Source organism: Hordeum vulgare, chromosome 1H (genome assembly GCF_904849725.1).
Source record: "Hordeum vulgare subsp. vulgare chromosome 1H, MorexV3_pseudomolecules_assembly, whole genome shotgun sequence".
Lineage (NCBI taxonomy): Eukaryota > Viridiplantae > Streptophyta > Magnoliopsida > Poales > Poaceae > Hordeum > Hordeum vulgare.
In genome coordinates, this window is record NC_058518.1 from 169,214,570 (window position 1) to 169,286,658 (window position 72,089).

Below are 72,089 nucleotides of genomic sequence, written 5' to 3' on the forward strand. Positions count from 1 at the left end.
GGTGGGCAAAATCAAGTCGTCCCACTTGCATTTGCTTTTGTGGAGAGCGAGAACATCGATAGTTGGACATGGTTCTTCAGGCGGTTGAAAATAGTTGTTGTGCAAGACAAGCAGAATGTGTGCATCCTTCATGATAGGCATGCAGGTATACTCAGCGCGATCAAGAAATTGTCAAACCCTGCTCCCGGTGAACAAACTCCTTGGCAGGACATTCAGAGTCGTTGGTGCATCCGCCATTTAGGGGCAAATTTCTTCTCGCAGTTTAGAAATAAGAACCTCATGAATCTATTCAAGAAACTCTGCAAGCAGAACCAACAATGGAAATATGAGCTGATACGTAACAGACTAAATGTTTGCACACAGAGACATGTTAGGGACAGGAGAGCTGCAAGAGATGTTGCTGTCAGGGCACATGTTGAAGCAGTAGCTGCACAATTAGCAACTGGAGCTGCTACCGTGGAGGAAGAGCCGGTTGGGCTTTGTAACTTGCCAGGATTTGACCCTCCTGGTACAAGGAGAAGGCTAGCGAGGACGATTAAAACCTTCGATCAGTGGATAGAGCATGAGCCATTGGAGAGGTGGTCTCTCTTGCATGACACACATGGAGCCAGGTACGGTGTCATGACTACCAACCTGGCTGAAACATATAATTTTGTCCTAAGAGGAAACAGAGCTTTGCCACTTACAGCGATCGTTGAGGGCATTTTCTATGGCACAGTGAAGTATTTCAGGGAAAGAAACTAAATTGATGCGGAGCATATGACAAACAATCCGAACACACGTTACTGTGAAAGGGTTATGAAGTACATGGATGAAAAGATGAAGAAAGCCCGGTCACACAGTGTTGTCTCCATTGGAAATCTACAGCGAAGGTTCGAGGTTCGCTTAGCTAACAACAAATTCGGATGTGCAAATGAGATGAGAACACACAACGTGAAAATTGGAAATGAATTGTGGCCAACGTGCGAATGCACATGCAACAAACCAAAGTTGCTTCACCTACCTTGCTCGCATGTACTTGCTGCTTGCAGGCTCATAGGTCTTGACGCAATCTCTTTTGTGTCTCTGTATTTTCTGAAAGAGGTTGTCCTCAATACCTGGACAGGTGAGTTGATGGGTTTCCGATCAATGGGTAACTTCAACACTGTTGAGCCTGCTCAAAGGCGATACATTCCACATCCCGCGCATATGCGTACAAGTAGAGGGAGGCGGCAGTGTCAGCGCATCCGGAATGACATGGATGAATCTGAGGCCAGCGGGCGCACTGTGCAATGCATTCTATGTAATGAATTTGGGCATAGGGATCCTGATTGTCCCACCTTCGTCACTGCAAGGGGCACTAGGCGTGGACGAGGCAGCCGAGGAAGAAGAGGAGGAAGAGGGAGGGCAAGAGGAGGAGGAAGAGTTTAAAATTTGTACTATCACTATGTTTTAAGTGTGGACTAGCACTATGTTTTTAGTTTGTACTAGCACTATGTTTTAGGTTTGTACTAGCACCATGTTTTAAGTTTGTACTAGCACTATGTTTTAAGTTTGTACTCTCACTACGTTTTAATTTTGTACTATGTGTTGCACTACGTTTTGTATTGTATAGAAATGGAGGGAATGTATCTTCTTAATCCGGACGTTGATAGTAAGCATCGTGCTTCGCTATTAACTGAGCAGAAGCTCGTACCACTAGTCACTCGTACTTCTAAGGTGGACTGGAGTATACATCCGCTGTGGGTTGAAAGGTAAAAATGTTTTTATTTTAAACTTCAATCATTGTATTAAATATTCATTGTAAGTAACATAAATTTTATGATTGGCGGATATGCAGACTCAAATGGGCCGGGCTTTTACCGTTCGCACGTCTAGTTGAGGCCACTGAGACGTCGCGGCACCTCAGCATTGACTCTTCTTTGCTCACTTGCTTAGTGGACCAAGGGAGGCCTGAGACCCACACTTTCCACTTCAGATGGGGTGAGATGGCTCCTACTCTGGAAGATGTCTCAATGTTGCTCGGACTTCTGTTGGCGGGAAATGCGATAGGACCGTTGGAGGACCCGCCAGATTGGCAACAAACTTTGGCAGCACGTTTCTTCAATATATATGATGGGGCTCCAATACTGGCGTTAGAGACACATGGACCTAAGTATGACTGGTTACAACATTTCAGGGTTAGTTCCTACCTCGCATATCTATCAAAGGTAAATGTTTCAAGTTGCAATATTTCCAGGTTATTCACAAGTCCCTTTGTCCTTACATGATTGCAGATCGAGAGATTTCCCGGTTATTCACAAGTCCCTTTGAGTGCTATACAGATTACTCGTAGCCTGGAGGCGTACCTATTGTGGCTTCTCGGGAAGGTGATGTTCACAAAGAACCATGTCACTACTTTGAGTGCACGTTACATCCCCATTGCACTGGAAATCGGGACTGCTGAGTCAGCTGAACAGATCACACCGAGGAGTTGGGGATCTGCGGTATTAGCTGCTACCTACTGAGGTATGTGCAACGGTTGTCAGCTTTCCACGGCCAAGTCAGCCATTCTTGGTTTCCCGCTGTTTTTACAACTGTGGTCCTGGGAGAGGTTCTCTATTGGACGACCAAACATAGATGTGGACCACAGTTATCATGTGGGCAACATGCTTGATGGTGATGACATCGACTTGCCAACTTTCGGCCTGTGTTGGACGCGTCGCAAGGTATGTCCCCTGGTATAATGTTATCCACCTTCTTAGTTTACACTATTGTTGAAACTAACTTATGTCTTTTGCAGTGATGGTATGCTAGTGAACAGACTAGGCGAGCCTACACTGCACTAAATGAGCAGTTTGATACGTACACCGGAGTTATTTGGCAACCGTACACGGAAGCAGCCAGAATTTCTAGATATCCCGGTGGTATTTCTGTGCTATGCACGAGAGATCGGGGTTACTGGATGACAAAATCAAAGATTATCTTTGATGTCTTTGTTGAGGAGATGGCGCAGCAGCGCATTATGAGACAGTTCGGTCTTCGACAGTTGAATCCTCCGCCCAACACAGAGAACCTGCTGTCAGTAGTAGTCCATAGGTATGTTATACTAACTATATATTACATTTTGTCTCTCTATGGCCTATGGTTAAACATCATCATAAATTACAGGATGACAAGGAAGGGAACCAATAGGACACGGGCTCAGTGGCTACAAAGGCTTGAAGAGTACGTTTTAGAATGGGAAACTGCCACTGAAGTAGGTGGCATCAACAAGAAGCATTTGATATCGCTGAATACAATGCATATTTGGAGGGGTACATTAGAGGAACACGATTACACATTGTTCAGCACTCCAATACAGATGAGATTCCGGACCCGCATACGTCTGATACGTACCCGACGTATGATACTTCTAGCTCCAGGCAGTATGCGGTAATATTTATTCTCTTTACGTCATTTAAGTTGTTGTTACTTGCTTCATCATCGGTACTTATTATTCTTAATGAAAATTTCAGGGTCAGTTGGCATACAGTCTTCATACTGACGTGATGAACTTTGATCGACAATTGTCATCTGCACCTCTTATGGTATCTCGGTCTCAGATTCAACCATGGCTCAAGAGGCTCGAGCAGAGGATAAGAGATATCTATAAAGCTATCACGTGCACGCGCACTTCGGATGTTGTGCATCACCAGCCGCAGCCTACGCCGGTGTCGCGTCACTCCGTGCATCGACATCAGCCACGTCCATGTCTACAAGGAGTGGAACCGACGCCACATCCACCCTCTCCTGACCAGCCTGGCAGTTCAACGTGGCATCAGCCATAGCACCACGCTTCGTCATCGAGCTTCATGTTTCAGCCAACTCCGCAACATCACAATCCTACTATTGGTTTCATGTTTCATCCACATCCAATAGGTATGGTCCCTCCTGCATATCATGATGTGTCGGCGTCCGGATCCGGGTTAGGGAGTGAACCAGATGAGCCACCATCGCAGCAAAACATGTGGTTGGACATGTTTTCGACTCCTCCACCGTGGCCCACACAGGATACACAGTATGACCAGGGTGGATCCGAGATTCCTCCTCGTAACATTAGGCCCCCCCATAGGGGGGATGGAGTACACCCCCCCCCCCACACACACACCTCCAGAGCGCCAACCGAGACGTCGTGAGTGAAGCAAGCTCTTTGCCCTGCTATGTATCCCTTCAGACTTATGTCTATTTTATGTAAGAAACTTATGTGTATTTTATGTATGAGACTTATGTGTATTTTATCTATGAGATTTATGTGTATTTTATCTATGAGACATAATCCTATCTATTTCTATGCTCAGTTGGTTCATCGTGGATAACACATATACTACCAATAACTTGAGATTACAAACAAAGTAAGATTCCGGAGATACATAAAATAAGATACATGAAATAAGATACATTAAGATGGAGAGTTCATACAAGAACTACATAAAGTCGTTGTCATCCTTCGATGATGCAGAGCTATGGCCGTTCGACGAAGCGGTACTCTTGGCACTCGTTGATGCTGCCCTCTTGTCCTTGCTACTCGGCATGAAGATATCGTCTTTGTCCTCGCTATCGTCAATCCATAAAAAGGGATGTTTTACTCCACCTCCACCGCGTATGTGCTGGACTTTCTTCTTCCATCTTTCATTCAACTGCAGAAGTTCCTTCCGAATCTCCTCATATGTCCTTGCAGGCCACCCCTTCCTAGCTAATGCATGATCAACCTCATTCAGTAGCATGTCACTACTGATGAGTTCGTCCCATGAAACTATTCTATTGTCTATCTTGAAATTGCTAGCCAAGCGTAGAAGACACTCCGACATACCACTGTGAAAACTACGATCAAAAGGATAATGAGACATTCTGAGCACACTCCTTACCAATCTTGCTGTGGAGAGGCTTTTATAGGTGCCTAAGAGCGGGAAATAAATGGCGGGAAAGCGAGGCGAGAACAAAATGGCGGGAAAGCAAGGCGGGAACAAAAATGCTTAGTTGGTTCTTCGTGGATAACACATATACTACCAATAACTTGAGATTACAGACAAACTAAGATAGACCTTGCCGGAATTAAAATACAACTTGCTGAAATTAAGATACAACATGCTGGCACAACTTGCTGAAATTAAGATACAACTTGCTGAAATTAAAATAAATCTACTCAGTCCAGCGTGGATATTTTCCTTTTCCATCACCGGCTTCTTCTGCTGCTTTGGCCGCATGAGCCCTTTCTCTCTTTCTCTCCCTCTTAGCTTCACGGACATGTTCCCGCTGTCTGTAACCTCCTCCAACCGAAGTTTCTCTTCTTCGTTCTTCATTATCATCTCATCAATAAAAGCCCTCTACTCCACACAGTAATCTTCCCACTCTTTCTTCTGCTCTGCTTTCTCCTCTGCTTCACCCTTCGCGCGGCGCTCTTCCAAGTCCAAGCTAGCCCATGCACGGCGACCTCTTTCACGAATCTCGGTCACCGCCCAGTCCGGCATTTCCGTGTCAATCCAACGATAGTACATGCAGAGAGGAGGAGGAGACTACAAAAAATATATATAAATATCAAGTAAACAATAATATCAACAACATATTTACTCTGGATAACTTGAGCATACCGGAGGCCTGAGGTACGCAGAAATAGATTCGGACGGATCAGATTCATAATTGGCGCACATGAAAAACTTCATGCCCAACCAATCTGAAAAATCCGTCACCTCCTTCACCTTGCAGAGATCACCGCACCAACATCGAACTGCTTCCACACCCCGAGGCAAACTCGCACTCTGCATTTTCTTAGGCCTGATGCTCTGATCTGAGCAAGGCAAACTCATATTCACTGGATGATGGAGGAAGGAAGGCAGTGCTAGTGTTCTCAAGTGAGGCTGGATGATGGAGGAAGGCAGTCCAATGCCTCCTCTTATAGACTTAGATGACCAGGAAGATGGAGGGAAAACGAGGAGGGAAATGAGGCGGGAAAGATTTGGCGGGAAATAAGAGGGTAAATAGTTGGCGGGAAAGGTGGCGGGAAACGAAAGGGGCAAAATTTGGCGGGAAAGGTGGTGCGAAAAATTAGGTGGGAATGGAGACGTGGAAATATTTGCGGCAACGGAGGAGGGAACAAAATGGCGTGGCCGATTGGGGGAATATGGGCGGGAAATGGAGTAGGCAAAATAGCTAACGTTCAAAATACACATAAGTTTCTTACATAAAATATCATCGCGAGTGAGACGGATAGTTTGGATGCCCTCCTCCTTACACAACATAAAGTATCATCGCGAGTGAGAAGTTCAAAATACACATAAGTTTCTTACATAAACATGGAAATGGAATCTTTTTTGTGTGCGGGGAGAAATAAGGAGAAGAAATAGAGAAAGGAGATAAGGTAGAATGGGAGAAGGAGGGAGATAAGAAATAGAGAAATATACAAAGAGAGGGGGGAAGGGGCTGGGGCTGGCTCGTGGCCACTAGTCGCCACGGCTAGGCCGAATGCCCTATCGGCTTGCCCAAGGCCGAGTGGCAGTGGCCGGCCACTAATCGGCTTCCACGTGGCCGAGAGCTCCCTATCGGCTTTGGCGAGGCCGACAGGAGGCAACGCCGACAGCCTCCAGTCGGCTACAGGGTGGCCGAGGCAGGTATACTTTTGAAATTTTTGAATTCGGTGCATTATTTTTCAAAAATAATTTTAAAAATGCTATATTTAAAAAAATAGCCTTTGGGAGAGGGGGAGATCGTGGCCTGGTGGTGGTCATCGCCAATCGGGAGCGAGGGACATGTGGGAGGATCGTGTCTATTTCTTTTTTTACCATGTGGAAGTAATGCGAGACGTGAGGAAAAGGGAGATCGGACGAAGCGACCCGAGATATTTTTGCTGCATCGATCTCGTAGGTGAGAGGAACGAGGTGGGGAGGTAGAGGGCTTTTCTGGGAATCGATTTTTTCTATATTTAATCGATTGGTTTATGGAGAGATAGAAATAATCGGTGAAACTGCTAGCGGTGGCAGTGCTAGCGAGGGGGATCTGTCGGTCGAACCATCACGACAAACGGCAGATCCCCCTTTAATAGTAGAGATTTTAACATGGCATTTAGGTGAAACAATACAAGCAACAAGTTTAATATTTACACATGCATGAAAGTTGGATATTGTGAAGCTACACAAAATTCCAAACATTTTCATATTAAGTATGCTTAATTCCGATGCACGGATTAAATCACACAAAATACCAAAGGGTGTCATAATAAAATAGCATGCACACAAACTTGTTCAAATGACAAAACTAATTACACAACTGGATTCTATGGATTTTTCTATCCCAAAATCATATATAACATGTGGGTATTCTAATATGGAAAAATGACACAACAATTATGCAAGATTATGGCAATTATGATAATTTCATTCAATTAACATTTAAATATTTTCAACATGGATGAAAGTTGAAAATTATTAATCTACACAAAATTCTACACATTATGCATATATAAATTATTTCCATCCAATGCACGGTTAAATAATCATTAGCATTTTAAAATGATGGGTTTTTCTCGAATTCATGGGTAATTAGTTAAATTCAGGGGTACTTCGAAAAAACATAACGGGCTGAAACTGAGATAGGGCCGAAACTCACATGGGCGCTGGATACTAAATAACACCCAGAGCGTCACATAGGCAGACACAGGGGATAAGGAGCTGGGTTCACCATGGGCCAAGAGGCCATCGATGCAGTGAGCCGGCTGGTCGTTGCGGCTGGGCCGGGGCGCTGGATCTTGCCCATCACAGGGTTGTGGGCGAGGCCGCCCCATGTGCAACGCGGCACGGTCAACGCTCCAGCAGGCGAGAGCTTGTCGTCCTGGCGACCCGAGGTGGGGCGGGATGCAGGGAGGCGAGGTGCTGGCGGGGAACGGTTCCGGCGACGCAAGACTGTCAGACCCGACGATCGCTAGAACAATTTCAGAGAATGAACAGAGCTAATATCGTTGGGATTTCAGAGGAAAATAGCAAGGGTCTGATTACAGCCAGAGGCACCTAAGACGGCCAGGAACACTGGCGGCACAAGAGGGGGAAACCCTAGAGAAAAGCATAGCTCCACGAGCTGGAAATCCATGCCTTTATAGCCTTACAAGCAGTAAAAACGAGAAAGGAGAGGTAGAAAAGGTGGCCGGCCCTCGGCGCCGTTGCCGGACGTCTACAGCGACGCGGGAGGCTCTCGCAGCCGTCGGATCAACCATCGATGGCTCCAGGAGTAGCGGGCAAGCTCGAACCGGTATGGGCGACTGGATGGCGTCGGATCTCAGATCGACGGCTGCTGTTGCTTGGCGCCATACTTTTAATTTTAACACCGTTGCCTTCGTCTTCGCTGGGTCCTGACAACTCCCCCCCCCCCCCCACAACATCAGACCTGTCCTCAGGGATGAACTACGGAAAAACCTTTTGAATGAAGGCGGCGTCTTCCCAAGTGGCCTCGCTCTCTTCCAAGTTGGTCCATTTGATGAGCCGACGAACCACTGCCACTTGTATGTCCCCTTGTGTCCTTGGGACAAGCTTGCGCTGCAGCAGTCTTTCAGGTTCTAGGAGGATGGAACCATTCTCATGGAGAAGGGGTAGGTTGGGGTTAGGAACTGCCTTTGGCCCCAAGTGGAGTTTGAGTTGACTCACATGGAAGGTGGGGTGGAGCTTGAAGTGATCAGGCGGGAGTAGTTTGTATGCCACTGGTCCCACTTTCTGTATGATCCTAAAGGGACCATAGTATTTGGAATGGAGTTTCAGGCATCTGTGGACACTCAGAGTGGTGTGCCTGTAGGGTTGTAGCTTTAGGTAGACCATGTCACCCACTGCAAGTGATCTCTCTGATCTCTTCTTATCTGCAAAATGCTTCATTCTTTCTTGAGCCTTGATCAGGTTGGCTTTAATTTGAGCAGCTACTTGTTCTGCAGTTAAGATGGAGCTGAACTCTTGTGTATGCTCTGGTGGATATACTGCAGCTTGAGCCAGCATAGATGGGAGTCTATTGTAAAGTGCTTGGAATGGAGTGATCTTCAGGGAAGTGTGGTAGCTAGTGTTGTACCACCATTCTGCTAATGACAGCCAGTGCATCCATTTCTTGGGCTGCAGGAAGGCCATGCACCTGAGGTAGTTTTCCAAACACTGGTTCACTCTTTCTGTTTGGCCATCAGACTAGGGGTGATAGGAAGTGCTCATTTCTAGTTTAATGCCAAGTTTCCTGAATAATTCTTGCCACAAATGGCTGGTGAAGATTCTGTCTCTGTTTGTAACAATGACAGAGGGGAGCCCATGGAGTTTGAATATGTTATCTGTGAATGCAGTGGCCACAGTGCTGACAGTTATTGGGTGCTTCATTGCAATAAAATGCCCGTACTTGGTGAATCTATCCACCACTACCAATATCATATCCTTGTTCTGTGATGTGGGTAGGCCCTCAATGAAATCCATACTGATATGACACCATGCAAAATCAGGGAGAGGAAGTGGTTGGAGCAGTCCAGGATACTTACAATGTTCTGGCTTGTTGATTTGGCATGTGGGGCATTGTTTGATGAAATCCACAATAAACTGCTTCATGCCAGGCCAATGGAACAACAGCTTAACTCTCTGGTAGGTTGCCCTGTGCCCAGAGTGTCCACCTAGTTCAGAGTTGTGCAGGGCAGCTACTAGTTTGTTTCTGAGGGTAAGATCATTCCCAATTACTATTCTGTTCTTGTATCTTATGATTCCCTGCTGAAGAGTAAAGTTTGGGAGTGAAGCCTCAGAGGTGGCCAGTTTGGTTAGTAAGTCTTTGCATTTCTGGTCTTGAACATAGTTGTTAGTTACATCAGAGATCCACACAGGTTGTGCTTTACAAGCAATCAAGGAGTGCAGCTTATATTGGACTCTAGATAATGCATCAGCTACCCTGTTGTTTTTGCCTTGTTTATATTCCACCTTGAAATTGTAGCCCAGCAGCTTAACAAGTAGTTTGTGCTGTATTCCTTCAGTCAGCTTTTGTTCTTGGATGTATTTGAGGCTCTGTTGGTCTGTTCTGATGATCAAAGCAGAAGCAGCAAAGTAATGCTTCCAGTGTTTGAGTGCTTCAATGATGGCCATTGCTTCTTTATCATAAGTAGACATAGCAGCATCTTTTGGTCCAATGGTTTTACTGAAATAAGAGCGGGGCTTTCCCTCTTGCATGAGTACAGCACCAATACCATAAGCACATGCATCAGTTTCCAAAACAAAGGGAAGTGTGAAATCTGGTAGAGCAAGCACAGGAGCCTGGGTCATCTTGTGCTTAAGTAAGTTGAAAGCTTCCATTTGCTGAGGGCCCCATTTATAATTATCCTTTTTCAGGGACTGATACAAGGGTTTACAGATGTAACCATAGTTCTGGATGAATCTTCTGTAGTACCGAGTGAGTCCTAGGAAGCTTCTTAACTGTGTAACATTTTCAGGAGTAGGCCACTTCACAATGGCTTCAATCTTGGAAGGGTCTGTAGCAACACCATCACCTCTAATAACATGCCCCAAGTACTCCACTTGTGGTTGAGCAAAGGAACATTTGCTGAGCTTAGCAAATAATTGGTTATCTTGTAAGACTTTGAGAACTAATTGCAGGTGTAACAAGTGCTCTTTCATATTTCTGCTGAAGATAAGTATATCATCAAAGAATACTAGCACAAACTTCCTTAAGTAAGGGGCTAGGATGGTGTTCATCAACAGCTGGAAGGCTGCTGGTGCATTAGTTAATCCAAAGGGCATGACCAGGTATTCATAGTGTCCACAATGTGTACTAAATGCAGTTTTTGGGATATCTTCCTCCTTCATTCTGGTCTGGTGATAGCCACTTCTGAGATCAAGTTTGGAGAAAACTATAGCTCCTTTTAACTCATCCAGCAGATCCTCAATGAGAGGGATTGGGTATTTGTTTTTGACAGTTTGCTCATTAACTTTTCTAAAATCATTGACCAGCCTCCAAGTCATATCCTTTTTCTTAACCAGAAGAGCAGGTGATGAATAAGGACTGGTGATGTCTCTAATTACTTGATTCTTGATCATGTCGTTCACTATGCCTTCCATAACATCCTTTTGGTGGTGAGGAAGCCTATAAGGTCTTTGATTGATGATTTTAGCCTGAGGAGTGAAAGTGATCACATGATCAATGGACCTTTTTGGACGGAGGGTTGTGAGTTCACTGAAAACAGGGGAAAATTTATCAAGTATCTATTGTACTGGTTCAGGCACCACAGGGTCCAACTGTTACCTCATTGATATTCTATTCAGGAATAAAACAGCTCCACATACTGGCTCCTCAAAAAGGCTCTCCTTGCTTGCTAGTTCAGGAACAGGGGTAGTAGGAAAGCTTTCATCTTTTAGAATAAGCTTTTCTCCATCTTTCATTGTAAGTTTTACTTGCATCTCATCAAAGTCAAGTTCTACAGGGCTGAAAGATGCCATCCAATCAGCTCCTAAGATAATATCATATCCTTGGAGTTTGAGAACTCTGAAGTCTGTGGAGAATGGTGTTTCTTGCAGGGAAAATGGTGCTTGCAGAGCAATAAATTCAGACCATAATGTTTCACCATTAGCAACCAGGACTTGTTTTCTCTTGGTGGGGGTTAAGGAGCACTTAGCTAAAGCTGCTATTTTGGGTGTAATGAAAGTGGCAGTGCTACCACTGTCAATTAGGGCAGTAGCGGGTATTGAGCCCATCATCACAGTCACTGTGAAACTCAGCTTTTTAGCAGTTCTTAGGCCCATCAAGGCATGCATAGATATTTGGAGAGGGGTACCATCAACTTCTGGAAAAGGAGGTGGTTCTCCATCTTCAGTGATTTCAGTGTAATACACCAGTTCAGCATCATCAGGGTAAGTTTCTTGGAGGGCATTTATCTGAGCCTGATTTGCTAACTTGCACACTTTCTTATGTCCTGGGAACCAAGGTTCTTTGCACCTATAGCAGATACCTTTAACTCTAGCTTGTTGAATTATGGAAGCAGTGTTAGTTGGGCCAGGTTTGCCAGGATCAAACAGTAACTGTTTCCTTGCTTGGGAGGGGTAAACAGGAGCAGGGGCAACTTTTCTTTGAGGTTGAGCCTGTTCCATTCTTCTGGCTAGCCAGATGGCTTTTTGTAAGTCAGGTGGTTCATGGCATTGAACATGATGCTGTATGTTATCATTTAACCCAGAAATGAAACTGTGTTTGTAGTAGTCATTTGGAAGTACTGGGTTGTCCCTTCTCATTAAGTTCATAGCTTGTTCAAACTGGAGAACATAGTCATTAATAGTACCAGACTGAGACAGGTTGTGAAAAGCTCTCACATTGTCACAAACAGATGTTTCAGAGAATCTGTCACCCACAAATCTGCAAAACCTGTACCAGGGAATAGTATTTGCCACCATACCAGTGCCTCTCCACCATTCAATAGCTGGTCCCTTCAGGTAAGTTACAGCAATCTCTGTCTTCTGCTCAATTGGTGTTCTGGCAGCCTCAAAGTACATCTCAATTGTTTGTATCCAAGAATCAGTATAAACACCATCAAATTCAGGGATATTGTATTTAGCAGGCTTAACTAGGGTGAGTGGCCTTCTGTTATCCTATGGTGTTCCCAGCCTTCTGTCCACATTGGCATCCCTCTGCTCTGGATCTAACTAAAGAATTTGCTGGGGTAGATTAGCTGTAGGTTGTGATCTAGCATCAGGTGGTTGTTGCTTTCCAGAAAAATGGGGGTGTCTGTAAGGGTGTTTCAGACTACCATCCAAATTTAGCTCCTTTCCTGTGTGCTTATCCACTAAGGTTGCTGAACCCACTGTATCAGGGGATTTAAACTGATCCTGCCCTCTCTGCACTGGTTGTTGTGGTGTGTTAATCATAGCACTAGCTTGGGGAATATCCATAGGGTTCGGAGGGTTTTCTTTGGGCTTTGGGAAACCAGATAAAAATCCTGATAAGGTGCCCTGTAGATCAGCTAATGATTTTTGGACTGAACCAAAGTTTGTTTGCACATACTCTCTGAATTCATCAAACTCCATACGGTCCTGATCTCTATTCCTTTGGAGCAACTGGACATCTAGCTGTAGGGAGGTGAATTCTAACTGGTCTGTGGAGGAAGAATTAGCAGGAGCTGCCATGAGGAACTACATGAGGTGTTCTTGCTATAGGGACCAAGAACCTTGCCGTAGAGATTTACAGACGCAAAGGAGGGAATTTTACCACAGCTTGAGCTGCAACCAGACCTTTGAGCTGTGAATCCTGCCGCCGCCTGCACCGCGGCCTACACCCGCCGCCAAGTACACCGGATCTGGGTGGGAGGTGGTATTTTAACAAGCAAGCATGGAGCTTGGGCAACCACTTACCGGCACCAGACCTGTACCGAACATCGCCGCCACCAGCGCCACCAGCATCACCGCCGCCACGATCCGAAGAGAAACAGGGGGATTTTACGGCACCTCCAACCCCTATTTGGCCTCCAGATCGAAGACGCCGCCAAGGAACGAGGCTCTGAATACCACTTGTCAGACCCGGCGATCGCTAGAACAATTTCAGAGAACGAACAGAGCTAATATCGTTGGGATTTCAGAGGAAAATAGCAAGGGTCTGATTACAGCCAGAGGCACCTAAGCTGGCCAGGAACACTGGCGGCGCAAGAGGGGGAAACCCTAGAGAAAAGCATAGCTCCACGAGCTGGAAATCCATGGCTTTATAGCCTTACAAGCAGTAAAAACGAGAAATGAGAGGTAGAAAAGGTGGCCGGCGCTCAGCGCCGTTGTCGGACATCTACAGCGACGCGGGAGGCTCTCGCAGCCGTCGGATCAACCATTGATGGCTCCAGGAGTAGCGGGCAAGCTCGAACCGGTATGGGCGACTGGAGGGCGTCGGATCTCAGATCGACGGCTGTTGTTGCTTGGCGCCATACTTTGAATTTGAACACCGTTGCCTTCGTCTTCGCTGGGTCTTGACAAACACACGCGGGGAACGGCCAGATCGAGGTCGGAGAGCTCGATCTCGGCGGGATCTCGGGCGAGGCGAGCGACGAGCTTGGCATCCTTGAGGCCGGCGCGATGATGGCTGGCTGAAAACGACAGCAATCACTCGAAGCGGGGCGAGCAGAGAAGGGCGGCACTGCTGTGCTTGGCGGCGGCGGACGCGGCTGAATGGGACCGCGCGCGGCGGCGGCAAGATGCTCCGGTTGCAGGGCTAGGGCGGCGCACAGGACACGGCGTCGGAGCGTGTGGAGAGCTCGGGCGGGAGCTCTTTGGCGGCTGTGGGACGCGGGGCACTGTGGTCGGACGTACATGTCCGGGTTGACCGCGGACATTGTGCGGTGAGGGTTTTTGGGTGATTTGGGACCCTTAGATCGAGATCTAAAGGTCCGAATTTGGCAGATGACTAGGGTTGCGGGATCCGGAGGGGCCAGCAGGTGGGGTTTTTGAGGGAGGTGACTCTAATTTTGGCAAGGGAAAACCTATAGAGTCCAAGAACAGAGGGAGGGGTTAGGTGGGTCTAGTGGGTTGTGTAGATGGGCTTGGTGGGATGATAGGGAGGTTTGGGCCCATGACAGTTTTTAAAACACTGAAAACGTCTGACCTTTTGACCGGCTACACCGCTGCTATACATTTAACGGTTCGGGTAACAAACGGACTCCGAGTGCGATGAAATTTCGCAGACGGCCTACCTACACTATATTAATACCACACACCAACTTTTAACCCAATTTGAGAAAGTTTTATACACAATTTTAAAAACAATATTTTAATGATGCCGCCGGCGCGTGCGTGTGTGGTTGGTCACGAAACGGACAAGATGGCAACCGGGAGAACCAACAACTAATAAGAGATGCAAGTTTTAAAAATGACTCCAACAGAGTGTTGATGCAATGTGTATGATCCGAATGATGCGATGATGAATGCAACAAGAAATTAAAACACACGACAAAAATAGAAATAACTGGAAGGCATCTGGAGCGTCGGTTTCGGGATATTACAACTCTCCTCCACTAACAAGAGATCTCGACCCTAGATCTGAGAATGAGAAGAGGAAGTGGAAAGGAATAGGAAGAGGTAAAACTTAGTTGCTTATTTTACAAACGAGAAAAATCAACGAATATTGAAAGTTGCAAAGAGATGAAGAATGACATGAGGAACAAACGAGAATTCAAAAGAAATTTGGGCAACACTTCGTAGGAAATAGAGGTAAAACTTGATAAGATGGAAAGAATTAGAAAAGATGACATAACACTCCGGTTAAATGAATAAGCCAGGAAAGAACATGATCTTGACAAATGAGATGATGGAACGAAGAGAGCAACATCACATGCCTCCGGAATAAAAGAATAGAAAATAGATCATTTGACTTAGAAGAAAATGACAACTTTCATCATAATTGAACTAAATAGCATCCTTACAAGAAGAATTGAATGCAGTTGTTGGAACATCAACAACGAAGGAAAAGAAGCTTGTTGTGGGCTTATGGAATCCATCTCAAAATTATGAGGCGATAACCAGCCACTAGCGAAACATGCTTGGAAGCAACAAGCTATGCAAAACTTATTTCAACAAGAGGATATATTAAGAACTTGGATCAACAATAATCATCATAATGACAACAATCCTTACGAAAATATTTAGTTAAAATCCAATACAAGATAGCATCAATGAAGAAATCATGGGTTGAAAATATCTTATGATCAAAGAATTGGTGGGTTTAAATATCTCATTCTTGAAACAAATTCTCTTCGGGACTCCTCATGAGTCAAGAATGCTATAACACCACCTCAAAGGACAATGTAGGAAGAATTGCACTTTGAAATGCAAGAGAAAGAACACTTGAGGTTCTCCACCAAGAATCTTGAAGAACACCTTGAGAATGAATTAAATACTTGAAGAACCACCCTGAAGAACCTTAGTATACAAAAGAATGTTAAAAACGAAATGAAGGTTGAAAAGAATAATATTATGTCCTTGCAAAGATTTAGATGAAGCTTTGCGGAGATATACTTGAGAAAAAAGTTGGAACTCCAGAAAAAAGAAGATGAACAACTTAGAATCGAGAATTGCTATCATGAGCCACTTCGGAAGAAGAACTCAAATCACTTTGATGAAATAAGAATAAGAATTATGTTATGCCTATCTGATGGGGTCATAGGTCTGCCGTAGGTGTCCTACCCAAGGACTACCCCACACAAAGGACAAGACCCTATGTTTGCCCCGACTGAATTAAGGAGTCCCCATCATCCAGTCGGTAACAGGCCCAGAATCATCCAGTCGGAGACTAGCATTCGGAGGGCACCAGGCCAACCGACTGGATACACTCGGTACATCGTAACCTCTCTGGAGGGAAACTGTCGTACGTTTCCGGGTGCATTTATTAGCATTTAGAGCATACGTTACCTGTAACGTACGCATTCAATCGCCACTACTCCACCCCTGAATCAGAACCGTTGTGGAGGGCAGCGCACTCTATATAAGCCGCCCTCCCCCACTGGTAAAGGGGTTAGCAAATCATTGTATTCCATATTACACTCGGTAACAAGCTGTGAGAGCACTGAGACGTAGGGCTGTTACCTCCACCGCAGAGGGGCCTGAACTCATACAACCTCGCTGTAGCTAGGACTCTGCCCATCTCATTCGTACCCTACACATCTACTGTCAGGCTTATACCCACGACAGTTGGTGCCCACCTTGGGGCAGGCGTCTAAGCGACTTCTGGCGAGTTTGCGACTACTTCCTTTCATCATGTCGTCTGGTGGAGATTCGAGCATGGGTCACCAGATCCTCTTCGGCGCTCTCTCCTTCACCGTTGACGATTCGGCGTGGCTTCGGGAGGTGCCTCTCGATGTCGAGGCGCTTCCCCGTCGCGGGGCCACGCACTTCCGTGCCGGCGCTCGCGACGTTCTTCTTCTCCAACAATCGGCTCCATTGTCGGTTTGCACCTCCGTCATGCGCCGCAACAAGCGATCCCGCAGTCCGCGTCTCCAACGTTGGGTGCAGCATGCCTGAGCGCGTCAGATCGCGTCCTCTCAAGTGGCAGTTCTGGAGTCTGTTGTGGTTGCCCCGCATTCCCAGTGCTCGGGCTCGGTTCCGACTGAGCTCCCTTCCGAGTACGCGGGTCGTGGGCCTGCAGCAGAAGTACACATGGCCAACTCCCATGAAGATCCCCGTCAAGCCGGCCGGAGCGAGCGCGAAATCGGCGAAGCATCCGGTGCACGCCGTCCACCTCGTCGTTCTGCCAGTCGGCACACTCGGCGGAGCAACGTGGAGTTGTTCCGCACACCTCTCCTCAACTTGGCTGCGGCTGCCCAGATTGCCGATTCCCTCCAGCCGACTGATTCAGAGGCAGGAACGGGAATCGAGCAGATCCGAGCTCTGTTGCGCACAGCGCAGCAGCAGAATTCGGCAGTCTCCCAGTCACACAATCGGATTTACAATAGTTCCGTCCATGCAAACACGCATCGATCGGTTCACAGCCCTGGTTCTCATCAGCATCACACGAGGAAGGCAATCGGAGAAGAGGTAGCCAAGCTGTTGGCTGCTAACTTCATTCGCGAGGTTCACCACTCCGAGTGGCTCGCCAATGTCGTCATGGTGCCCAAGAAGGACAAGTCACTCCGAATGTGCATTGACTTCAAGCATCTCAATAAGGTCTGCCCGAAAGACCATTTTCCGCTCCCCCGCATAGATCAAATTGTCGATTCGACTGCGGGATGCGAGCGGTTGTCATTTCTTGATGCCTATTCGGGCTATCATCAGATCCGTCTGTATGGTCCCGACGAGTTAAAAACAGCCTTCATCACCCCGTTTGGGTGCTTCTGCTATATCACTATGCCTTCCGATCTGAAGAATGCAGGAGCTACCTTTATGCGCATGATCCAAAAATGTCTCCTCGACCAGATCGGTTGCAATGTGGAGGCATACATGGATGATATCGTAGTCAAGTCACGCAAAGGTTCCGACCTGCTGACTGACTTGGCAGAAACATTCGCCAACCTTCGTAGGTACGATATCAAGCTCAACCCAGCCAAATGTTCATTCGGTGTTCCCAGCGGAAAGTTACTCGGTTTCTTCATTTCCGAACGAGGGATCGATGTTAACCCCGAAAAGAACGGGACCATCGTTCGAATGGAGAGGCCGGTTAGAATACACGATGTTCAACGGCTCACAGATTGCCTAGCGGCTTTGAGTAGGTTCATCAGTCGACTCGGTGAAAAAGCACTTCCTCTGTACCGACTCATGAAGAAGTCAGATACCTTCGAGTGGATAGACGAAGCCCAAGTCGCATTCGACGACCTCAAAGTCCTACTTTCCACCCAGCCGGTTCTTACTGCTCCGCTCAGTAAAGAGCCCCTTCTTCTATATATCGCGGCTACAAATCAAGTCGTCAGTACTGTTCTTACAGTCGAGCGAGAAGAAGAAGGCAAAGCATACAAAGTTCAGCGGCCAGTGTACTACGTCTCCGAAGTCCTGACCCCTTCCAAGCAGAGGTATCCCCATTATCAGAAACTTATCTATGGGATCTATATGACTGCGAAGAAGGTGGCCCATTATTTCCAAGACCACTCGGTATCTGTCGTTTCTGATGCTCCGTTGTCGGAAATTCTCCACAATCAAGACGCGTCAGGCCGAGTGGCGAAGTGGGCAATGGAGATGCTGTACTATGACATCAAGTTCGAGGCCAAGAAAGCTATTAAGTCTCAAGCCCTGGCTGACTTTATAGTAGAATGGGTAGAACAACAGCAACCGACTCACATCTACTCGGCTCATTAGACAATGTTCTTCGATGGGTCTAAGATGTTGAATGGATCCGGCGCTGGTGTTGTGATCATATCACCAAAGGGTGACAAGCTCAAGTACGTGCTTCAGATACACTTTGATTCCTCCAACAACGAGGCAGAGTATGAAGCTCTCCTCTACGGATTGCACATGGCCATCTCACTCGGCGTCCGTCGCCTGATGGTCTACGGCGATTCGGATTTGGTGGTCAACCAAGTGATGAAAGAATGGGACGTAAGGAACCCCATCATGACAACATACTGCAATGCAGTGAGGAAGCTGGAGAAGAAGTTTGAAGGTCTAGAACTCCATCATGTTCCGAGACTGAAGAACCAAGCAGCTGACGAGTTGGCGAAACTCGGGTGCACTCGGAGACCAGTCCCGAGTGATGTCTGCCTCGAGCACCTTCATCTTCCCTCAGTCAAAGAAGATCCCTTCACAGAAGAACCGGTACAACCCAAGAGCGCAACAGATCTGACTGAAGTCGATGTACCTGTTGTGGTTGATCTGGTCATGGAGGTTATGGCTGTCGTTCCCGATTGGACCGTGCCGGTCATCGCATATATCTTGAGGCAAGAACTCCCAGAAGACGAGGTCCAAGCCAGGAAAATAGTTCGCAGGTCGAAGGCATTCACTGTCATTGATGGTCAATTATACAAGGAGAGTGTTTCAGGCGTTCTTCAGCGTTGCATTTCCCCAGAGGAAGGACAGTTGATCTTAGAGGATATTCACTCGGGAACCTGCGGTCATCACGCTTCTTCAAGAGCAATTGTCGCCAAGGCATTCAGAGCCGGTTTCTTTTGGCTACAGGCCAACGAGATGGCTAAAGATATGGTCGGCTGATGTGAAGGCTGTCAGTTCTACTCCAACAAGTCCCACAAGCCAACATCTGCATTAAAAACGATCCCACTTGTGTGGCCGTTTGTAGTTTGGGGATTAGATACAGTTGGACCATTCAAGACAGGCCAAGGAGGCTACACACATCTGTTGGTGGCAGTCGACAAGTTTATGAAATGGATAGAAGCCAAGCCCATCAAGAAACTCGATGCCTCAACAGCTGTCAAGTTTGTCAGAGACATCATTTCCAGGTTCGGGGTACCTCACAGCATAATCACGGACAACGGGACAAACTTCGACTCGGACAGATCCAAAGGCTTCTGTGCGAGTCAGGGTATCCGAGTGGATTTTGCTTTCATAGCACATCCTCAATCCAATGGGCAAGCTGAGCAGGCGAATGGGCTTATTCTTCAAGGTTTGAAGCCCCGACTCCTGCGAGAGGTAGGACACGCTGCTGGTGCATGGGTCACCGAGTTACCTTCAATGCTTTGGGGCCTCCGCACCACTCCGAACATATCAACGGGGCGATCGCCGTTCTTCCTCGTTTATGGAGCAGAAGCGGTCCTTCCGAGTGACCTGCTTCACAATGCCCCACAAGTCGAACTCTTCTCCGAAGCTGAAGAAGAACAAGCAAGGCAAGATGGAGTCGATCTTCTAAAGGAGGAACACGAGATGGCACTTACTCGCTCAACGATTTACCAGCAAGATCTGCGACGCTTTCATGCGCGTCACGTCAGGAGTCGCACATTTCAAGCAGGCGACTTAGTGCTCCGAGTGGATCAACAAAGACCCCACAAGTTGGCTCCAGCCTGAGAAGGACCTTTCATCATCTCCAAGGTGTTGAACAACAGAGCATACAGACTCTACAACATTCAGAGGGAGACAGACGAGCCGCGCGCATGGAACGGGGATCTCCTCAAGCGTTTTTATACGTGATCGTCGACTGAAGCAGTGTAACCAACAAGTTTTGACGAAATAATATGTACAGCAGATTCAGTTTTTTGCAGATTCAGAGTTCTCCCACGGTCGCAGACTCCGGTCACAAAAAAAAACTTAGTTGCGATCCTGAATCGCCTAAGTACTCGCTTTCTCCGAGTGTGCACTACACGTCGCACTCGGAGACTTAGCTATGATCAAGAATCACCTAAGTACTAACCTCCTCCGAGTGTGCACTATACGTCGCACTCGGGGACTTAGCTGTGATCAAGAATCACCTAAGTAATAACTTCCTCTGAGTGTGCACTATACGTCGCACTCGGGGACTTAGCTACGATCCTGAATCGCCTAAGTACTAACCCCCTCCGAGCGTGCACTATACGTCGCACTCGGGGACTTAGGTTTGATCAAGAATCACCTAAGTAATAACTTCCTCCAAGTGTGCACTATACGTCGCACTCGGGGACTTAGCTGTGATCGAGAATCACCTAAGTACTAACCTCCTCCGAGTGTGCACTATACGTCGCACTCGGGGACTTAGCTGTGATCAAGAATCACCTAAGTAATAAATTCCTCCGAGTGTGCACTATACGTCGCACTCGGAGACTTAGCTGCGATCATGAATCGCCTAAGTACTAACCCCCTCCGAGCGTGCACTATACGTCGCACTCGGGGACTTAGCTGTGATCAAGAATCACCTAAGTAATAAATCCCTCCGAGTGTGCACTATACGTCGCACTCGGAGACTTAGCTGTGATCAAGAATCACCTAAGTAGTACGTTCCTCCGAGTGTGCGCTACACGTCGCACTCGGAGACTTAGATGTGATCGAGAATCACCTAAGTAATATCTTCCTCCGACTGTGCACTATACGTCGCACTCGTGGACTTAGCTGCGATCCTGAATCGCTTAAGTAATAACATCTCCCGAGTGTGCACTACACGTCGCACTCGGGGACTTAGCTGTGATCACGAATCACCTAAGTAATCACTTCCTCCGAGTGTGCACTACACATCGCACTCGAGAACTTAGCTGCAACCCTGGGTTGCCTAAGTTCTAACATCCTCCGAGTGTGCACTACGCGTCAAACTTGGGGACTTAGCTGTGATCAAGAATCACCTAAGTATTAATCTTCTTCGAGTACGCACTAAGCGTTGCACTCCAAACAACATTCAAACAAAAGACTAAATGTTTTCATTCCGATTCCAAAAGTCTAGAAACGATAGCTGACTCGGTGCGGATCAAGCTTACCCGCACCGATTTAAAAGTATGGCAGCCAACAGAAGTGGCAAGAGTACCTTACAGGTAAACACTCGGCATACCGAGGATAAAGTTTTTCACGCGTCAGCTGGGCCGGCGCCAGGACTGGAAGGCTCCACGAAAGTATCCAAGTCGATTCCATCCGCGATGCGGGTAGCAGTCTCAAGGAACGTCTCCATGAAGTCTTCGAAGCGAAGCTTCTTCGTGTTGGCGACCTTCAACGCCTTCAGTTTATCCTCCCGCACCTCCTTACAATGGACTCGGACCAGGGACAGCGCAACATCAGCACCGCAACGCGCTGCCGATTTCTTCCACGACTGCACTCGGCTCGGAATCTCCTCCAGTCGCGCCATTAAGGATTCCATCTCCTGCCGCGACTCATCTTCCGGCCAAAGTTCCTTGTCAATTCGGTCAACGACTTCTCTCAGTCGACCGATGAAAGGACTCACTTTGCCTACGCGGATATGCGCCCGGAGCAGATCCCGGTTGGCGTCCTCGCCGAGTGGCACGTTGTCCTTAATAGACCGCTCCACAGCCGCTGCTTCAGCTTCAGCGTCAACGCAAAAGTCTGCAACAAAAGGGCAAATATACAATAAAAACCGAGTGTAATACACACAGTACAAGCACTCGGCAAAACATAAGGCTTACCAGCCAGACAAGTCATCATCTGCGCAACCCAGTCGGTGACATACTTCTCTTGTGCTATGCATCGTTTATTCAGGATGGCCATATGATTGTGCAGAGCAGTCCTCTGTTTCTTCATTCTTTCCACCTCCCCCGTCAACACCTTGTTTGCCTCCAGAGCCTCCTCCAAGGACTTCTCTCGTGCCTCCAGAGCATCCTTCATGCCGGCCATGGGGAGCATAGCAGCATCAAGTTCACCAGCGAACTGGTTCTTCTCCGCCCTCAGGGCCTCATAGGCCGTTCCCATTTCGCAAGTTTTCTGCAACCAAGAAACAAAGGACAGTCAGCAAGTTTATCAGTTCACAGTCTAAGTTCTTCAGACCCCTGCCGACGCAAGCAGTCGACAGCGGTCTCCGGGACTACACCCAGTGGGTTCACTAAGAGTGACCCCACTGGCATGCACCTCAAGCAGGCCTGCCCTATTGAGATGCATGCTTTCACATACGCCTCAGAGGCCAATACTACCCGACCTGAGTGCAACTTACTCTCGGGGACTCTTACCGCAAGTGCACTCCGACTGCAACAAGTACTCGCACTCGGAAATCCTATCTACGGACACAACCAAACTAAAGGCAAAATGTATAAAGACAACTATCGGTGCAAGCACTCGACAGAAGTCTCGGGGACTACACCCACTGGGTTCACTCGGAGTGAACCCATTGCAAATAACAAACAACACCCAGTGGGTTACAGAAGAAAAGTAAGTACTTACTAGACTACTTACTCGGATATCATCGCGCAGCTCCAAGCTCCGCTGGTACAAGGCCGCAACAGAGTCATAAGCCCTCTTGGCTTCTCCAGCCATCAGCTCCGCCTGAACCATGGCCCCCTTGGCCGCTCCCACCTGCTCCTCCGGAAGACGCCGGATGCTGAATTCAGCATTCGACGAACCGGGAATCGTCGGAGGTTCCTGGGGCATCCCAAGGTCCGCCCCAGTCGGTTCCTCCCCCACCAGCACCGGTTCAGTCGGTGGCGGCGCTTCGGTCGGCGGGGCGTCGGCAGCAGGTGTGGCAGCAGGAGGAGCAGCCTCAAGGACAGGCTCCAGGACAGGTTCCACGGCGGGGTCAGCTCTCCCCTAGTCGTCCTCGTCCAGGCAAATCGCCCCTGACTAGCCGAATGACATGACGTCTCACAAAAAGAAAAGAATGGCACAGTCTGTGAAGACAAAACACCCGACTCTCCTACAACACACCTGGCTGGGACGAAACGACGTTGTCCGTGTCCATGGGGTCGTCCCCTTGGCGAGCCAGAGAGGTTGCAGAGGTAGCGACCCTGTCGAGTGAAATCCATTCAACTCGTAAACAGAGGTTCACTCGGATAACAGAAAGAGCCGAAAGCTAGATTCACTTACGTGGAGGTGACAGGGATAGCGACCCTCATTCGCGGCAGAGCCTTCCGAGGCTTGGGCCCACTCGGCTTGGGCGCCCTGGAAGACTGACCTGCGGGCTCAGCGGCGGCGTCCCTGGCCCTCTTGGTGCCTCGAACACTCGGGACCACCGGAGCAGCAGGCGGAGCACTCGACGACGCAGGAGGAGCAAAAGGGACGGCGGGCTCGTGTCGGCGCTTTATCCGATGCTCTGGTCGTGGAGGTGGCGAGTCCTGCTCTTCATCCTCTTCCTCTTCCTCGCTGTCCTCCTCCTCCGACTCCCCGCTGTCGGAGACGTATTCGGCGCTCTCCACGCTCCCCTCCTGGCTGCCTTCCTCCTCTTCCTCCTCCGGATTCCCATTCGAGACGGGGGAGAACCAGTTGGTCCACGCATGCATGAAGTTCAGTCGGAAACATTAGGCATCACACGGAGGTATAAATAAATGACTGGAATCAAGACACTTCAATGCACTCGGCTAATGCCACTCACCTCATTCGGTGGAGGGTGGTTCGTGCTGTAAGGCGTCACTCGGCGGGCTCCTTTGGGGTTCTCACAGGGACCCGTGATTTGGAGCACCCACGAGGTCACCCTCTCCTCGGGTACGCCCACCACGTTGGTCCGAGTGGAATCCTCGGGCCCTGTGTAGTGCCACATAGCATGGTCGCGGGCCTGCAACGGCTGGACCCGCCGACCAAGGAAGACTTCCAGCAGGTCTATACCGGTGACCCCCCTCCTGACAACATCCACGCGTGCCTCAACCAAAGGCTGGATGTCGTTCTTCTCGGCCTTCGAGAGCGCGAGTTGCTTAGGCGGAGCGGGACGGTCTAGACTAAACGGAGGCAGCCCAGTCGATGCATTCGGACAGGCGATGTCCTGGCAGTAGAACCACGTCGACTGCCAGTTCCTAACCGACTCACTCAACTGGAGAGCAGGATAGCTGCTCCGACTCTTCTTCTGGAACCCTAAACCCCCGCAGAGCTGGAGGAGGTGCATCTTATCGTCCGACTGACTAAGACGTTTGATGGTTTGGGAGAGGGCGAAGAAGATGTGTTTGAACAAACCCCAATGGGGGGGCAACCGATAAAGCACTCGCACAAAACGATAAAGGCAGAAAGATGGGTAATGGCATTCGGAGGAAAGTGATGGAGTTGAGCTCCGAAGTGATTCATGATGCCTTTAAAGAAGGGGTGTGCGGGGGCAAAGAAAAACCTCTATGAACATGGCTGAGGAGCAGGACGCGCTCCCCCTCCCGAGGCGCCGGCTCGACCTCGTCGTCCGCCGGCAGCCTCCAGGACTTATGCACGAGCATTCCGTGCTCCACCAGCTCCAGTAGATCTCCCTCCGTCACCGTGGAGGGGAGGAAGTCTCCCTGGATCCACCCCGCCGGCAACGGCCGCTGCCGCCGTTGAGCAGCCGCCGCCTTGTTCTTCTTCTTCCTCACCTCCATCTTGCTGGTCTGACCTTTGGTCATGGAGGCGACGGCGAGCCCTCGAGAAGGAGGAGAAGGAAGGAGTGTATGAGCGCAGGGGGTGGCGAGGAAGACGGAGCAGGCGAGAGCGAAAGATTCGGCGAGCGTAACTGAGGAGTCTCGTCGCCCAGAGTTAAATAGAGCGCCGACTGGGTCACTGGCGAATGGGCCCGAAATCTTATCCGCACGACCGGCCACGGCGATATCAGTGGAGGAGTTGAAGGCGCGAGAATCGAGGCGTCAGGTGCTACTCAAGCGCGCTCGCGTCATCCCCGCTGAGCGCGCGAAATCCGAAATTTGAGATCCCGGAAAATCCGCTGCTGTCAGTTGACCGGTCACGTCGAAAGATGCCGCAGAAGCACTCGGTTCCCGACAGTCTGTTTCACAAACACTTCCACTCGGATCGCTGGTCAGGAAAGATAAAATGGATAGAGGCAAGCAACACCCAAGCCGAACCTAGTCCAGTCGGATCTGAACCTCAAGCACCGCTTCGGCGTTTCAACCCCAATCCATTCGGGGACTAATGATGGGGTCATAGTCCTAGGGTAGGGTCATAGGCCTGTCGTAGGTGTCCTACCCAAGAACTACCCCACACAAAGGACAGGACCCTATGTCTGCCCCGACTGAATTAAGGAGTCCCCATCATCCAGTCGGTAACAGGCCCAGAATCATCCAGTCGGAGACTAGCATTCGGAGGGCACCAGGCCAACCGACTGGATACACTCGGTACATCGTAACCTCTGTGGAGGGAAACTGCCGTACGTTTCCGGGTGCATTTATTAGCATTTGGAGCATACGTTACCTGTAACGTACGGATTCAATCGCCACTACTCCGTCCCTGAATCAAAACCGTTGTGGAGGGCAGCGCACTCTATATAAGCCGCCCTCCCCCACTGGTAAAGGGGTTAGCAAATCATTGTATTCCATATTACACTCGGTAACAAGCTCCGAGAGCACTGAGACGTAGGGCTGTTACCTCCACCGCAGAGGAGCCTGAACTCATACAACCTCGCCGTAGCTAGGACTCTGCCCATCTCATTCGTACCCTACACATCTACTGTCAGGCTTATACCCACGACACTATCCTTCATCAAGTTAAATTGATGAAAAGCAACGGATCTGGCATACCACTTATTCCTCTTGAAAAGATTGACGAGAAAGATAGGGCACAAACTTGAAGAAATTTTGAACGAAACACCCGTAAGAATTTGAAATGAATGGGGGTATTTCAAATGAATGGAGATACAAGAGAACGAAGATATCATGATCCGCCTAGCAGGGAACTTGGACGGAGCACCGGAATAATTGAGATGCGAATGAAGAGATAACAATTGAGAAGAATTTGAGAACAAAAGTTGAAAGCTGGGAATGAAGAAATCTTCTAAAATGATGGCCTTCAGAGGATCGAGAAATAAAAACCACTCTGGAATGCATTGGATAGATGTGCAAGGAATTTCTATTGAATGGAAACAAATCAAGATGATAGCACAAAGTTGAAACCATTAATCTTCAAGAGAATGGACCAAAATTTCAGAGAAATAACTCTTCGGTCTTCTACACTGTGAATGATGATGAGGAACATCACCATGAATTACCACTAATAGGAGAAAGGCTACGAGTAGCGCGGGTTTGTCCCTTACTAGTAGCGCTGGTGCCGACGCTACTGCAATGGCGCTACAACTAATATGTTAGCAGTAGTGTTGTTTTATCCAGCGCTACTGGTATGCACATTAGCAGTAGCGCTGGAGAAGATAAAGCGCTACTGATAATCCAACGCTACTACTAATATTCCAGTGCTACTGCTAATGTTACTGCTTTGAATATTTAATTCCCGTCGTATTAGCAGCGCCATTATACAGGTTTTCATATAGTATCATCATAATACATCATTGTCATATAACAACTCATCATCATCATTTTCGTCCATGATACATCATTTTTGTCCATGACACATCACTAATTGTTCTTAATACCTAGGACCTACCCCATTATACAGTTTAGCTTAAAAAATAATGTATGCAAAAGATGCACTCAGGACAAATAGTAATATCTTACCATCTTTCGTAAATAGATGTGACCGTAGTTCAATACACACACTAGTATCGCATGTTTTGAGTAGCAATATCTCGAAGTCGAGCAAAATAACCTGTCTTGACAGTATCATGGATCCTCAAGCCATGAAACATAATGACCTATCTCTTCGCAGTTTAGTTCAGCCCCAGGACAGTAGTAGGTGCTGTCTACCAAGCGTTGGACATGTTTGCTTGAATGGAAATAAGCTGTTAATAGAAATTAGTAGTCAACTATTTTTAAATAAACAATATAAATTACTTAATAAATATGGTTGAGGAATCTTACGTATATGATGGACAGTCCCTCACCAATTTTTCGACCGTCGATGATGGTCGATACTCCTACTTCCCCTAGTGCATAACAAATATCGAGCACAAGGAGAAGAAGGAGAAGCGACCCCCATGACAACAGTCGGCATTCTTATTCTCTCATATATGGTGGACACTCCCTCACTGATTTTTTCAACCATCGATGATGGTCGCTACTCCTTATTCCCCTTATGCCCCTCTACTTATTTGTGCATGCTCTAAACAATAGTTTCATCTTCTCATAATAAACATGCAATATTCTCATCATAGCATACACATAAAGTATCATGTCATATAACTCATCATCATCTTACGTAATCATCTAACAACTCATCATCATCTTAATCATATATCAAGTTAAAATCTCGTAAAATAGAAAAACATCATAATAGTCATCATATGCATGCATCATAATCGATCATGCCAAGTTAATATAAACCATAAAACTTGTCTCTCATAAGACCTAGTCCTCGCTCCTAGGTATAATGTTATAAAACAGAATAACACCTATGTCTCCATGATGAACCACAGAGATCAAACGGTCCCCAACTTGTGGTTTGCGATCCTTCTTTATTTCTCTCCATGCTTCAATTCGGAGCCTTCTTAATTTGCAGTTAGTCGAGTATGGAGCATCGAACTCAGCCCTGAGCGGGCTTTTAATTTTCATATGACCTTCTGGGTGCATCAACAAAGGCACTATCATTTTGCAGTTGTTGTTGAAGAACATAATAATAACCTAGTTAGCAATGTAATCAACATCATTTATGCAATAGTAGAGCATACTTAATTAGGAAACTCTTACCAAGATATTTCGGCGAATGTCATCCGGCCTCAACTATGCACTAGTGGCATGTAAAATGTACAATTTAGGCCAATTCCCAAATTATACGGGAAGTTCTCCCTAGCAACCAGGACACCAAACAAGAAAATGGAGAAGAACATCCTTCTCCTCCCAAGTTAGATGTGATCCATACGTGTAGTGTGTCGTGTCAATTAATTTCTGTAATTCACTCGAAGTACCGAAATAAGCTGTAAATTATAACTTAACAAATTTAGTATATGGATGAACACCAATTATTTATAAATATAGAATGCAAATTACTTGACAAATATGGTTGAGGAACTCACATGGAGGTAAAACAGGAAGCATATCTACAACCACCCAAATGTCGATGTTGCCTGGCATATTATCTTGAGGATGAAGATCGAAGGTTATTTCCATACCCTCCTGAAATCCATATGCATTGCAAAGATCTTCCCACTTTGGGCACCCTATTTATGTCTTAAATACTGAATTAAATACTTTGATCACAAATGAGTGACCATGTATAGTCCTCATGTTAGCACTCCTCGTCTCCATACGCTCGTGGTCTTCGAAACCGAGCCTCTCCAACACATATCTTCTTGCATGGCAAGGGAGGAACTAGTCGAATTGTATAAAATAAAAATTACACGTTGAAGCAAAAAACAGAAGTCATGCATGCTTAATTACGAAAAAACACTTGTCATCGTTGCGTACCATACAAACTTTGAAGGTCTCGTCAAGCTTCATGCTGAAGAACCTATCGTTTTGCAAGTGCGGCGTGTCGTAGATACCCCGATAGTCGCTGCAATATTCACACTCCCAATATTCATCGTCATACATTTCCTATTTTAATGTTGTAATTTAACTTATAATCCATGGAACATGTTTGTAAATGCGTAAACAACAACCGTGACACTATATCTAAAGAATTGAACATCTATATATAAACCGAAGCATGAGTAATAAAAGGGACTTATATTTGGTCGGAATGTTGATTCATTCCAATTTCCGTAAATTCCAAGGCACTCCATATGTCCTAGTTTCTAGCACTAGTCATGCCGAAATTTACGAAATATTTCGGCATGACCTTTGCTAAAAAGTGGGCATATGGAGCGCCTGAAATTTATCAGAACGGAAATGAATCAACATTCCGGCAAAACATAGGCCACTCGGATATAGCAACAATGAATAAGTACAAGAGATGGGCTAAATTCTTCTAATGAAGATGCATAAATGTCCATACAAAAAAAATCTGGTTTCTACTTTCAATATTCAAAGATTGCATATAAAATGAGTAAGATTGCATATATTCAAAGATTGCATATAAAATTCTGGTTTCTACTTTCAATATTCAAAATTGCATATAAAAAAATTCTGGTTTCAATATTCAAAGATTGCATATAAATCATATCACTCGCATTTAAAATACACCTCATGGTGACTTTTCCCTGAAAATACAAAATACAAAGATTGCATATAAAATGAGTAAGAACTCGAACTTAAAATGTTTGCTCATATTTTATTGCATCCATGCCCTTTTTATTCACCCATAATTGGTTTACAAGTGACAAACATCATCATCATCAAGACTAAAACCAAAACTTTCCCTAGACATACTAAAACCAAAACTTTCCCTAGACATACATATTGTAGATTGAGCTACAAATTTTCCCTAAACAAACATATTGTAGATTTTGTTTCTAAAACAAATTGTATGTCTCCTGTGAGGAGGGCTCCGGGGGAGGGTTCCGGTGGGGGCGGCGGGGGAGGTGGGGAGGGCTCCGGTGGGGGTGGCGGCGGAGGGCTCCGGTGGGGGAGGGCTTCGGGGGGTGGGGGTGGGGAGTGCTCCGGTGAGGGCGGCAGGGGAGGGCTCCGGCGGAGGCGACGGGGGAGGGCTGCGGCGGCGGCGGCGGGGAGAGGGGGGATTACCGGGGTGGGAGGGCTCTGGCGGCGGCGGGGGAGGGCTCCGGCAGCGGCGTCTTTGACACGGGAGTGGAGCGCGCGTGGGAGATCGAGGGGGATAGGGAAGGAGTGGAGGGATAGGGGGAGTTAGGGATTTTGGGTTGGTTAACCAGAGGTAGTAGTAGCGCTAGATTGGTTCTAGCGCTACTTCTAAGTTAGCAATAGCGTTGGAGCTAACCCAACGCTACTGCTAAATGACCTAGGTTATATAGCAGTAGCGCTTGTTTGGTTACAGCGCTAGTGCTAAGTTATCAGTAGCGCTGACAAGAAACCAGCGCTACTGATAACTTTATTTTCTTTATTGCTTTTCTTTATTAATTTCTTTTCGTTATTTTCCTTTATTATTTTATTTTTATTACCTTTCTTTCTATTTTATTATTTTCCTTACCTTTTCTTTTTCTTTTGTATTGCTTTCTCCTTTTTGTTTTCTCCCTACGGCCTCTCGCACGCATGCAGTCGATGACGAGAACATCTCCCTCCCACACTACACGAATATTACCAGAACCATGTGTTGTTGCGTACACAAAATACATACATATATATGAATGATTGTTTCTCAGCTGCGTCAAAGACGTTTCACGTTGAGCTTCTTCCCTTTCTTTTTCGTTGTCTTGATTTTTCTTTTCCGGCACCATGGACTACGATCTTTCTTAGGTAATGTAGTCTTGATTCTTCTTTTCACGTATGCTTGCTACCTATTGAGCTTGTGTTGGTTTTTCCCTTGAAGAGGAAAGGGTGATGCAACACAGTAGTAGTAAGTATTTCCCTCAGTTTGAGAACCAAGGTATCAATCCAGTAGGAGTATCAAGACAAGTCACCAATGTACCTGCGCAAAAACAGTCAAACTTGCACCCAACGCTATAAAGGGGTTGTCAATCCCTTCATGATTAATTGCAAGGTGAGATCTCAAGGTGGAAAGTGCAACAAAGTAAAAGTGTAGAGCTGAAAATATGATGTGAAGTAGACCCGGGGGCCATAGTGTTCACTATAGGCTTCTCTCATGATAGCAAATATTACGGTGGGTGAACGAATTACTATCGAGCAATTGATAGAACCGTGCAAAGTCATGATGATATCTAAGGCAATGATCGTACATATAGGCATCACGTCCGAGACAAGTAGACCAATACTGTCTGCATCTACTACTATTACTCCACATATCGATCGTCATCCACCATGCATCTAGTGTATTAAGTTCATAACAAATGGATTAGCGCCTTAAGAAAGATGACATGATGTAGAGGGATAAATTCATGCAATAGATATAAACCCCAGCTTTTTACCCTTGATGGCAACAACACCATGCGTGCCTCGCCACCCCTTCTGTCACTGGGTGAGGACACCACACGGTATGAACCCAAAACCAAGCACTTCTCCCATTGCAATAATTATAGATCAAGTTGGCCAAACGAAACCCACAACTAGAAGAGAATTACAAGGATATGAAATCATGCATATAAGAGACCAGAGGAGACTCAAATAATATTCATAGATAATCTGATCATAAATCCACAATTCATCGGATCTCGACAAACACACCGCAAAAGAAGATTACACCGGATAGATCTCCATGAAGATCATGGAGAACTTTGTATTGAAGATCAAAGAGAGAGAAGAAGCCATCTAGCTACTAGCTATGGACCCGAAGGTCTGTGGTGAACTACTCACGCATCATCAGAGAGGCAATGGTGTTTATGAAGAAGCCCTCCGTGTCCGAATGCCCCCTCCAGCAAGGCACCAGAACGTGCCTCATATGGCATCTTGCGGAGACACAAGCTTGCGGCGGCGGAAAAGTATTTTCGTGTCTCTCTCCGCCAGTTTTGGATTTTTAGAGAATTTATAGGCGGAAGAAGTAGGGAAAGGAGCCACGGGGGGCCCACAAGCCTGCTAGGCGCGCCCCCCAGGCCCCGGCTAGGGGGCTTGTGACCTCCCCTGGGGTCCTTTGCCTTGGTTCTCAAGTCCCCTGCGTATTTTCTGTTATGGAAAAATCATTCTCAGGTTTTATTCCGTTTGGACTCCGTTTAATATTCTCCTCTGAAAAAGGTCAAAAACACGAAAAAACAGAAACTGGCACTTGGCACTAAGTTAATAGGTTAGTCCCAAAAAAGATATAAATAGCATATTCATGCATACAAAACATCCAAAGTTGACAAGATAATAGCATGGAACCATCAAAAATTATAGATACGTTGGAGACATATCAATGCTTCATCGTCATCGTCATCTTCCCTCATCGGGTTGCCGTATTGGTCATAGTCTTCCTCGTTGGCGACTCCATCCATTCCGACGATGTTACTTTTGCCTCTCCTCACGACAACACGGTTGGGATTGGTCGGGTCGGTTATGAAGAAACATTGTGTCACGTTCTTAGCGTGTATCCATGGCTCAGTTTTGGCGATGACCTTAATGTTGACGGTAGCGCTCTTTGCGTTGGGTATAGACATGGTAGTGAAAATACTTGTTTTTATCTTACGACAACCTTAGCCCACCTGAAACAGAACATCGACGCATTGTGCTTTCTAGCATAGTTAAGCTCCCAGATCTCTTCGACCCTTCCGTAGAATCTTTCAGTTGTGTGTTTGGAGTCGATCACACATTCAGTCGTCACCCCTGAGTTCTGGTAATCATTGTCCATGTCTTTGGCCTCCATGTACAATGTGTACCCATTGACATCGTATGCCCCATAGGACAAGAGTTTGGGCGCGGGGCCCTGTGCTAAGATGTGTATGAGAAACCCGTCCGCACTGCCCTCTTCGGGGGGGGGTTAGCACGAACCTGCTCTTTGAACCAACACAAGAAAGTGGTGTTGTGGTCTATAGTAACTTCGTCGTCCGTCTTGCGCATCCCCTGATCACGGTACTTCTTAGCGATGATTTCTTTGTGCAATGTTACATAATCATCTACCACATCTAGGTGTTGTAGCACTACTAAGTTAGCCCCGTCAAAGTCATCCCGTCGATCCGAGTAGTCCACATGCAATTCCCTCCGGTCGTTGTTTTGACCTTCTCCTCCGAGCCTCCCATGGTGCTTGTTGATAAACAAACCAACAACAGGGTCTTCTTTGCCCATATAATTCTCGCAAAAGGAGATGCACTCTTGGGTCAGATACCCGTGGACGATGCTCCCCTCGGTACGGGACATGTTACGAACGAATCCTTTGATCACCCCATTCATCCTCTCCAACCGCATCATGCTGTGAAGGAATGTTGGCCCGAGGTCGATGATGTCGTCCACGATCTGGACACACAGATGCACGATGATGCCAAAGAATGCGGGCGGGAAGTACATCTCAAGCTCACATAGTATGACAACAATCTCTTCCTACAGCCTTCGTAGCTGCTTCACACTGATGAACTTTCGAGATATAACGTCGAAGAAGTTGCACAGACGAGTAAGTGTCTCACGAACGTGCTTGTCCATTATCCCTCTAATGGTAACCGGGAGTATCTACGTCATCATCATGTGATAGTCATGAGACTTCATCCCGCTGAACCTTTTCTTCTTGCTGTCTAGAAATCTGCTAATCTTCCCACAGTAACCGGAACTAAATTTGATTCCCGTAAGGCACTTGACGAATTGATCGATCTCCTTTGGACTTAAGGTGAAGCAAGAAGGGGGGCAACAATTCTGCTCCTTCTTGTTGACTTTTATTCCCCTTGGCCCCGTCGCCATCTCCGTCTCCGTCTCCTCCATCCTCTTTTTTATGTGGCATGTGGAGACCCCCCTGATCTCCAAATCCTACAAGTCTTTCCTTGCCTTCGGCCCATCCATGGTCTTCTCCGGCATGTTCATCAGTCTGCCAAGCAAGCTCTCGAGGACATTCTTCGTTATATGCATTTGATCAAGGCAATGAGGTGTGTTGTGATTGGGCCAATACTCCAAGTGCCAGAAAACAAACCTCGTTTTCCATACCTTCAGCAGCGGATCTAGTGACTTTTCCATCTTTCCTGGCGCGGGGCACTGCTGCCAAACATTCAACAACTCATTGATTTCGGTGTCGCTCCTCTTACATGGAGGTCCTCGATGCTCATCCGAACCATTGAATAGATCTCCACGTTTTCTTCATGGGTCATCCTTTTCGAGCCATCTACGATGCCCCATGTACAAGATTTTCCCAGATCCGCCATCTTTCGTTGACGTAAGCTGCTGAGACATTGTATCATTCATGCACCTCGTGCATCCGCGGTATCCGTGGCACACCTGGCCTGAGGTGTACCCGTAACCGAGATAGTCATGCACCATCGTCATCAGTGCATCTCTCATATAGAAATAATCTCTGGTGCTGGCATCCCATGTCTTGACCGACGATTTCCATAACGTGTCTATCTCCTCTTTCAAAAGCCCCATATATAGGTTAATATTATTTCCCGATTGTTTCGGCCCTTGAATCAACATGCTCATGTGTATGTACTTTGTCTTCATGCACTTCCATGGGGGGAGGTTGTACATCCATACAAACACGGGCCATGTGATGTGGTTGGTGCTCTGGTTTCCAAACATATTCATGCCATCGGTACATGCACCAAGCACGATGTTCCTTTCATCTTCTCCAAAAAAGATATTCGGCATTGAGTGCTCTCCACTGGCTACCATCTGCGAGGTGTGTCAGCTTCGAATCATCTCCATCATTAGGCTTCTTCCTCTCCGCGTGCCAGCGCATGAGCTTTGCTTCCTTAGGATCTACGAAATACCGTTGCAAACGGAGAGTGATCGGAAAGTACCATACAACTTTCTGAGGAGCTTTCTTTCCTACCTTCTTGCATCGAGAAGCATTGCACACTGGACACCTGGTTTTTCCGCCTGCTCACCCCTATAAATGATGCAATCGTTGGTGCATGCGTGGTATCTAATGCGCGGCAGATCCAGAGGGCAAACAATTTTCTTGGCCTCATCAACACTAGTAGGACACAGGTTCCCTGCGGGAAGAACTTTACTTTGTAGATAGTTCAAGTGATCATCGAGGCTTTTGTTTGTCCATTTGTTTTTGGCCTTCGTCTTTAGAAGTTCGAGCGTGAAACTCAAATGGGTAACCTCGGGATCGCAACCGTCATACAATGGAGTCTTCGAGTCTACTTCAAGTTGCACCAGCTTGGCCTTCCTCTCTATCATCAACCGTGTCGCTATTCATACTCTTGCGAAGGAGGTCTCGAACATGAGGGTCCTACACGACTGAACTTAGTAGCGTTGACGTCTGCGGCGTGTCCATCGACTCTTCTCCGCCATGTCCGAACTTTGGTACTTCACAGTGTCCAGAATCTTCTCCGACGCCATGCCGAGACTCTTCCCCGCCGCCGTGTCCGGACTCTTCACAGCCATCGTGTCCGGCGCCATCGTCTTCTTGTCGATCGGTCATCTCTTCATCTAGACCCATGTCGTTATTCCCTGCCATGTGGACGTTCTCATCGTCATTTTCACTTATCCACCGAGTATAGCCATCCATGAAACCATTGATCAACAAGTGGGCCTTCAAACTGCCATGATCAAAAGGGTCCAAAATTACTCATTCTTTGCATCTCGTACACGGACATCTAATCCCAGTTCGTTTACTTTCATGCATGTCCATAATCGCGGATTGCAAGTATCTCTCCACCTTCCTACCACTAACCTTCATGACTACAAGGTATAACAAGCAAAAGGGTCATAAACAAAATGCATGCATATAAAAATTTGGCATGACCTTGCCTAAAAATAGGACATATCGAGTTTGCTCGTAATTCGCCGAAACGGAAATAAATCGACATTTCGGCAAAACATAAGCAACTCATGGGTCATGTCACTCACACAATATCCCTTCATATCGCAAACACACATATTCCCATTATTGAAATGCACAACTTTTTACTCACCTATATATATCCCGAGAGAGATTGTGCATGACTAAATAATGGAGAGGTAAAAATGGTGGAGAACTTAGAGAGAGGAAAGGAAAAAAGAAGGGGATAGGGCAAAGGGGCGGAAGGGGGAGAGGGGGTGTGTGTGGGTGAAATGAGGGCAACAATGGTGGAGGAAAGGAGAAAGGACGGGATATGGCAAAGGGGTGGTGGAGGGGGAGAAGGGATGTGGGTGGATGAAAGGGCAACAATGGTGGAGGAAAGGAGATAGGAGGGGATAGGGAAAATGGGGGAGGAAGGGGGAGAGAGTGTGTGTGTGGGTGATAGGTAGAAGAAAGAGAGAAGAAGGGAAAGGAGAAAGGAGGGCAAAGGGGGAGGAAGGGGGAGAGTGTGTGTGGGTGTAAATGAAGCTGCGCACATGTAGCAGTAGCGCTGGTTCCAAGGAAGCGCTACTGCTACGGAAGTTAGCAGTAGCGCTTTTTACAGTCCAGCGCTACTGCTACACATAATGTCGGTGGCCTCGTTGGGCACCGTTTAGCAGTAGCGCTTTTTCCTGTCCGGCGCTATTGCTATGGAAATTAGCAGTAGCGCTGGCTCCAGGGAAGCGCTACTACTACAGATACTGCGGATGGCCTCGTTGGCCTCCGTTTATCAGCAACGCTGGAACTAAAGCCAACGCTACTACTACGGTAGTTATCAGTAGCACTTACTATTTCCAGCGCTACTGCTAAGTAGCAGCAGTGCGTTGTATTTTCCAGCGCTTCTACTAGGCTCCTACCTATAAGGTTTTCATGAGAAAAGGTTGAGCCAACGATGAAAATAATTTAGACCGATCTTGGAGAAGGAATATGAGTGATGAAATGCATACTTACGTGACACTTGAAAAGATTTAGAGATCTCCGAAAATGACGAGAAGAGCCATGAAAGATCCTCGGAAAAACCTATGGGTTATGGGTCCACTCAAAAGAGAAACATTGTTGAAAAGATTGATTAGGAACAGAGAGATTGCACTGGTATAAATTAAGAACTTGATTAGGTGAGACCCTGAAATAATTGAAAGGGTTGAATGAAAACATGAATCTTTTGAGATATCTTCACCACTCTGGTTAGAAAGAGAGGGATAATAAATACGAGAGGCTTGGATCAGAATTTCGAAGACGATAAAACATTGAACAAATGAAAAGGATATAATGAACACTGAAAGCTTGAATCGAATCCACCGAAGAAGAAAACAAGAATGATGAATGTAACACTGAGCATCTTCACAATGAATCACCGGATACAATACAGAACAGAAGATATAGGAAGTATCAATGAAAAGAAATACACTTGGACGAGAATTTAATCATTGAAGAAAAACGGTGGGAGGGTGGGGAAAAACAAAGACAACTTGGGGCACATGAGACAAACTCTAGAAAGAAATAAGAGGATGGATCTTGCAAATATTGGAAATGATTGAATTAACTTGAAGAGATGCACTCAAGATGGAAAGAATTTCATGACAACTCCGGTTCAACAAAAGGATTAGCATTCCCATAAAAATATGATAACACTTCTTATGAAAGATATGAAATCACCACTTGACATTGAAGGAACTCAAATTACCATATCCCAACAAAAAAGGATGAGGCTTATGAAACAAGCTGAAAACAAATATATGATAGAGATTTTGCTGGATATTTTCATGGTAAAATTCACACGGGCTCGATCGTACATCAGATTGTCATATTGAAATGACGCTCGAATTTGCTCCCTAGGCATAGAGAACTACAAGGCTTGATGAAGCATACCGAGACTGTCCTCTTTAAAAATAACTGTAAACAAACAAACCACTAGATGTTGAACCCTAACCTCACATCATGCATCTTTTGGATGATAATCCTAGGTAACTACTTGAATTCCCACTTGAGAACTTCTGAAATCTTTCTTGGTTATGCTATTAGGGTTCGGGTCTAGGAACCTACTCAATGTAGTCAGCTGCATGACCTATCCGACAACTGTGAACACATATCTGGGAAGTTCCGCAAACTCATTTAACTCAGACCTTCAAAAAAACAATGATACTAGACCTGGTAGATCATCCGAGTTATCTCCACAAGTACTGGGGAAAAGTCATGACACTATTTGCCACCGAGCAAAGTATTTAAGCGTTTCGATGTCCACATCCTAAGATACTAAGGAAGTTGAACGATAGCAATGTGTCAAAAACCCCTTGGAGCTCTACTCCTCGATAACAGGAGGCACCAGGTCAGAACTCCATCACATCAACATCATAGAGATTCCAAAATACCCGCGTGATCCAAAAAATTGAGTGAGAGGACGGTAGAATTAAAATACTTATGTCAAGATTCCTCACTAGAACATAGAAGAGGAGTAAAAAGAACCCTACTCTCTAATATATAACTAGACTCAAAGCAGTTTTTCACTAGACTTGACTTGGCCAAGTTTGATCTATCAAGGGGGATCCTAGGTCAATACTGGCTCTGATACCAACTTGTCATGCCCAAGATGCGATCTTATCCTTATTTTGGCACGACGGACTCGAGAGGGATAGAAGCGCATCTCTTCGTTTTGCAAGAATCGATATCGTTACAAGTACATGCAAAGAAGAGATGAGTATATGGAATTGGCTTACACTCACATGCTACAACATGAACATATCAATACATCAATACATTCAATCACCATGTAGAAGAGCAGGGTCTGACTATGGACGAAATCAAACAATAAAAAGGACGTCCATCCTTGCTATCCGTGGCTGCCAAACTGGAACCCATCCTAGATCGATGATGATGATGAAGAAGAACTCCAAATCAAACAAGCATCACTCTCACGCCAAAGTATTGCTTTACCTGTACCTGCAACTATTGTTGTAGTAATCTCGGAGCCACATGGACTCAACAATCTCATTTCCAAAGGTATCAAGACTAGCAAAGGTTAATGGGTGAGGTATGGTTAAGTGGTGAGGCTGCAGCAAGCACTACGCATTTATTTGAGTGGCTAACTTACGAGTACAAGAAAAATAGGGGGGTGATCTACGCATAAACGGACATGAACTAATAGTGATAAAGAAATGATCCTGAACACCTACTTACGAGGCATTCATAACCCTACTGTGTCCTCCCTTGGATACAGAGCTAATGAGAAGAGACAGTCACGGTTACACACTCAGTTGGCATGTGTTGATTAAGTTTACTTCAAATTTGCTAGGACGAGGTGTTAAACAAAGTTTCCAAGTTGCACATAACCGCGAGCACGGCTCTCAGAAAGATTTAACCCTGTAGGGGTGGTCCAACTAGTCTATCACAAACGACCACAAGCTGCATGGAATAACCTCAACCAAGGAGAACACATAGTCTCCTCAACAATTCCGATGGAAAACCTCAACCTCGGGATAGTCAAAAGTATGCTCAGAATCCCGTGCACAAGATGTTTGAGAAAGGTAAAACAAATCTAGCAAGGCCGCCTGACAGACCAGATCCCAACAGGAGACGCGTGTATCTCTTTCTCAGGGCACTATCTGATGAGCAGTACATATGGTATCCAGATAGAAATCCCCCGAGTTACCTCGGGTGGGCCTCTCAAGTGACTCCGTTTTGGACCAAAACTCATGAGGAGCACTCGCTCGGGTTGTTGATTAATTATCCGCGGGTGCCGGCGGGTCCCTATGCTTTTTATTAGTTTTAGGCAAATGCAGTACCAATGTTGGGCCTTGCCAGAAGAGTTCTATCCCAAAACGAAAATCAAGGGGGCCCCATAACAACCCCGAGCATGTTGGGATCTCTGAATATGGAACATAAAGCCGGTACACAAGTAACTAGGGCGGCAAAGATGGAAAAAAATACCGAGCAAAAAGGCCAAGCCTTCCACCTCTTACCAAGTATATAGGTGCATTAAACTAAATAGCAATAATATGCTAATATACCAAGGAACCCATTCTTTCGCATGGAAACAACTCGCACTTGCAACTAGCAACGCTATAAGAAGGGTCGAGCAAGCGGTAACATAGCCAAACAATGATTTGCTGGGATGTGGCGGGGTTAGAGGCTTTTCATGGCAACGCGTCGTGCTCGTCAACCAGGTCAGCCGCCATTCGTTACCCGTCGGACTACGCTGCTTTCGTGCTCTGACTTTTTCCCCCTACGTTGGTGCTGCTCTGCGATGCCCATATGTTCGTGTAGTGCTTGTGACGTATATTCACTTTTATTAGAGAATTAGTGGGTGGAGTTGGAATCGTCTACTCTAATGATGGCGCACATTAATTACTGGATGGTCTTTTTTCGTAAATGACTCCAACTCTTAGTAGTATTGCTGCTTTTGTTGCGGGGAATTGCATCTATCCTTATCTAGTTGTCAGTACCCTAGTCTTCATACTCTGTACTTCTGTCTGTTATATATAAACAAATGTCCGGAGGCTTGCCATAACAGGTGGTAGGCAGTGTTTCATAGCGATAGAAACAAGACAACTAGCATAGGAATGATAGTAGTGGTATCTAGGGAAGTGATCATCTTGCCTGCGATCCCGCTTGGAAGAAGAGTGAATCCGTGAAGTAGACGAACCAACGTAGTCGAACAAATACTCACACTCCGAAGCGGTTTCGGAACTCTATCCAGAAAAACAATCCAGAAGCGAACAATCAACACACGATAAACACCACAACATATACATGGCATGATGCGCAAGTAAATATTATACATGTTCGGTTTAAGTATGCGGGGCATGACAATCACAACAATCAAACACTACACATTAAGTGAAGATTAATATGCAATGAGTTGCATATTGATGAAACTCCATATTTGAATTATATAGTTCACTCCCGTTTAGGTACACGGCAATGTTAAAAGTTATTAAACATGACAAGAGGTGAAGCATAATTAAACTACACTATCTAGGCATTTCAAATGAGGTCGGAAACAACTTATAGTATTTCCGAGGCGACCCCATTTGTTAATATCAAAATTGGTCCAGATCTGAACTAAACATATTATATATTTATTTAACAGGAAAATAAATTGCACCATGTGATTCTAAACGTCATGCTAGTTGATTTACATATATTGACAATCTAAAATGGAGTTAAGGTCTAAAAGATATAACCATCATAAGATTATATGCCATGAATACAAAAATGTATGCAAATGAAAGCCACAAGCATGCTAAATCATGGATGCAACAAGATATTATGAAACTACATGAAATTCTAAGCAAGTTTCATACATGACATGTTCAAAACGGGGCAACGGTTGAACAAATACAACCAATACAAGAAATAGACATAATCTGCCCAAAAATAGCAACATGGCATTTTGCACACATCAAATCAACAAGCTACAAAAAATCTAAAATGCTCAAACAAGACATGAGACAGTAATTGACAAGAAGCATACCAATCATCCCCTAACGGCCAAATGAAAAGACGCATGGATCACTAGGAAAAGAGGTGACAAAATGGCAAGTTGAACACAATTTCACACTTAGTGAAATATCAGTTTTAATAGTGCATTGTTTTATCATGAAGGCATATTGACAGCAAGAAAATCACACGCTACAGGTCATATAATGGCATGAAAATGTACTGCAAGGTAGTAGGCATGATGCACTTCATTTAATTCATGAATATCAAGGCCTGAATATGCACACTTTCATAGCTAGCATCAACATAACATCTCATGCTGAAATATCAGATTCTCAGACTTACAAATATTTGGCCCTACCAAACAGCAACATCAACTTAGGATGTTCACATAATGAAAACTACAACTAAGCTTGACATACATGGTATGAGAAATATACTAACGACAACTAGTCATAGCCTACTACAAAACACTCCACTCCGCATAATCAAAAGAGGCAGGTTTTCTTAATTCAAGCTTCACAAAACGGAATTTATGAAAACAGATTACAGCTTTTATCATGATAGCACATTGGAAGCAACAAATGAACATGTTAATGATAATCTACATGATAACCAGAGGCATGACATCAAAGTAGGCATATCGTAGAGCAATTCTCACGAAGGAACCATTTACAAAAGACCTACGGACTAGATGCAATCATCCACGCAATATTGAACAAAATAACAGTTTAGACGTATTAACGAAGCACTTCAATAGATACTTGAACATGTAGATGCAACCTATTATGCATGCAAATGCAAATGCCACAATCATGTAGAGCACGAAGGGTAGAACATGTTTCATATAAAGTTTATTTAAATCGGAGCTATGATTATTTAGTTATTAAATAAATATTTTTAATATGGCATTTAGGCGAAACAATTCAAACAACAAGACTAAATATTTACACATGCATGAAAGTTGTATATTGTCAAGCTACACAAAATTACAAACGTTTTTCATATTAAGTTTGTTTAATTCCAATTCATATTAAGTTTGTCAATCTATGATTATGACAATTATGCTAATTTGGTGCAAGCATTATTTAAATATTTTTAACATGGATGAAATCTGAAATTATTAAATTACACAAAATTCTAAACATTTTGCATATAAAAATTATTTTCATCCGATGCACGGTTAAATAATCATTAGCAGTTGAAAATGATGGCTTTTTTCTGAAATTCATGGATAATTAGATAAATTTGTGGGTACTTAAAAAGACATAACACGCTGAAACTGAGACAGGGCCTGAAACTGGCATGGGCGCTGGATACTAAATAACGCCCAGATCGTCACATAGGCACACACGGGGGATAAGCAGCTGGGATCGCCATGGGCCAAGAGGCCATCAATGAAGTGGGTCGGCTGGTTGATGCGGCTGGGTCGGGGCGCTCGATCGGGCCCAACAGAGCGCTGCACGCGAGGCCGACTCATGCGCAACGCGACGCGGTCAACGCTCGAGCGGGCGAGCGCTCGTCGTCCTGGCGACCCGAGGCGGGGCGGGATGCACGGAGGCGAGGTGCCGGCAGGGACGAGTTCCGGCGGCGCAAGACAAGCGGGGATTAGCCAGATCGAGGCCGGGAGCTCGATCTCGGCCGGATCTGGGTGAGGCCGGCGGCGGGCTTGGTGTCCTTGAGGCCGACGCCATGGTGGCTGGCTGCTGACGGCGGCGGGCGCTCACAACAGCGCAAACAAAGGAGGGCGACGCGACTGCGGTTGGCGGCAGCGGGTGTGGCTGACTCGGGCCGCGCGGGGCAGCGGCGGGGCTAGGGCAGCGGTGCACTATGGTCGGTCGGACATGTCCGGGTTTGGCCGCACACATTGTCCGGTGAGGGTTTTTGCGTGATCTGGGACCCTTAGATCGAGATCTAAAGGTCAAAATTGGGCAGATGGCTAGGGTTGCGAGATCTCAAGGGTTTGGGCTAGCAGTTGGTGGTTTTTGACCAGGTGGCTGCAATTTTGAAAAAGGGAAACCGTAGAAAGTGATGGACTCTTTCCACGAGATGGGTTTATATATAAGAAAATTCTATGGTGGGTTGGACTTCGTCCGTTCGATCGCGATCTAAAGGCCACGAATGGAGGTAGGGGCTAGGTGGGTCTAGTAGGCTGTGTAGATGGGTTTGGTGGGGATGAGAGGGAGGTTTGTGGCCCATGAAAGGTTTTTTTAAACATTGAAAACGCCCGACCTTTTGACCAGCTATAGTGCCGCAATACATTTAAAGATTCACTTATCAAACGGACTCTGATTGCGATGAAATTTGGTAGACGTCCTATCTACACTATATTAAGACCACACGCTAACTTTCAACCCAAACTGAGAAAGTTTTATACACACTTTTAAAAACAATATTTAATGATGTCACGGGCGCGTGCGTGTGTGGTTGGTCACGAAATAGACAACGATGACAACGGGGAGAACCGACAACTAATAACGGATGCAAGTTTTGAAAAATGATGCCAATACAGTGCCGATGCGATATGGATGACGCGAATGATGCGATGATGAATGCGACAAGCAAATAAAACACACGGTGAAACTAGAAATAACTCGAAGGCATTTGGAGCGTCGGTTTGAGGTTGTTACCCTGAGAAACATGACAGGTTAGCTGGTCAACATGCTCTCTTCGTCATGTATGAAGCTTTTATTGTTTGCATGTAGGTGTACTCCAGTAATTCCACGTGGAAAGGAACATGCTAGTTAAGTGCCTGCCATAGTCCATACCGTACGTTGCCGTCTGTTCCATCCACCTGCGCTAGCCTCGTGTCGGCATTGGTGCGCCCATTGGTCTCAACTTGGTCTCAACAAAGAAGATATAAACATTCATACATCGACGTGCTATACAAACGTTTCTTAACCCCTTTCTGTGTCGGCATTTTAAACCGTCGCCTAGTGAGTGTGGGTGACAAGGGGTCCTTCCCACACGACCCAAAATCTGTCGGGGATAGGGATTAGGAATGCATACATTTTCCAGAACAAAGCGTATGCGATGCCCGTATGTATCCCAAACCCGATTCTTCACACAACTGTTTGTGATATATTGAATATCCCAAACGCTCCATCCTTGCTACTCGTGTGTGCTGGCATTACCATCACAGTCGGTATCCGGTGGTGCTACGTTTACGATACACACGCCATCACAAACAATTCACGATTATAGAACATGTATGATAAGTAGACAATCACACACATTCACTTCTCCCGAACCGTATGCGATAAATAATTAAGAATATTATATAATCATCGTACGAGTGTCCAATAGGATTATGAAACGTCGGACCATCGTAAGAGTGTCGCACAGTTAAACTATCGCACACGCTATTCTGGGGTGCAACATTTATAATGCGTACCACATCAGAAACGGTTCATGATTATAAGGCGTGTACGATAAGGAGACTATCACAAACATTTAGTTTGCTTGAACCGTTTGTGATATTGTCTGCCATCATACACGCTTTGTAAACGACAACTATGTGCATAGTCGCACACGTTTCCTTTGTGTGAACCGTGTCGAATTATGGTATATATCACACACATTTGTGTTTTACCGACCGTGTGCACCATAATGAAACGCAAATCATAATTTCACCCTAATTTAATTGATGCTATTTAAAATTGTACCGAATTTGGATTTTAAAGTAGGTTATAGCTTTATTCATATCCATTAGGTTCAAATAACCAATGCATTATTTGATTCACACGTACATATGTTCAAGAATTACATAAGCACCAAATAAAGAATTATGAACCACCGTTGTATACTTGTACTATTAAAGACGGTAAAGAAAGAGGCGAAATACATTCTTGTTGCTGAACAAGGTGAAGCGGAATGCTCATATTGTGCACTCCTCAATGCAGAAGGTGAAAGTGCAGTCATGCCCTTAATCGTGTTTTGGTGTTGCTGACAACACACATATAGATAATTAATCACTAATCCCTTTTTAAGCTATTGTGAATGATCATGTGTTGATAAGGACAAGCTCATGTGCTAACAAGGACAAGATCAAGATAAGCATTCCTGAGCACTACATGCTTGATCCTTGTGGATGTTCACATGGTGGACAAATGAAGATGAATATATAGCTAGGCTTTCCACACTGTGTATGGGAGAGCTACTTGAACACTTCATCATGTCTTGCTTTCAACATTGAGCCAAGAAGGAACAACAACATCAAGCTCAAGTGAAAGGGCTAACTCAAAGGTATCAGTTCCTTTGAAGTTAGCGGTGCGGAGTGATGATCAGCGAGTAAAAGTATACACTCAAGTATGGATCATCGGTACCCCTTTTACAATTCTTGAGTCTTTAGGGATCCCGCACTATTAAGAGGGGATCACAGGTTTTGTGATGAACTTGCTCAAACTAGATATCCACTATTCGATTAATACCACATCTCCACTGTTCCGCTGTTATCAGAAAACAGGACCAGTGCCTCGGACATCCGGCTTCCTCCGGACATCCGAGGGCCGGACGGCCGACCTGCTTCGGAAATCCGGAATCCTTTACCAGAGAAATCAGAGCCATATAACTCGGACTTCCGGCTCCCTCTGGACGTCCGAGGGCCGGTCGTCCGACCAGCTTCGGAAATCCGGAGCTTTGCACCATAAGAACCTGTGCCATATAACTCGGACTTCCGGCTCCCTCCGGACGTCCGAGGGCCGGTCGTCCGACCAGCTTCGGAAATCCGGAGCTTTGCACCAGAAGAACATGTGCCATATAACTCGGACTTCTGTCTCCCTCCGGACGTCCGAGGGCTAGACGTTCGTCCCCTTTCGGAAATCCAGAATCCTGCACCAGAGAAGTTTGAGTCGAATAACTCGGACTTCCGGCCTTCTCCGGACGTCCGGTCCCTGTTTAACTCACAGTGATTCTAGACATATCTACAGCCCTCGGACGACCGACCCCTGTCAGACGTCCGACTCCTTGTGGACGCCCGGACATCCGTGAACTGCCGGATGTCCGAACCCTGTGTGACTTAAAGTGTCCCCAACGGATGTTTTACACTCCCACTATAAATACCCCCTCCCACTTCGTGAGAGGGTGCTCAACACAGCCATATCCTCATAAGAACACATTTCTACCCCACATACATTTGCTCACACCAAATCTTAGATCCCAAGAGCATTTGTGAGCCCCTTTGAGAGTTGTTCCAATCAAAAGATAGATCGTCTCCCTCTCCTTCTCTCAAGCCAAGCTATTTGAGATTTGAGCAAGTTTTGAGTATTCCCCATGATCTTGTTACTCTTGGAGGTTGGAGACTCCTAGGCGGTAGGAGTTCTTCGGAGAGGAATCAATCCGTGTGATTACCCCCGGAAAAGTTTGTGAGGGTTTGGAAGCCACCTCAAAGGCTTACCACTAGTGGTTGAGAAACGCCTTCGTGGTGTTATCTCAAAGGGAGAATAGGGTGAGCCTTCGTGGCGTTGGTGTGCCTTCGTGGTAACATCCACCTCTCTAACGGTGACTAGCTTCCCTCCAAGGAAGTGAACGTCGGGATACATCTTTATCTCAGTGACCTTGGTTATCCTTAACCCTAACTCCTTACTTGTGGTTTACTTGTGTTACTTGAGCATACATACATTGCATATTGTTTGTGCTCATTATATTGTGTTGTCTATTTCTGTACAAGATTAATCATTCAAGCATACCCTCTATATCCACACGTTCACACTTGCACCTTTTGATATATCGTGTGGTATAGTGTGATCTAGTATCTTGTGTCATTCACCAACTTATCGTGTGATATAGCTCAAGTAAGTTTTTGTAACTTACTTGTGCTTGTTAGTAACTATATTGTGTCCATCTTGGTAGATCGTGTGGTTGATACACGTTGCAGTGCCTAGTACATTTAGGATTTGTGCTTGACAAGTATCCTCTTAGTTTATTTCCGCATTAGGTTTAAGCCAAATCCGAAGAAGTTTTTAAATAGCCTATTCACCCCCCCTCTAGGCGTCATCGAGGTCTTTTCAATTGGTATCAGAGCAAGGTCTCTCTTTAATTAGGTTTCACGACCTAGAGAGTATCGATGTCGGCTATTGGATTAGTGCACAATGACACTTTTGACTATGATGGCACAAATTATACCCTATGGAGAATTCGTATGCTTCATCACTTTCGGGCCATGGGCCCAAATACTTTACGAATCGTTCTTGTAGGGATTGCCGACTGTCGTGGGTATAAGCCTGATAGTAGATGTGTAGGGTACGAATGAGATGGGCAGAGTCCTAGCTACGGCGAGGTTGTATGAGTTCGGGCCCCTCTGCGGTGGAGGTAACAACCCTACGTCTCAGTGCTCTCGGAGCTTGTTGTCGAGTGGAATATGGAATACAATGATTTGCTAACCCCTTTACCAGTGGAGGAGGGCGGCTTATATAGAGTGCGCTGCCCTCCACAACGGTTCTGATTCAGGGGCGGAGTAGTGGCGATTGAATGCGTACGTTACAGGTAACGTATGCTCTAAATGCTAATAAATGCACCCGGAAACGTACGACAGTTTCCCTCCAGAGAGGTTACGATGTACCGAGTGTATCCAGTCGGTTAGCCTGGTGGCTCCGAATGCTAGTCTCCGACTGGATGATTCAGGGCCTGTTGCCAACTGGATGATGGGGACTCCTTAATCCAGTCGGGGCAGACTTAGGGTCCTGTCCTTTGTGTGGGGCAGTCCTTGGGTAGGACCTGTATGGCAGGCCTATGACCCTACCCTAGGACTATGACCCCATCATTAGTCCCCGAATGGATTGGGGTTGAAACGACGAAGTGGTGCTTGAGGTTCAGATCCGACTGGACTAGATTCGGCTTGGGCGTTGCTTTCCTCTATCCATTTTATCTTTCCTGAACAGCGATCCGAGTGGAAGTTCTTGCGAAACAGACTGTCGGGAACCGAGTGTTTCTGCGGCATCTTTTGACGCGACCGGTCAACTGACAGCAACGGATTTTCCGGGATCTCAAATTTCGGGTTCCGCGCGCTCAGCGGGGATGACGCCAGCGCGCTCGAGTAGCGCCTGACGCCTCGATTCTCGCGCCTTCAACTCCTCCACTGATATCGCCGTGGCCGGTCGGGCGGATAAGGTTTCGGGGCCACCCGCCAGCGACCCAGTCGGAACTCTATTTAAATCTGGGCGGCGAGGCTTCTTCGTTACGCTCGCCGAATCTTTCGCTCTCGTCTGCTCTGTCTTCCTTGCCACCTCCAGCGCCCCAACACTCCTTCCTTTTCCTCCCTCTCGAGGGTTCACCGTCGCCTCCATGACCAAGGGTCAGACCAGCAAGATGGAGGCGAGGAAGAAGAAGAGCAAGGCGGCGATGGCTGCCCAGCGGCGGCAGCGGCCGCTGCCGGCGGGGTGGATCCAAGGAGACTTCCTCCCTCCACGGTGACGGAGGGAGATCTGCTGGAGCTGGTGGAGCACGGGATGCTCGTGCATAAGTCCTGGAGACTGACGGCGGACGACGAGGTCGAGCCAGCGCCTCGGGAGGGGAGCGCGTCTTGCTTCTCAGCCATGTCCACCGAGGTTTTTCTTTGCCCCCGCATCCTTTCTTTAAGGGCATCATGAATCACTTCGGGGCCCAACTTCACCACTTTCCTCCGAATGCCATCGCCCATCTTTCTGCCTTTATTGTTTTGTGCGAGTGTTTCATCGGTTGCCCCCCAATTGGGGTTTGTTCAAACACATCTTCTCCGCCGGATCCCAAACTATCAAACGTCTTAGTCAGTCGGATGATAAGACGCACCTCCTCCTGCTCTGCGGAGGTTTAGGATTCCAGAAGAAGAGTCGGAGTAGCTATCCTGCTCTCCAGTTGAGCGAGTCGGTTAGGAACTGGCAGTCGACGTGGTTCTACTGCCAGGAGATCGCTTGTCCGAATGCATCGACTGGGCTGCCTCCTTTTAGTCTAGACCGGCCCGCCCCGCCTAAGCAGCTCGCGCTCTCAAAGGCCGAGAAGAACGACATCCAGCCCTTGGTTGAGGCACTCGTGGATGTCGTCAGGAGGGGGTCACCGGTATAGACCTGCTGGAAGTCTTCCTTGGTCGGCGGATCCAGCCTCTGCAGGCTCGCGACCATGCTATGTGGCATTACACGGGGCCCGAAGACTCCACTCGGACAAACGTGGTGGGCGTGACCGAAGAGAGGGTGACCTCATGGGTGCTCCAAATCACGGGTCCGTGTGAGAATCCCAAAGGAGCTCGCCGAGTGAAGCCTTATAGCGCGGATCATCCTCCACCGAATCAGGTGAGTGGCACTTGTCGAGTGCATAGAACTGTCTTAATTGCAATCGTTTGCTTATATCTCCGTGTGATGCCTGATGTTTCCGACTAAACTTTATGCAGGCGTGGACCAACTGGTTCTCCCCCGTCTTGAATGGGAATCCGGAGGAGGAAGAGGAGGAAGGCAGCCAGGAGGGCAGCGTGGAGAGCGCCGAATACGTCTCCGACAGCGGGGAATCAGAGGAGGATGACAGCGAGGAAGAGGAAGAAGATGAGGAGCAAGACTCGCCACCTCCACGACCAGAGCATCGGACCAAGCGCCGACACGAGCCCGCCATCCCTTCGGCTCCTCCTGCGTCGTCGAGTGCTCCACCTACTGCTCCGGTGGTCCCGAGTATTCGAGGCACCAAGAGGGCCAGGGACGCCGCCGTTGAGCCCGCGGGCCAGTCTTCCAGGGCGCCCAAGCCGAGTGGGCCTAAGCCTCGGAAGGCTCTGCCGCGAATGAGGGTTGCTATCCCTGTCACCTCCACGTAAGTGTATCTAGCTTTCGGTTCTTTCTGTTATCCGAGTGAACTCCTGTTTACAGGTCGAATGGATTTCACTCGACAGGGTCGCTACCTCTGCCACCTCTCCGGCCCGTCAAGGGGACGACCCCATGGACACGGACAACGTCGTTTCGTCCCAGCCAGGTGCGTTGTAGGAGAGTTGGGTGTTTTATCCCATCGCGTCTCCAATTCTATCATAGGGCTTGTTTCTTTATTTTTCTGAGACGTCATGTCATTCGGCTTGTCAGGGGCGATTTGCCTGGACGCGGACGACCAGGAGAGGGCCGACCCTGCCGTGGAGCCAGTTCTTGAGGCTGCCCCTCCTGCTGCCGCTCCCGCCGCCGAGGTCCTGCCGACTGAGGCGCCGCCACCGACTGAACCAGTGCTGGTGGAGGAGGAGCCGACTGGGGCGGACCTTGGGATGCCCCAGGAACCTCCGACGATCCTAGGTTCGTCGAATGCTGAGTTCAACATTCGGCGTCTTCCGGAGGAGCAAGTGGGAGCGGCCAAGGGGGCCATGGTGCAGGCGGAGCTGATGGCTGGAGAAGCCAAGAGGGCTTATGACTCCGTTGCGGCCTTGTACCAGCGGAGCTTGGAGCTGTGCGATGATATCCGAGTAAGTGGTCTAGTAAGTATTTACTTTTCCCCTGTAATCCACTGGGTGTTCTTGAATAGTAGCTGTTGTTTGCAATGGGTTCACTCTGAGTGAACCCAGTGGGTGTAGTCCCCGAGACTTCTGTCGAGTTCTTGCACCGGCAGTTGTCTTTATACATTGTGCCTTGAGTTTGTTTGTGTCTGTATATAAGATTACCGAGTGCGAGTAGTTGTTGCAGTCGGAGTTCACTTAAGGTAAGAGTCCCCGAGAGTAAGTTGTACTCAGGTCGGGTAGTATTTGCCTCGGAGGCGTGGGTGATAACATGCATCTGAATAGGGCAGGCCTGCTTGAGGTGCATGCCAGTGGGGTCACTCTCAGTGAACCCACTGGGTGTAGTCCCCGAGACCGCTATCGACTGCATGCGTCGGCAGGGGTCTGGAGAACTTAGACTGTTAAGTGTTGGACTTTCTGATTGTCCTTTGTTTCTTGGTGGCAGAAGACTTGTGAAATGGGGACGGCCTATGAGGCCCTGAGAGCGGAGAGGAACCAGTTCACTGGTGAACTTGATGCGGCTATGCTCGCCATGGCCGGCATGAAGGATGCTCTGGAGGGGCGAGAGAAGTCTTTGGAGGAGGCGCGTGCAGCGAACAAGGTGTTGACTGAGGAATTGGAAAAAATGGGGAAACAGAGGACTGTTCTCATGAATCAGATGGCTGTCCAGAATAGGCGATGCATAGCTCAGGAGAAGTATGTCAAGGACTGGGCTGGGCAGATGATGACTCGTCTGGCTGGTAAGTCTTATGTTTTGCCGAGTGCTTGTACCGTGTGTGTTACACTCGGTTTTTATTGTATACTTGCCCTTTTGTTGCAGACTTTTGCGTTGATGCTGAAGCTGAAGCAGCGGCTGTGGAGCGGTCCATTCAGGACAACGTGCCACTCGGTGAGGACGCCAATCGGGATCTGCTCCGGGCACATATCCGCGTAGGCAAAGTGAGTCCTTTCATCGGTCGACTGAGAGAAGTCGTTGGCCGAATTGATAAAGAACTTTGGCCAGAAGACGAGTCGCGGCAGGAGATGGAGACCCTGATGGCGCGATTGGAAGAGATTCCGAGCCGAGTGCAATCGTGGAAGAAATCGGCAGCGCGTTGCGGTGCTGATGTTGCGCTGTCCTTGGTCCGAGTCCATTGCAAGGAGGTGCGGGAAGATAAGCTGAAGACACTGAAGGTCGCCAACACGAAGAAGCTTCGATTCGAAGACTTCATGGAGACGTTCCTTGAGACTGCTACCCGCATCGCCGACGGAATCGACTTGGACACTTTCGTGGAGCCCTCCATTCCTGGCGCCGGCCCAGCTGACGCGTAATAAAACTTTATCCTCGGTATGCCGAGTGTTTAATTGTATGGTACTCTTGCCACTTCTGTTGGCTGTCATACTTTTAAATCGGTGTGGGTAAGCTTGATCCGCACCGAGTTAGCTATCCTTTCTAGACTTTTGGAATCGGAATGAAAACATTTAGTCTTTTGTTTGAATGCTGTTTCGAGTGCGACGTTTAGTGCATACTCGGAGAAGATTAATACTTAGGTGATTCTTGATCACAGCAAAGTTCCCGAGTGCGGTGTGTAGTGCACACTCGGAGGAAGTTATTACTTAGGTGATTCTTGATCACAGCTAAGTCCCCGAGTGCGACGTGTAGTGCACACTCGGAGGAAGTTATTACTTAGGCGATTCTTGATCACAGCTAAGTCCCCGAGTGCGACGTGTAATGCACACTCGGAGGAAGTTAGTACTTAGGCGACTCAGGATCGCAGCTAAGTCCCCGAGTGCGACGTGTAGTGCACACTCGAAGGAAGTTATTACTTAGGCGATTCAGGATCGCAACTAATTTTTTTTTGTGTGTGACCGGAGTCTACGACCGTGGAAGAACTCTGAATCTGCAAAAAACTGAATCTGGTGTATATTATTTCATCAAAACTTGTTCGTTACACTGCTTCAGTCGATGATCACGTATAAAAGCGCTTGAGGAGATCTCCGTTCCATGCGCGCGGCTCGTCTGTATGCTCCGTTGTTCAGCACCTTGGAGATGAAGGCCCTTCCCAGGCCGGAGCCAACTTGTGTGGTCTTTGTTGATCCACTCGGAGCACTAAATCGCCTGCTTGGAATGTGTGACTCGTGACGTGACGCGCATGAAAGCGTCGCAGATCTTGCTGGTAAATTTTTGAGTGAGTAAGTGCCATCTCGCGCTCCTCCTCTAGAAGATCGACTCCATCTTGCCTTGCTTGTTCTACTTCAGCTTCGGAGAAGAGTTCGACTCGTGGGGCATTGTGAAGCAGGTCACTCGGAAGGACCGCTTCTGCTCCATAAACGAGGAAGAACGGTGATCGCCCCGTTGATCTATTCGGAGTGGTGCGGAGGCCCCAAAGCACTGAAGGTAACTCGGTGACCCATGCACCAGCAGCGTGTCCCACCTCTCGCAGGAGTCGGGGCTTCAAACCTTGAAGAATAAGCCCATTCGCCCGCTCAGCTTGTCCGTTGGATTGAGGATGTGCTACGGAAGCAAAATCCACTCGGATACCCTGACTCGCACAGAAGCCTTTGAATCTGTCCGAGTCGAAGTTTGTCCCGTTGTCCGTGATTATGCTGTGAGGTACCCCGAATTTGGAAATGATGTCTCTGACAAACTTGACAGCTCTTGAGGCATCGAGTTTCTTGATGGGCTTGGCTTCTATCCATTTTGTAAACTTATCGACTGCCACCAACAGATGTGTGTAGCCTCCTTGGCCTGTCTTGAATGGTCCGACTGTATCTAATCCCCAAACTGCAAATGGCCACACAAGTGGGATCGTCTTTAATGCAGATGTTGGCTTGTGGGACTTGTTGGAGTAGAGCTGACAGCCTTCACATCGGTCGATCATATCTTTAGCCATCTCGTTTGCCTGCAGCCAAAAGAAACCGGCTCTGAATGCCTTGGCGACGATTGCTCTCGAAGAAGCGTGATGACCGCAGGTTCCCAAGTGAATATCCTCCAGGATCAACTGCCCTTCCTTTGGGGAAACGCAACGTTGAAGAACGCCTGAAACACTCTCCTTGTACGATTAACCATCAATGACAGTGAATGCCTTCGACCTGCGAACTATTTTCCTGGCTTGGACTTCGTCTTCTGGAAGTTCTTGCCTCAGGATATATGCAATGATCGGCGCAGTCCAATCGGGAACGACATCCAGAATCTCCATAACGAGATCAACCACATCAGGTACATCGACTTCAGTCGGATCTGTTGCGCTCTTGGGTTGTACCGGTTCTTCTGTGAAGGGATCTTCTTTGACTGAGGGAAGATGAAGGTGCTCGAGGCAGACATCACTCGGGACTGGTCTCCGAGTGGATCCGAGTTTTGCCAACTCGTCAGCTGCTTGGTTCTTCAGTCTCGGAACATGATGGAGCTCTAGACCTTCAAACTTCTTCTCCAGCTTCCTCACTGCATTGCAGTATGTTGTCATGGTGGGGTTCCTTACGTCCCACTCTTTCATCACTTGATTGACCACCAAATCCGAATCACCGTAGACCATCAAGCGACGGACGCCGAGTGAGATGGCCATGCGTAATCGTTGTTGGAGGAATCAAAGTGTATCTGAATCACGTACTTGAGCTTGTCGCCCTTTGGTGATATGATCACAACACCAACGCCAGAGCCATTCAACATCTTAGACCCATCGAAGAACATTGTCCAATGAGCCGAGTAGATGTGGGTCGGTTGCTGTTGTTCTACCCATTCTGCTATAAAGTCAGCCAGGGCTTGAGACTTAATAGCTTTCTTGGCCTCGAACTTGATGTCGCAGTACAACATCTCCATTGCCCACTTCGCCACTCGGCCCGACGCGTCTCGATTGTGGAGAATTTCCGACAACGGAGCATCAGAAACGACAGATACCGAGTGGTCCTGGAAATAATGGGCCGCCTTCTTCACAGTCATATAGATCCCATAGATAAGTTTTTGATAATGGGGATACCTCTGCTTGGAAGGGGTCAGGACTTCGGAGACGTAGTACACTGGCCGCTGAACTTTGTATGCTTTGCCTTCTTCTTCTCGCTCGACTGTAAGAACAGTACTCACGACTTGGTTTGTAGCCGCGATATATAGAAGAAGGGGCTCTTTACTGAGCGGAGCAGTAAGAACCGGCTGGGTGGAAAGTAGGACTTTGAGGTCGTCGAATGCGACTTGAGCTTCGTCTGTCCACTCGAAGGTATCTGACTTCCTCATGAGTCGGTACAGAGGAAGTGCTTTTTCGCCGAGTCGACTGATGAACCTTCTCAAAGCCGCTAGGCAACCTGTGAGCCGTTGAACATCGTGTATTCTAACCGGACTCTCCATTCGGACGATGGTCCCGATCTTTTCAGGGTTGACGTCGATCCCTCGTTCGGAAACGGAGAAACCGAGTAACTTTCCGCTGGGAACACCGAATGAACATTTGGCTGGGTTGAGCTTGATATCGTACCTACGAAGGTTGGCGAATGTTTCTGCCAAGTCAGTCAGCAGGTCGGAACCTTTGCGTGACTTGACTACGATATCATCCATATATGCCTCCACATTGCGACCGATCTGGTCGAGGAGACATTTTTGGATCATGCGCATAAAGGTAGCTCCTGCATTCTTCGGACCGAAAGGCATAGTGATGTAGCAGAAGCACCCGAACGGGGTGATGAAGGCTGTTTTGAACTCATCGGGACCATACAGACGGATCTGATGATAGCCCGAATAGGCATCAAGAAATGACAAACGCTCGCATCCCGCAGTCGAATCGACAATTTGATCTATGTGGGGGAGCGGAAAATGGTCTTTCGGGCAGACCTTATTGAGATGCTTGAAGTCAATGCACATTCGGAGTGACTTGTCCTTCTTGGGCACCATGACGACATTGGCGAGCCACTCGGAGTGGTGAACCTCGCGAATGAAGTTGGCAGCCAACAGCTTGGCCACCTCTTCTCCGATGGCCTTCCTCTTGTGCGCGGCGAGCCGGCGCAGGCGCTCTCGGATGGGCCGAGCGACGGGATCCACATGCAGTCGGTGCTCAGCCAACTCCCTGGGTACACCTGGCATGTCAGAGGGTTTCCATGCGAAGAAGTCCCAGTTCTCACGGAGGAATTGGGTGAGCTCGCCTTCCTATTTAGGATCGAGGGTGGTGGAGATGTTCGTCGGGGCGGTAGAGTCGTCCGTCGGGTGGATGCTGACCTTCTTCGTCTCCCCCGCTGACTGGAACGCGGACTCAGAAGCTGGTTTCTTTGAGCGCATGAGGTCGGCAGGATCGACTGTCTTCTTGTACTCGTCGAGCTCGAGTACAGCCATCCGCTGGTCGGCGATTCTTGATACCTGCTGCAGACACTCTTCGGCTCGCTAACGGTTGCCCATGATGGTGATCACGCCTTTCGGGCCTGGCATCTTCAACTTCAAGTATACATAGCATGGACATGCCATGAAGCTCACGTATGCCGGGCGGCCCAGAATTGCGTGGTGAGCGCTCTGGAAATCCACCACCTCAAATGTGAGCTTCTCCTTGCGAAAGTTCTTGTCGGAGCCGAAGATGACGTCCAACGCGATCTGGCCGAGTGACTTGGCCTTCCGTCCAGGGACGATTCCGTGGAACTGCATACTGCTCTCGCTGAGTCTGGACATCGGAATGCCCATTCCCTTGAGAGTGTCGGCGTACATGATGTTCAGTCCGCTACCGCCGTCCATGAGGACTTTGCGCAGTCGGACTCCTTCCACCACCGGGTCGACGACCAGAGCCTGTCTTCCTGGAGTGGGGACATGCGTTGGATGATCCGACTGGTCAAAGGTGATCGCAGTCTGAGACCATTTAAGGAACTTGGGGGCAGTCGGAACGGCCATGTTGACCTCTCTGTTCACCAGCTTCAGTCGACTCTTGCTTTCGACGTCAGCAAAAATCATGAGGGTTGCATGGACTTGGGGGAACAGATCCTCCTTATCCTCCTCATCTTGTTCAGGATCCTTCTCACTCGGTTGCCCCTCGTTGAACCCCTGGACCAGGAGACGACACTATCGAGTGGTATGCTTCGCGTATATGGGGTTGCCTTCTTCGTCCATCTTCGTGTGAACCGAACAAGGCTGGTCCAGGATGGGATTGTTGAACGGCTTCTTCTTGGGGGTAAACTGCGCCTTCCCTTTGCCCTTGAACTTGGCGCTGGTCACAGCTGCAACTTCTGCTTGCGGTGTGGGCGGAACTTTCTGTTTCTGCTTCCGAGTGCTACCTCCGTCAACATCGCCGACTGTCTTGTGTTTGCCGCTCCGGATGCGGTCTTCTTCCTCGCCATTTGCATAGCGAGCCGCTATCTCCATCATCTTGCTCATGGAGATGTCGCCCGTTCGACCGAACTTTAGGTACAGCTCCCTGTACCGTACGCCTGCCTTGAATGCGCAGACCGCTTGATGCTCGGTGACGTTCTCCACCGTGTGGTAGAGAGTTGTCCATCATTGGATGAAGTCGCGCAAGGGCTCATTCGGCTTCTGGACACAGTGCTGAAGCTCGACAAGGCCTGCAAGGCGTTTGCACGTCCCTTCGAAGGTCCTGATGAACACTCGGGCCAGATCTGCCCAACTGTAAATGTTTGAGGGGGCCAACTAGTTCAGCCAAGCTCGCGCCGAGCCGTCGAGCATCAGAGGGAGGTGCTTCATAGCGACATGGTCGTCCCCTCCTCCGATCTGGACTGCCACTCGGTAGTCGTCTAGCCATGTTTCAGGCTTGGATTCCCCCGTAAATTTACCGATTCCCGCTGCCAATCGGAAGTTGGGCGGGATGTCAGCCGAGCGGATGGCTCGACTAAAACACTTAGGGCCGGACACGATGGTCCTGCTTCCACTTGGACGGTCCATATCGTGACCATCGCGGTGGGCTCGACCCCTGTCGACCCTTCGTTGGGTGATTCGCCCTCTTGCGTCGGGTCTTGGGTCGTAAGTGTCGCCGACTGAATGCCGATCATCATGATGCCGGGACCCATAGGGCCCACCCCGCGGAGGGGTGCGTGAGCGGCGGCGATCTTCACGGATCATGGAACGGTTGCCTCCCCTGTGGTGCTGATGGGAACCAGGGCTGTGAACCGACCGATGCTTGTTTGCATGGACGGAACTATTGTAGATCCGATTGTGCGACTCGGAGACTGCCGAATTCTGTTGCTGCGCCGTGTGTAACAGAGCTCCGATCTGCTCGATTCCCCTTCCTGCCTCTGAGGAGCCAGTCGGCTGGAGGGAATCGGCAATCTTGGCAGCCGCAACCAAGTTGAGGAGAGGTGTGCGGAAGAACTCCACGTTGCTCCGCCAAGTGTGCCGACTGGCAGAACGGCGAGGTGGACGGCGTGCACCAGATGCTTCACCGATCTCGCGCTCGCTCCGGCCGGCTTGACAGGGAGCTTCATGGGTGTCGGCCATGTGTACTTCTGCTGCAGGCCCGCGACCCGCGTACTCGGAAGGGAACTCAGTCGGAACCGAGCCCGAGCACTGGGAACGCGGGGCAACCACAACAGACTCCAGAACTGCCACTTGAGAGGACGTGATCTGACGCGCTCGGGCATGCTGCACCCAACGTTGGAGACGCGGACTGCGGGACCGCTTGTTGCGGCGCATGACGGAAGTGCAAGCCGACAACGGAGCCGATTGTTGGAGAAGAAGAACGCCGCGAGCGCCGGCACGGAAGTGCGTGGCCCCGCGACGGGGAAGCGCCTCGACGTCGAGAGGCGCCTCCCGAAGCCACGCCGAATCGTCGACGGTGAAGGAGAGAGTGCCGAAGAAGATCTGGTGACCCATGCTCGAATCTCCACCGGTTGACATGACGAAAAGAAGTAGTCGCAAACTCGCCGGAAGTCGCTTAGACGCCTGCCCCACGGTGGGCGCCAACTGTCGTGGGTATAAGCCTGACAGTAGATGTGTAGGGTACGAATGAGATGGGCAGAGTCCTAGCTAGGGCGAGGTTGTATGAGTTCGGGCCCCTCTACGGTGGAGGTAACAACGCTACGTCTCAGTGCTCTCGGAGCTTGTTGTCGAGTGGAATATGGAATACAATGATTTGCTAACCCCTTTACCAATGGGGGAGGGCGGCTTATATAGAGTGCGCTGCCCTCCACAACGGTTCTGATTCAGGGGCGGAGTAGTGGCGATTGAATGCGTACGTTACAGGTAACGTATGCTCTAAATGCTAATAAATGCACCCGGAAACGTACGACAGTTTCCCTCCAGAGAGGTTACGATGTACCGAGTGTATCGAGTCGGTTAGCCTGGTGGCTCCGAATGCTAGTCTCTGACTGGATGATTCAGGGCCTGTTGCCGACTGGATGATGGGGACTCCTTAATCCAGTCGGGGCAGACTTAGGGTCCTGTCCTTTGTGTGGGGTAGACCTTGGGTAGGACATGTATGGCAGGCCTATGACCCTACCCTAGGATTATGACCCCATCACCGACAAAAAGGATGATGCATCTTCATCTACTAATGAAATGTATCTTGATTGTGAGGCTTTTCTTGCCATTCATCGAACCATAAGTCCTGAAGTGTTTAAGTCTATCTCGACTTGCAAGTCAGCTCATGAAGTTTGGACTAAACTTGAATATATATATATGGTGGGTCCAAGCTTGATGAAGACAATATTATGATGAAGGAGTTGGTGCATGATCTCTTCACTCTTTTCGATCATAAAGAGTCCACCACTACTTCCATATCCGATTGCTTGCACACCTCAGCATCTTCAATCTCACAAGGTAACGATATGGTGAGTGAAGAAATACATGATGATGAAAATGTCATAGCCTCCATGGACACAAGCATATCGAGCACCGCACATAGTGTAAACTATTGTGCTGATAGGTCATGCATTTCACCTAAAGATCCCTCGACAAATGTCTGTGGTGATATGCCTGCTTTCCCGTGTCCTCTTGATCAAAATATATCTTGTTTATCCCTAGTTGTTCTATGACTAATCATTTAGGGGAAACCAAGAAATATGAAATACTTTTGACTAATGAAGAATCTGATTCACCAAAAGAATCATCATCAGCTCCTCCAGTTCACATGTGCCTCATGGCAAGAGGTAATAATGAGGTATCATCTTCCCTGTGCAATAACAATGATATTTGCGATGAGGATGATGATGATGACTTGACTGAAAATATCTATGTGATCAGTAAAATTCTTCATAAAGCTAAAAATAACGCTCTTCAAAGATTCCAAGATGTTCTTGCTTACTTTGAAAATTGTAATGATTCACTTAATCATGAACAAGCTAAAAGTGAACAACTTGAACATGAACTTGATAAGAGTCATCAAGCATGTAGAGACTTAAGATCTTCAAAAGGAGAGATTGAAGTTGCTCATGATAAACTTAAAAAGGATTTTGAGGTCCTTCTCCTTGAATGCAAGAATGTCAAGGGAGAGCTCATCAAAACCTCTAAGATCTATGAGGAGCTTCAATCTACTCATGAGAAGTCTCTAATCGCTACTTGCTCCTCTCATATTGTTGATGATACTTGTGCATCTAACCCTATATCTTTTAAAGTATCAACATTGAAGGAGAATGTTGAGCTACGTGCTCAACTTGATTTACTAACTAGCAATTATGGGAAGTTGGAAGAAAACCATGTAATGCTCACAAGCTCCCATGCCGATCTTCTAACATCCCATAATGTGCAAAAGTTAGCTCATGAGGCTATCATCACCAAGGTACCATCAAGTGAGCCTCATGTGGACAATGGCACCACTTCTAATCAAAGTACTATATTTCCATGTGCTAGTCCTTGTAATTCATCTACTCATAATGTTGCTACCTCGTGTGATGAATTACTTTCCTTGCCTTGTTGCTCTAACAATGAAGCTTACACTTCCTCTAGTACTTGCATTGACACTAACCATGCAGAGGAAATCGAAGAGCTCAAGGCCCAAGTCACTTCTTTAAAGAAAGACTTGGAACAGTGTCATGAAGGGATGTCCACACTCAACAACGTCATGTGTGAGCAAACATCTCCGAATGACAAAAATGATGTTGGGGTAAACTCAAACAAGAACAAGAGTAGCCTAGAACGAGTTAAGAATTCGGCCAAAATCATTTGCTTCAAGTGCAAAGTTAAAGGGCACCATGTTAGATCTTTCCCTCTGAAGAAGAAGTCTCAAAGTCACAAGCAACAAGGGAAGCGGCCACAAACTCAATCACACACTCAGCTACAAGTTGAAGGAAGGCCTCTTCCCAATAAGACCCAAGCCAACACTCCCCGAGGTGAGAAATCAACTGGGAAGAAAACAAAGGGTAGATGTTGCTACTTATGTCGTGAGAAGGGTCACGTCGCTTCGTCTTGCACGAGAGGTAACTTATCCAACCCAATCACTATTGATGATAGCTATTCCCTTGGGAAGGATAAGGTTGGCAATATGTTTGCCAAGTTTGTTGGAACTCAAAATGGTGTCAAGAAAAGAACCATTTGGGTTGCCAAGCCTATTGTGACTAACCTCTTAGGACCCAACGTAGTTGGGGACCAACAAGCTCAAACTTGATCAATAGGTGACTATGGAGGACATTGGAGACTTGGATACACAATGAATATTTGAGGACTCTTCATCATTCGTATCATCTCAAGCCAAGTCACTTGGATTATCGAGCCCATATCCCATATCCAATGTGCCTCTTTGCGGTGACTTATACTTAAATTGTTTACATTGAAAGTTGCCTGCCCCACTCCTTCTCATGTCTAGGTTTGGTACCTAGCATGTACTTTGACATGTTGCGCCTACTAGTATGATTGTTATATGTTATCTATCATGTGTAGGTCGTTATGTATGTCATATAGTTGTGTGTAGTCCTGATCATTACTTGCATCCTAGTTGCACCGTTGTGTGGGTCTTTTGAGACGTTAATAGCTCATCACATTAAGGGGGAGTGTTCTGCTCTACGCACACCACTAACCCAAAATGTGTATATATGTATTGGACTCCATGTAGTATTCGGTGCAAGATTATCCAATCAATTAGTTTGATGTCAAAGCCATCCGAAGTTTAAATTGGCATCCACTTATCACCTTAGTTGGATGATTGATTGCCTTGTATGATAAATACATGGATTATCACATTATGGGAGTATGATATGCTTTGTGCATGTCACATCCCCTGGTAAGATAAAACATCCGATGTATGCCACTCAGAATCTACCACATGGGGTTATCCTATAACTGTGTGGCGTGTCATGCTCCACATATCTTAATTCGCATAATAAGCCCTGTTGGATCTAAATCCCTTCGATGTGCGTGAGTATAATGTCCTACTACACCAATGCTCATGGATTAGCCGCTAGATCGTATCTAAAAGAAGGGCATTGTTGATGCATGCCTTTCGAATTAATTCTCCACACTATGATCTAACTAATTGGAATGTTAACGTATGACATCTAAACATTATGCTTATGTTGATCTCCCATATCACATTTGTGTGAGTATAAAACAATCTTTGTGCTCGTTTGGCACCTACCACCACTGATAACTCTAAATGTCATTGTGTTCTCTCACACATGGTATCTCTGGCTTGGTAGTGTTTTTCATGGTCATTTTATTTCGTCTTTCTCTTCAGTTGACCTACTTAACGTGCCGAGAAATTCATGTGTCTCCTGGTAGAGCTTGCACTATTTATTTCATAATGTTGTGGGAGTTATAATCATATTACCTACACTTATACATCTACTGGATGAGACATGCATGTAAGGTTGTGCAAAATGCGTGCCTTACATGGTTTGATGCTTTGACCGGTTCATGTTTTGAACTTGGGGTGCTACCATATGTTGATTTGTCACCCTGATCCATTTTGGACGACATGAATGTTCTGTAATAGAAAATTTGTGTTCATTTGTCCAAATTGTATATCCTTGGATTTTGATAGGATTGTGTAGGCATATCTACTATGTGTAGATGCACATGCCGTGTCTATCGTATCTTTGATCCAATATATGTATATGGTAAATCAGACGTATCCATTAAAAGGTTAGGGTGTGCTTGAAAGTAAAACTTATATCCATATGCACATAATTGAGTGATCTTACCATATATATATTGTAGTTGGACTAACTACTTCAGACCCAATAAGTTTGGGGACCATACTGTGCTTAATTGGTGGTTTAGGTACTTTGGAGAAGCATTGCTATCTTGACTTATTCTCAGAAGAAGATGGTGTTGGTCACGAAGAAATTAGAGTCAAGACAGGACTCAGCTACTTCTACGCCATACCAATGCTTTTCCGGTAACAAGTATTTACTTCATGCATGTACAACATCAGAGTCAACACTGTGTAGGTTGCATCATGGCATGAACATAATACCTTTTCCACTTTGTAATTCCCTGCATGTCCCTGTCAATCACATTGATGAAATGCTTAGTGTTGGTGTGCTCTTAGCTCTTCATGGTCATATGAATGAGACAAATTTGTGCCATGACCCTTGTGTCATGTGCCTTGCTCTTATAAGAGGATAACTTGTGCATGATTCTATGCACTCATGCGTTTGATGGTATTTTGGACCCACACTTATCGCAGTAATTGTATTAAAAGACTTATATCATACCATGTCCAAAATATGTTAGTTGAGAGGTCCCTTTTTGGTTGCTACACATGCGATAATACTCTCACCTCATCATCCAAATCCCAGTATCTGCCCCTGCCTTCTCCTCTCTCGGTCGTTCGACGTGTCTTGGACGTCCGGCGGCTAAACTGATTCCGGACGTCCGGCCAGTGTCGGTCGTCCGAGGGCTAAATCCACTCCGGACGTCCGACGCCTGTCGGACGTCCAACACATCGGGGGGCCTATAAATAGAAGGGCGCGGGCTGGGCCTTGCCCTAGCCCCCACGCGCCTCCTTTTCCTCCCAGCCGCCGCCGCCGCCAGCACCAGGAGAGCTCGCCCGCGCTGCCACCTCCGGGATCTGCCTCATCTCCTCCGCGGGATCCATCTCTTCTTCCTCTCCTCTCTCGATCTGCAGGTATATCCTCCATTCCCCTCGCGTTTGGATTCCTTTTCTCCCAAGGTCACGTGTTCGTTCATATGGTTTGCTCGTGACCGTTCCCCATTGGGTTTCCATTCATGTAGGTTTGTGTGCATCATGCCAAAGATTAAGCACACCGCCTGGAAGGACGCTGCTGGCTCATCCGCTCGTGCCCCTACCGGCACGGGGTCGGACTCGGAAGGGCAACGCCGTCCCTTCAAACTGACTTCCCGGCGTCCTCCGTCTCAACAGCTCCCCTCGTCGTCTAATGGCTCTGACTTCGAGGATGAGCTTGCCGCCGAGGACCGTGCTGAACAGCCCGCCGTTCGGAGGTCTATGCCCAAGCCTGGGACTCGTAGGCCCTCCTATATGCCACCGCCTCCTCCTGAACAGCCCGAAGGTGAAGCTCGTCGCATCTCACTTGAACCTCCTGCTACTTTAGGTCGGGAAGTCAAGAACTTCACCACGGTTGCTAAGTCTTCCTACCTCACTTTCCGCCGTGACGTTGATCAATTCTCTGTCGTACGTGACTCTATGGACTCACGTTTCCGCACAAACGTCCAGGCGGACATCTTTACTACGGTCATAGTTCCTAAGGGTCTCTCTGTTCATCACTTCATAGATCTTGAGCATATTCGGACACACCCGGCGAAATACCCAAGTGCCATTGAGCTTATTGAGTCATCGGGGCTTGCTGCCCCCTTTGCTTTTCGTCGCGATTTTAACGTGGCTGCTATTCACCAGTTTTATGCCACATGTTTGTTTGGTCCAAACAACACTGTTAGCTGGATAACCTCTGACGTTCACTTCACAGCCTCTTATGATACGTTTGTTGCCGCACTTGGTTTCCCCAACTCCGGCTTCAAAATCCATAAGAATGATCCTAACCATGCACATAAGCCAATTGAGGCGTGTGGGTATCTCCTCAAACCACTCCGTGAACTTGATGTAGACGAACGCACGAAGGATCTTAACTAGGTATCCATCTGGCATTCTCCCTACTTTATCATATTTCAGTGTCTTATCCGCACCATCTATCCCAAGATGGGTGATAAGGGATCCTGCAGTGGCTACTGTATTGACATCATGTCACATTTGTACGAGCACCCCAAGAGCAAAATTAATGTGCCTCACTTTCTATGGCATGAGATTCGGCTTGCTAGTTTTCAATACAAGCGAGCCTTCCCTCATGCGCCCTTCATCCAGGCTCTTATTAACCATGTTGCTGATTTCACTGTTGCTGTCACTCACACATATCACAAGTGGGTCATTCCCGCTCACATGGAGGATAACTATGCTCCCAAGAACACCCCATCATCCACCTCCACTCGCCGCACTGCTGCCCGGTCAGCAACCCCTTCATCCAGCTCAGCTCCTCTCGGTCGCTTTGCCAAATTCATTGGCAAGGCACATTCTGTTATGATGAAGGCCATCTCTTTCCAGTGTGGTCAAACTCATGATGTGGTTTCTCGCCTCGTCTCCTCCAAGAATGCCCTCAAGGCTCGTCTGAGAGACTCAGGCGCTCTTGATGTGAGTGACGATGAGGCCCTTCCTGCTCCTCCTCCTTCTGACTTTGGCTTCCCATCTGGTCCTGAGTGGGCTGATTTTCTTGATGAGGCTGGTGGCAGTGGTTTACCTGATGATGAGGATGATGCCTGATTAATGATGATATTGATGAGGGTGATATTTGAGTATGTGATAGCATTGCCGGTTTTCCCTCCTTTTTGGTCCTTGATGCCAAAGGGGGAGAACATTATCTTATCTTAGTTTTGATTTTAGTTCCTCTCACAGTGTATGGTATGATGTATTATGTCGAACTTAATGATGTGTCATCATGTAACGATACTTATGGATGGTGTGCTATGCCATCACCTATGGATGATGTATTGTTGAACTATCATGTGGTGATGAGATATCACGATATTATCGTTGTGTCATATGATGATGAGTTTTATGCTAATGAGTTTTATGCTATCCTATTGATTCATATGATATGCTATGTATTGTTGAACTATTATGGTGTTATATCATGCTATTATCTTCAATGCACACATTAAGGGGGAGCTCCCGCACTTACCTATTTTACTATGCATATAATAAGGGGGAGCTTCATAAGCATCGTAACAAAACTCTCCTAAGCCACACATGTCTATTACTATTTTTGAGAGCTATATGTATGTTGTCATCAACTACCAAAAAGGGGGAGACTGAAAGTGCAGTCATGCCCTTAATCGTATTTTGGTGTTGCTGACAACACACATATAGATAATTAATCACTAATCCCTTTTTAAGCTATTGTGAATGATCATGTGTTGATAAGGACAAGCTCATGTGCTAACAAGGACAAGATCAAGATAAGCATTCCCGAGCACTACATGCCTGATCCTTGTGGATGTTCACATGGTGGACAAATGAAGACGAATATATAATCTAGGCTTTCCACATTGTGTATGGGATAGCTACTTGAAGACTTCATCATGTCTTGCTTTCAACATTGAGCCAAGAAGGAACAACAACATCAAGCTCAAGTGAAAGGGCTAACTCAAAGGTATAAGTTCCTTTGAAGTTAGCGGTGCGGAGTGATGATCAGCGAATAAAAGTATACACTCAAGTCTGGATCATCGGTACCCCTTTTACAATTCTTGAGTCTTTAGGGATCCCGCACTATTAAGAGGGGATCACAGGTTTTGTGATGAACTTGCTCAAATTAGATATCCACTGTTCGGCTCATACCACATCTCCACTGTTCTGCTGTTATCACAAAACAGGACCAGTGCCTCGGACATCCGTCTTCCTCCGGACATCCGAGGGCCGGACGACCGACCTGCTTCGGAAATCCGGAATCCTTTACCAGAGAAATCAGAGACATATAACTCGGACTTCCGTCTCCCTCTGGACGTCTGAGGGCCGGTCGTCCGACCAGCTTCGGAAATCCCGAGCTTTGCACCAGAAGAACCTATGCCATATAATTCGGACTTCCGGCTCCCTCCGGGCGTCCGACGGCCGGTCGTCCGACCAGCTTCGGAAATCCGGAGCTTTGCACCAGAAGAACCTGTGCCATATAACTCGGACTTTCGGCTCGCTCTGGACGTCCGAGGGCCGGACGTCCGTCCCCTTTCGGAAATCCGGAATCCTGCACCAGAGAAGTTTGAGTCGAATAACTCGGACTTCCGGCCTTCTCCGGACATCCGGTCCCTGTTAAACTCACTGTGATTCGAGACATATCTACAGCCCTCGGACGACCGACCCCTGTCGGACGTCCGACTCCTTGTGGACGCCCGGACATCCGTGAACTGCCGGATGTCCGAACCTTGTGTGACTTAAAGTGTCCCCAACGGCTGTTTTACACTCCCCACTATATATACCCCCTCCCACTTCGTGAGAGGGTGCTCAACACAGCCATATCCTCATAAGAACACATTTCTACCCCACATACATTTTCTCACACCAAATCTTAGATCCCAAGAGCATTTGTGAGCCCCTTTGAGAGTTGTTCCAATCAAAAGATAGATCGTCTCCCTCTCCTTCTCTCAACCCAATCTATTTGAGATTTGAGCAAGTTTTGAGCATTCCCCGTGATCTTGTTACTCTTGGAGGTTGGAGACTCCTAGGCGGTAGGAGTTCTTCGGAGAGGAATCAATCCATGTGATTTCCCCCGGAAAAGTTTGTGAGGGTTTGGAAGCCACCTCAAAGGCTTACCACTAGTGGTTGAGAAATGCCTTTGTGGTGTTATCTCAAAGAGAGAATAGGGTGAGCCTTCGTGGCGTTGGTGTGCCTTCGTGGTAACATCCACCTCTCTAACGGTGACTAGCTTCCCTCCAAGGAAGTGAACATCGGGATACAACTTTGTCTCAGTGACCTTGGTTATCCTTAACCCTAACTTCTTACTTGTGGTTTACTTGTGTTACTTGAGCATACATACATTGCATATTGTTTGTGCTCATTATATTGTGGTGTCTATTTCTGTACAAGATTAATCATTCAAGCATACCCTCTATATCCACACGTTCACACTTGCAGCTTTTGATATATCATGTGCTATAGTGTGATCTAGTATCTTGTGTCATTCACCTACTTGTCGTGTGATATAGCTCAATTAAGTTTGTGTAACTTACTTGTGCTTGTTAGTAACTGTATTGTGTCCATCTTGGTAGATCGTGTGGTTGATACACGTTGCAGTGCCTAGTACATTTAGGATTTGTGCTTGACAAGTATCCTCTTAGTTTATTTCCACATTAGGTTTAAGCCAAATCCGAAGAAGTTTTTAAATAGCCTATTCACCCCTCTCTAGGCATCATCGAGTTCTTTTCAGAAGGCACACACGCCTCTAGTCCAACTCCTTGTGATGGCCGACCGTCCATCCTTCACTGTCCTCATGAACACACCTAGATTGTCATCGTGTTCTCGTAGAAATACTTAAACCTTTACATGCCCACAAATCATGTAGTTTGAGAGGTAATCTTGTGTAAACTACTTTGGGAGCACCGCAAAGGAAAAACATTCATACATTGTCATCTAACACAACTCATTATGGGTAGTAAAAAGAAGGATGTAGAGTTCTTACTTACCATCCTACAATTCACTCTTATCTTGGATAAAGTGTAAACACATAGTTTAATTGCTATCTTTTGACCCATTTTACTAACAATCTTTATCAACTTCCTGATTTGATGCTGGTTCATCAATATCTCATTGCCCCATACGCACAAAGGGTCGAAGCGCAGATCTTTACCAATGACATATGTACCTAAAATCACCAAGTTAATATTAGAAGCTAAACATCAATTGCACAATGATGTAGTACAACACTCCCTTTGGCCCATTATATAATATCTTATAACATCCATTATACTCACATATTGGATGAATTAACATCTTATATTATGCGCCGGGGGGATTTTATTTCATTTTTTACAATTATCGTCCGATTACCTGCATTAACTACTGTTGTGTTGTTGTTGTTGTTGTTGTTACTCTTGTACGTATATCTAGAAATCATTAGAACTTTAAGGTAACACCATTCCTTGTTGTTGTATAGCCTAGGATTGCATATTTAGACATTCAGTACAATGCATGTTGCTATGTAGCCTCAGATAGATTAGATATGACCCTAGTTAAACTACCAATAAATGGCTTACACATATTTTTAGTTGAAAGTTCGATTCACCAATTAATCCCTTATCAGTCCCCGACCTATATGGTACCAGCTACCAATATCCTGAATAGTGATTATATATAAGCAATGGGATGAAACTAACCTCGATGGACAACAACAGTCGTTCCCAAAATTGTCCTGTGTGAAAGGACATGGATGTCGCCTAGAGGGGGGGGGGAGTGAATAGGCACTTAAAAATAACTACGGTTTAGGCTTGAACGAATGCGGAATAAAACTAACATTTAATTTGTCAAGCACAAATCTAAACCAACTAGGCTCAACTATGTGCATCAACAACTTATGATAAGTAAGATAAACAACTAAGTGATAGCAAGATATATGACAAGAAACAATATGGCTATCACAAAGTAAAGTGCATAAGTAAAAGGCTCGGGTAAGAGATAACCGAGGCACGCAGAGACGACGATGTATGCCGAAGTTCACACCCTTGCTGATGCTAATCTCCGTTTGGAGCAGTGTGGAGGCACAATGTTCCCCAAGATGCCACTAAGGCCATCGTAATCTCCTCACGCCCTTGCATAATGCAAGATGCCATGATTCCACTAAGGGACCCTTAAGGGCGGTCATCGAACCCATACAAACAAGGTTGGGGCAATCTCCACAACTTAATTGGAGCCTCCCAACGACACCACGAAGCTTCACCACAATGGACTGTGGCTCCATGATGACCTCAAATGCGCGAGGCAATCTCCACAACTTAATTGGAGACCCCGACGCTTGCCAGGAGCTTTACACCACAATGATTGAGCTCCGAGGTACCACCAAGCCTCTAGGACGCCAAAGCATTCACAAAGAGGAATTTCTAGGGTACCAAGTACCCAAGGGTAACAAGCTTCTCAAACTTCACTTCCACGTATCACCGTGGAGAACTCAAACTTATGCAACTAATGCAATGGCAAGAACACATGAAGTGGTCAAGTCCCTCACACTCAAATCCCTCAACAACAACAAAAGCTATGGAGGAATATGAGAGGAATAACAAGGAGCTCACAAAGAAATCCAAGATCAAGATCCAAGGGGTTCCCCTCACATAGAGGAGAAAGTGATTGGTGGAGATGTGGATCTAGATCTCCTCTCTCTTTCCCCTCAAGAACTAGCAAGAATCATTGGAGGGATTCAGAGTTAGCAAGCCCAAATAAGGTCAACAATGGGGGAAGAACACATGCTCAAGAGTTAGGAACCATTAGGGAAGAAGACCCCCTTAAATAGGTCCCTCAAAATCCAATCATTATGCACTCAGCATGTGCATAAGAATTAGTACCGCTCAGGCGAGCGGTACTTCGGCTGGAACATAAATTTCAAGAAAAAACATGCAAATGACAAATATCTCGGGGCGGTAGTGCCACCGGAGCGGTACTACCGTTCGCCCCAGCGGTACTACCGCTCCCCCAAGCGGTACTACTGCTCAAAATGGAAAAAAACCCAAAAAAGCCAGAAGAAAAATATAAACGGAAGAGAGGCCGACAAGGAAGGGCGTTAGTACCGCTAGAGCGGTAGTACCGCCCTTCCCTAGTGGTACTTCCACTTGAGAGAGAAAACATGTCCTGAAGTGCCATAACTTCCGCATACGAGCTCCGAATTGAGCAAACTCAAGCTCGTTGGATTCATGACGACAAGAGGTATCCAACATCGAAAGGAAATCTTAAGAACATGCATTTATGAAAATGCCAATGATATAGAGATGTGAAACCTCTATGAATGAAGAACCGACAAAAAGTTCCAACATCAAAAACATCATAGAAGATGCATATGGACTCCGTTTTCGATAAGCTCGAGCTTGTCATGAAGATGACCATAAGCTCTAGTACTCACAAATAGAACCACCAAAAAAGAACCAAGAATGATGATGCAAGGATGATAATGGTTTGAGCTCTCAACGAACTATATGATCAAGCTACTCACTTGAGATCCCCCCTTGACAGTACGACAATCTATCCTAAAAATAGGAAAACCTATGTAACGCCCAAGATGCGATCCTATCCTTATTTTGGCGCGAGTGCCTCGACAGGGATAGAAGCGCATCTCGTCGTTTTGCAAGAATGGATATCGTTACAAGTACATGTACTGAAAAGATGAGATATATGGAATTGGCTTACACTCGCGACAAGCTACATCAGAGTCACATCAGTACAATACATAAACATCATGAAGAAGAGTAGGGTCCTACTATGGATGAAAAACAAACGATAAAAGAACGACGTCCATCCTTGCTATCCCAGGCTGCCGGCCTGGAACCCATCCTAGATCGATGATGAACAAGAAGAAACTCCAAATGAACAATCAACGCGCTCGCGTCAAGTAACCTTTACCTGTACCTGCAACTGGTGTTGTAGTAATCTGTGAGCCACAGGGGACTCAGCAATCTCATTTCCAAAGGTATCAAGACTAGCAAATCTTAATGGGTGAGGTGTGGTTAAGTGGTGAGGCTACAACAAGCGACTAAGCATTATATGAGGTAGCTAACTTATGAGTACAAGAATAAGAGGGAGGAAGATCTACACATAGCGGACGTGAACTATTAATGATCAAATGAATGACCCTGAGCACCTACTTATGTTAGACAAAACCCCACCGTGTCCTCGATCGGAGAAGGAGCTCACGGAAGAGACAGTCGCGGTTACGCACTCAGTTGGCAAGTTTTAATTTAAGCTTACTTCAAGTTATCTAGAACCAGTGTTAAACAAACTTTCCACGTTGCCACATAACCGCGAGCACGGCTTTTCGAAATATTTAACCCTCAGGGGTGCTCCAACTAGTCCATCACAAATTACCACAAGCCACATAGAAATCCTCGATCACGAAACTCGCAATCTCGTCGGACTCCTTAGTGGAAAACCTCAACTCTGAGATTACCCAAAGTTTCATCGGAATCCTGATGCACAAGATATTTCGTAAAAGGTAAAGCTAATCCAGCAAGG